The sequence below is a fragment of the Gossypium arboreum genome, chromosome 7 (genome assembly GCF_025698485.1).
Source record: "Gossypium arboreum isolate Shixiya-1 chromosome 7, ASM2569848v2, whole genome shotgun sequence".
NCBI lineage: Eukaryota > Viridiplantae > Streptophyta > Magnoliopsida > Malvales > Malvaceae > Gossypium > Gossypium arboreum.
In genome coordinates, this window is record NC_069076.1 from 7,735,767 (window position 1) to 7,807,855 (window position 72,089).

General features: G+C 35.9%; 1 non-coding gene and 1 pseudogene across 1 annotated transcript; both read right to left on the reverse strand.

The window, feature by feature from the left end:
* Positions 1-6,884: 6,884 nt before the first annotated feature.
* Positions 6,885-6,991, reverse strand: LOC128295901 (small nucleolar RNA R71). The gene has a single exon (XR_008286450.1). It is a non-coding gene; the product is annotated as a small nucleolar RNA R71 (small nucleolar RNA).
* Positions 6,992-28,108: 21,117 nt separating this feature from the next.
* Positions 28,109-36,727, reverse strand: LOC108451189 (isoleucine N-monooxygenase 2-like; annotated as a pseudogene).
* Positions 36,728-72,089: the final 35,362 nt, after the last annotated feature.

A 72,089-nucleotide genomic window follows, 5' to 3' on the forward strand; every position in this document is an offset into this window, starting at 1 on the left:
TTACCGGGTTTACCACCTGTTCGGGAGGTAGAGTTTGGCATTGAGCTTGTACCTGGGACTACGCCGATTTCGATAGCTCCGTATCGTATGGCACCAACCGAGTTGAAAGAGTTGAAAGCTCAGTTGCAAGAATTGACGGATAGAGGTTTTGCTCGACCAAGTTTCTCACCTTGGGGTGCACCAATATTGTTTGTGAAAAAGAAGGACGGAACCATGAGGTTGTGCATCGACTATCGTCACCGAATAAAGTGACAATAAAGAATAAATATCCGTTACAGCGTATTGATGATTTGTTTGATCAACTAAAGGGAGCCTCGGTGTTTTCAAAGATAGATTTCAGATCGGGTTATTATCGATTCTTGGATTCGAGATTCGGATATACCCAAAACGCTTTCGAGCGAGATACGGTCACTCTGAATTCTTAGTGATGCCGTTTGGGCTCACTAATGCCCTCATGGTATTTATGGATTTAATGAATCGAGTATTCGCACCATACTTGGATCGGTTTGTGGTTGTGTTTATTGATGATATTTTAGTTTATTCACAAGGTGAAGTTGAACATGCCGAGCATTTGAGATTAGTATTACAAATTTTACGAGACAAGCGTTATCGCAAAATTCAAGAAATGTGAATTTTGGTTGAGAGAGGTTAGCTTTTGGGGCACGTGGTGTCCGCGATCGGTGTCGTGGTGGATCCGAACAAAATTTCAGCCATACTCGATTGGAAACCTCCAAGGAATATTATTGAAGTTAGGAGCTTTTGGGACTTGCGAGATACTACCGACGCTTTTGTAAAGGGCTTTTCGATGATAGCTGCACCGCTGACAAAACTACTTCAAAAGATGTTGAGTTCGAATGGTCGAACACCGTCAGAAAGTTTCGATCGACTAAAACACTGCTTAACCGAGGCCCCAGGTGCTAGTACAGCCGAGTCCCAAGCAAGGAGTTTGTTATTTACATGATGCATCCTTGCTTGGGCTAGGTTGTGTGTTGATGCAAGAAGGTCGAGTTGTGGCTTACGCGTCGAGACAATTAAAGCCGCATGAGAGAAACTATCCGACCCATGACCTTGAATTAGCAGCCATAGTGTTCGCCTTGAAAATATGGCGACATTACTTGTTTGGAGAGAGGTGTCATATTTATTCGGACCACAAGAGTCTTAAATATTTGATGACTCAAAGAGATCTAAATCTGCGACAAAGACGTTGGCTTGAGTTGTTGAAAGACTATGAACTTGTCATTGATTATCACCCGGGGAAGGCTAACGTGGTGGCCGATGCTTTGAGTCGTAAAGCACTGTTTACTTTGAGAGCGATGGATGCTCACCTATCCGTTTCGCCCGATGAGGTGCTAGTAGTTGAATTAAAGGCCAAACCATTATTGATTCATCAAATACTTGAATCCCAGAAAGTCGACGCTGAATAGGTCGCTAAACGAGCTGAATGTGCCTCGAATGAGGAATCAGAGTTTCAGATTGACAACAATGATTGCTTGACGTTCAAGAGTCGATTATGTGTTCCAAGAAATTGAACTTATTTCGATAATTTTGAATGAGGCTCACGATGAGTCGAATGTCACCACCCGGTAGTACTAAAATGTACAACGATCCAAACGTCAATTTTGGTGGCGGGTATGAAACGAGACATTTCTAAATTTGTTTCAAGGTGTTTGATATGTCAACAAGTAAAAGCGGAACATCAAGTGCCGTCGGGATTACTTCAGCCAATCATGATACCCGAATGGAAATGGGATCGAGTGACAATGGACTTTGTATCTGGGTTACCTTTGACTCAGAGTAAGAAAGACTCGATGCAGGTTATTGTTGATAGATTGACCAAGTCTGCTCATTTTATCCCCGTCTGCATGCGGATTTTTCGCCGATAAATTGGCGAATTATACATCTCCCAAATTGTTCGATTGCATGGGGTACCTATTTCTATCGTGTCGGATAGAGACCCAAGATTTACATCGCGATTTTGGAAGAAGTTACAAGAAGTGTTGGGTACTAAGATGCATTTTAGCACCGCATTTCATCCCAGATCGATGGCCAATCTGAACGAATAATTCAGATACTCGAGGATATGTTGAGATGTTGCATCCTCGAGTTTAGTTGTTCATGGGAACGGTATTTACCTTTGATTGAATTCACTTACAATAATAGTTTTCAGTCAAGCATTAAGATGGCGCCTTACGAGGCTTTGTACGGTCGAAAATGCCGTACACCATTATTTTGGATCGAGCTCGGTGAAAGTAAAATTTTGAGTGGATTTGATTAAAGATCTTTGAGTAAAGTAAAAATAATTCGTGAAAGTTTGAAGGCGCCCCATGCATCGTCGTAAATCGTATGCGGATTTAAAACGAAAGGATATCGAGTATCAGGTGGGAGACAAAGTGTTTCTTAAGGTCTCACCTTGGAAAAAGATACTCAGATTTGGCCGTAAGGGCAAACTAAGTCCGAGGTTTATTGGGCCGTATGAAATCTCCGAACGAATTGGTCCAGTTGCGTATAGATTGATCTTGCCCCCTGAACTTGAAAGGATTCATAACGTTTTTCATGTTTCGATGCTTCGACGTTACCGATCCGATCCTTCGCATGTAATAAACCCCACCGAGATTGTAATTCAAGCCGATATGAGTTATGAAGAAGAACCGATCCGTATCCTAGCTCGTGAAGTGAAAGAGTTGCGAAACAAAAGGGTTCCGTTAGTGAAAGTGTTATGGCTCAAACACGGAATGGAAGAAGCTACTTGGGAACCTGAGAACTCTATGAAAGAACGATACCCAAACCTATTTACCGGTAATATTTTCGGGGACGAAAATTTCTTAAGTGGGGGAGAGTTGTGACAGCCCTAAATTGACCCTAGTCGGAAAGTGGTTTCGGGACCGCTAAACCGAGTCATAAAAATAATTAACCGTCATAGTTGATGCTCATTATATGTACATATGCATGTGTGAAAATTTCATGTTTGGATTTTGTTAATTGTAAGTGAATTTTATCAAATAGGACTTGTGTGAGAAAATTTATAAATGTGCTAGGCAAATGTAAAGTGGTCTATTAATGCATGTTGTGAAAATCATGGGTTTGCATGTCAATTTACCCAAAATTTAAGCATGGTGGCCGGCCGTGCTATGAGTGGAAACATGTTGCAAACATGTTGGGTTAGTGGTTATGTTAGAAAGAATAAAATAATGAAAAAAAAAGAATATGATGAAAACAAAGGAAAAAAAAAAGTGTCCATCCTTTCACATTTTTCTTCCTTGGTCGAATGTTCTAAGAAGAAGGGGGGGAGAGCTTGAGAAAATCAGCTATGGTAGTTTGCTAGACTAAGGTATGTTTGATGTTGTCCATGAGATTCATGCATGTTTTCAGTTGTTAGTTTGAGTTCTACCTAGCCCATGGTTTAAATCTTTACTATGGGATGGAGATGATATTCAGCCATGGGTGTTGTCTTCTTGGTTGATGTTTGATGTTGTGGTGATGAGGCATGAAGATGAGTTAAGTTTCGGCTAAGGTGGATTTGTGTTGATGTCATTTGCATGCTAAGTGTGAAGCTTTGTAATGATACATGTGTATGGTGCTTTTGATGTTGTGAATGGAAGTAGTGGAAAAGTAAAAGAAAATTTATGTAGAAATGTGGTATATGTGGATTTGTAGGATGTTATAAATATATGTGAAGCCATGCTAGATTAGGAAGAATTTGGTCAAGTGTTCATGAGATGAAATTTTGTGTTTAGATGAATTAAAGATGATAGTATAGTTGATATCATGTATATATGTATGCATATTCGGCCATCAAATTAAGAGCATAGGTGATGTTGAGTCTAAGCTTTGCACATTCGGACATATATATATATATGCATGTGTGATTGAATTATTGATAGTAGGGCGATAGCATATGGTTATTAGCCTAATAGCTAAGAACATAAGGTAGCAAGATAAAATTTTACCATGCCGTTCGTATGTCATAAAATCATTAAAATGTGAATACCAATATATGTAGCAAAGCGGTTGAATGAGTTAATTTATTTGTTTAAGCTCAAGATCCTAAAGGAGAGCGTCCAACAAGGGAAATCGAAGGTCATCGAGTAGCCGACTTGGAATTATTTTACCCAACACAAGGTAAGTCATTAAGCATGTAGTTGGTATTGATTTAAATGATCGTAATACCTATGCAATTGTGGTTAATGAGATGAAATGTATACAAATGTATATGTATGTAGAGATGAAATTGTCGAATGTAAAAAGGAAGTGAAGCGTATAGAGTGGCTGGTTTTCGGCACTAAGTGTGCGGGCAATAAGTGTTCACGGTTGTGAGATTGGCACTAAGTGTGCGGGCTTGAAATGCATGGCACTAAGTGTGCGAGTTTAAAGTACATGGCACTAAGTGTGCGTGGTTGATTATTAAGCACTATGTGTGCGAACCCATTATATATATATATTTTGTATCAATTATTTATATTAAGGGTGCGACCTTACCGAGTCGATTTCGGACAGCGGAAAGGGTAAGTACCTTGAGTTCATGGCTAATAGGTGCTATGTTTATATTTGGAGTTGAGCGTGGTAAGTTTTGAACCTATGTGATGATTATAATTGAAGTCACGTACATAAGGTTCATCGTGGAATAGGTGAAAGTTCGCTTAGTTGTATGATTGTAACGAAAATAAAATGATGTATGGAAATGCCTCAATTATTCTATTGAATAGCGTATGAAATGTCAATGTAGGACTTGGAATGAGATTGAATCGTAAGGTCTAAGAAACTATGGCATAGTTCGGTATGGATGGAGTACTTAGCCTCATTTCGTTGTTTCCTCTTGTGAAAATTTTATTAATGGATGGTAGTGTAATGCTTATGACTTCTTGAGTTATATACTCATTCGGTGTTTGCTTGTCACCTATTTTAGGTTTCTTGGACTCGACTTTTTGTGTATTCGGGACCGTCATCAAGTCATCACACCGACTAGCAACTTTTGGTATTTTCTTCTTAGTTGGTCTAGGAGAACATTTCGTCATGTATAGGCTATTATGTTTTGTTGAAATTTGGTATGTAAAACTTTGGATAGCCATGCGAAAATAGCTTATATACGTTTTGAGCATAATGTTATAGTCATCTTGAATGTATATGTTCATTAAGAGGCATGGAAACTATGTAATAGGTAAAGTCTACCTTAAAATGGATGCTGATAGCAGAAGATGATGTGGATGTGAAAAATCACTAAAAATAGTAGGAATGGAATTAAATAGTGAATAAATTATGTAATCGAACCTTGACGAATCTATTTTCATAGGAAAGTAACGAAATGATCATATGAACAATATATTAGGAGATATTTAAGTTTTCGCGAAACAGGGCCAGGACGGTGTCTGGATTCCCTATTCCGACTTTGGAAATTCATTATAAATTAACTAGAGATAATTAGATTGTTCCATATATGTACAGATTTCTTTTCTAGTCTAGTTTCTCTAGAAACAAATGGCATCAGTATTGAGACCACATGCAGGAGATATCCGAGTCGTAATGCACGAAGGTCAAGGGGGTCCAACCACAAACAGGGAGACTTTAACTAATAAACTGTACTAATTGGCTCAACCAAAATTCTAGAAAAAAAAATTTAGATGGATATATGAGTCTAGTTTCAGGAAAATTTATGGAACTGGTTTTCGACTTTTGGAACTCGAGATATGATTTTTAAGGAAACAGTCTTGCAGCTAGCCATTTCGTCTGAAATTTAAAATGGATCGTGCAATAAGTGATTTAAGTCTGCGAACCCTCGTGTCGACTCAAAAGCGGTCTCAGTGCACGGGTGCTACAAAATCAAATGAATAAATTGTCTAATTCAGAGTCAATAACAAGTGAAGTCTAGGTGGATTTTTCCCTTGGGTGTTGTCTAAATCAATCAGTTTTCCCAAAAGTTTTTCCCTAATTTACTTTCTGTGCATTCTTAGTTTAGTAATTAGTTTAGATAAAAGAAATCCCTTTATTTTTAGACTAGATAATAAAAAGAAAGTTAATACTAGTACTCTTGGTTCCTTTGGGTTCGACACTTTGGTCTTGCCATAAGCTATACTACTGTTTGATAGGTGCGCTTGCCTTTATCGTTATAATAGTTGGTTGTCGAGAACGGTCATTTATAAATTTTTAAAACTTATCACCGATCAAGTTTTTGGCGCTGTTTCCGGGGAACTAAGATATTAAGAACACTCAATTTTTATTACGTTAGCCATTTTACTTTTATTGCAATTTAAATTTTATTTTGATTCTTGTTACTAAATTTTTTTTCCTTCAGACAGTTTTTATAGTTTATGACTAGAAGAAAACCGTCAGGACCATTACTGTTTGATAGTGAGATCGATCGCACAGCTCGTAGAAACTGAAGAGAAATAAGGCGAAGCCTGAGATACATAGACAAAGAGCAAGAGGACGATATTCACACTACAACTGAGGAGATGACTAATAATTGAGATAATCCAATACCTCCTGCGATTGCTGCTGATCCAGAAAATTAGAATCCTGCTCTGCGCACTATGTATGATTATGCTAAACCTTCTTTAACAGGAACTGAGTCAAGTATAGTTAGGCCTACTGTTGCTACAAATAATTTTAAACTAAAACCTAACACAATTCAAATGATTCAACAGTTTGTTCAGTTTGATGGTTTGCAGGACGAGGATCCCAACGCTCATTTAGTGAATTTCATGGAACTCTGCGATACATTTAAAATCAATGGCATTTCTGATGATGCCATTTGCCTTCAGTTATTCCCTTGTTCATTGAGGAACAAAACTAAACAGTGGTTGAACTCGTTACCACGAGGGTCAATCACTACTTAGGAACAAATGACCGAAAAGTTTTTACTTAAATATTTTCCCCCGGTTAAAATGGCTAAGTTAAGGAATGACATCTCTTCTTTTGTGCAGATGGATTTAGAGACACTCTATGATGCATGGGAGACATACAAGGATCTGTTGAGAAGGTGCCCTCACCATGGGTTACCTCTATGGCTACAAGTTCAAACTTTTCACAATGGCTTGAATCTTTCGACTCGACAGATGATTGATACAGCTGCTGGTGGAACTATCAATAATAAGACACTTGAGTATGCTTATGAATTTATAGAAGAGATGTCACTGAATAATTATCAGTGGCAAGTCATGAGGACAAAGCCAACGAAAGCAGTCGGCGTTTTTAACATCGATTTGGTTACCCTGCTCTCTAATCAAGTAGAACTTTTGAATAAAAAAATTAACGGTTTTCTTGGTTTCTCACAGGTTCACCTAGTAATGCAATGTAATGCAAGTGGAGGAGGAACGAGCTATCCAGAATGCCCACCTTATGACCACAACATGCAAAATGAGCAATTAAATTATGTGGGTAATAATCCTCGACCTCAAAATAATCCATATAGTAACACTTACAATGCAGGATGGAGGAACCACCCAAATTTCTCATAGGGAGGCCAAGGAAATCAGAGATAGCCACCTCCTTCAGGCTTTCAACAACCACCATACCAGCAGTAAAAGAAGCTGAACCTTGAGGAGATGCTAACAAAATTCATCTCGATGTCAGAAACTCATTTTCAGAATACCGAGATAGCATTTAAAAATCAACAAGCGTTGATCCAAGGGCTTGAAACTCAGATAGACCAGCTCGCTAAATTGATATCTGAACGACCACTAGGTAGCCTGCCAAGTAACACTGAATCTGACCCAAGGGAATAGCTCAACGCAATTACCATTCAAGACGAGGGAGGGATAGTTGAACCTGAACCAGAACCGAGACAATGAACTGAGGTAACCAGAGGCAAGGATAATGTGAACCACAATGAGCAAAAACAGGTAAGTAAAGAGTACAAACCACATGTACCATACCCCAATGTGACAAGGAAAGACCATTTAGACGAATAATTCGATAAATTCCTTAAACTTTTCAAGAAATTACATATTAACTTACCGTATATTGAAGCTTTTTCGCAGATGCCGAACGTAGTTAAATTTTTAAAGGAGCTTTTAAAAAATAAGCAGAAGTTGGATGAGGCATCACATGTGAAGATGAATGCAGTTTGGTCAGCCATTCTACAGAATAAGCTGGCCAACAAATTGAAAGATCCATGGAGTTTTTACAATTCCTTGTTTAATTGGTAGCTTAGATGTTAATAAAGCTTTGGCTGATTTAGGGGCTAGTATTAATGCAATACCTTATAAAATGTTTAAACAACTAGGTCTTGGGAAACCTAGACAAACTAGGATGAGTATTCAATTGACAGATAAAACAATTAGATTTTCTAGGGGTATTATTGAGGATGTACTTGTTAAAATTGACAAATTTATATCCCAATTGATTTTGTTGTTCTAGACATTGAAGAGGATAGTGACGTGCCTTTAATTTTAGGAAGGCCCTTTTTAGCAACTACTAGGACTATAATCAATATTGGTACAGGTGAACTCACACTTCGTGTGGGTGATGAAACAATCACTCTTCAAGCTCAAAATTCAAGTAACACATCAAATATCGAGGGTGATTGTATAATTCATGCTACTAGTACTGATCATGTGGTGCAACCTTCTTTGTAGAAAACACATTCGAAAAGCACAATTGAGCCAAGTTCAAGTAACAAAAAAGGACCAATCTATGAAGAACGAAGGCTACGAGTCGAGGAACTAGATGAATGGCGGACACAGAAACTGAGATCACACGATAAACCAAGATCACGCCATGACGAGCTCAATATTTCACCAAATCAACTTAAGGTTGGAGACAAAGTGCTATTAGACGCAGCAGAACCTCGTATTACCACTTCTGAACTGAATGAAGCAATCCCTCTTACGGTACTTAACATTTTTCCATACAATACAGTCGAGGTAATTCATCCCAAATTCGACACGTTCAAGGTAAATAATACTCGCCTTAAACCTTATGTTTATAAAATTGATAGCAGGGATGAGGAGTGTAAACTCCTCGCACCACCATGACCGTATAATAGAAAGGTAAGTCAAGCTTAGACTATAAATAAGCCCTTCTCGAGAGGCAACCCGAGCACTAATAGTGTTGCTTTCTTTAAATTTTAGTTTTTAACATCTAAATTACTAACTGAGTCATTGAATGCAAGCTTTCCAAAACCATACGTCCAGGCACATGGGCATGCCTGAGGCTGTGCTCACACCACGGGAGGATACACAGCTGTGAGATACAGCCGTGTGAAAGTAGAGAGGAGTTTTTCCCCAACACGAGATTCGATACATTGCCACGACCGTGCGACAGGGCCGTGGGCAATCCTACCAACTCAACGAGAACGTGTGACGCCAATGTCTTCAAGCCACTGTCGAAACTCCCAAAACAACACGGGCGTGTAACATGCCAGTGTCTTAAAGTCATGGTTGAAACTGAAAAACTAACACAGACGTGTGACACGCCCGCGCCCACCACTCGTGGTCGACACTGTCAAACTAACACGGGCGTGGGAAAAGTGAACGAAGTAGGACATGGCCGTGTGTACCAACACACCCAAAGAATACGGGCGTGGGTTGAATTTCAGATGCGCCCAAATTTGAAAATCACAAAACACATGGGCTAAAATAAGGGCACACGGGCATGCCGCACAGCCGTGTGCCCCAAAATCTATATAAACCCCCACTATTCATCATCCCCTTCCCCAAAATATAAAACCCTAGCAGCCAAAATCCTTGCACACGCCCCCTGCCACACCCATGCGCCGACCACAGCACCACCATCGACAACCCAAGCTCCTCTTTCTACCAAGCTATTGCGTTTGTTCACTCTTTTCTCTCTATTCTTTTCAATTCTTTTACTAATCTTGTGATTGTTATTGTTTTTATTTGACTATTTTGCTTAATATCCGTGGTTCTAATGATAGTAATGATTATAATCTTTGTTAGAAATTTACCATTTTAGTTGATACATTATGCTACATTCATCCATTTTTTTTCTTGTTTCCATGGATTTCATGCTTACCCACACCATATTACATATTATCAATCCCACATGCATTCATTCACTAGGTATTCCATTTAGTACCATTCTCATGTTCTTATTGTTACTATTGACTTGATATATCTTTCCATTAGGATTTAGTTACTTTTCGGTACATCTTCACTTTTGCCTATGATGCCCAAAAAGTATTCTTCTTTAATTTTAACATGCCTGTACACCTTTCCATTCTATTCTTGGGGGTATTTCTATAACTTCATCTTGCAATTTCAGATACCATGTCAAATTCACACAACAAGAAAATCATCGTCCCCACCTTGAAGAAGAGGAAATGAAGAGCATCATCATCGGGTCCTACCGTGAAAATCAGGAACCCATTACTCCAGTTTCCCTTGGGACCCCAAGAGGAACTTTTTCAAATACTACAGGTCTAACCCCTAGGTGTGGGTCGCTACATTGATTGGGCCACACTTGAACAAATCCAACTGGCTGACGCAGTCCGAGCCCTTCTAACGACTGACCCATAGGGGCTCTTTTTCGAGATCATCGAGCCGACGTACCTCGAACTCACACTCGAGCTCTGTTCAACCTTCCACCTTCAAGTCGTGATGACACGATTCGGCGATCTCAAAACAGTCCAATTTCGTCTCAGTGGTTTGGTTCGCCAGTTGAGCGTACCTGAGTTCAGAGTCGCACTAGGACTATACACGGAGGAATTCATGGATGACGACGACTTCGGCAGCCTCCATCGCCATATCCACAACTCGCCTTCAAAATGTTAGAGTGCCCTAGTCCCTACCTCGGCCACCTATGATCCCAGTCGCTCCAAGGCTTCGGCTCTCACTCCATCCTTGAGATATTTGCACGCTATCCTTGTTCACACCCTGATAGGATGGTGAGAGAGCACCGACGTCGTCAACACTAACAACGCCTACTTTTTATGGAGCATGACACATGGGCACGTCTTCGACCTTGCCTATTTCATTGCCCTCACCATTCGCCATCAGACGGAGCGGCATAGGAAGGAAGTCATCTCCATTGGCCCCTATGTGACTCAATTGGCTTGACACTTTGGGCTCCTCAACACAGCGGAACAATCATCCTCCCTCACTCTCATTTGTCAGATGTCCCCATAGGGCGTCTCGAGTATGCTTCACATGAGGATGATCGAGCGACGGCATGGAATCGACCCTCCTCAGTACCATCTCGTCCAGTCAGCCGAGCAAGAGGACCCTGAGGACATTACTGATGATGTCCCTCCACGTCATGAGGACCCACCGTCTCAGCCACCACCCATCCATCGACCAGTTCATGTGGCGGCTTCACTCTTTGACATCTCTGAGTGCCTTACTCGATTTGAACAGCAGTGTTTTCAACGCTTTGATCATATTGATGCAACTCTACATTAGATTTGTCAGCACCTACACATCTCATCGCCACAACCACCTCGCGAACCATCCGGTGATGATGATGTTTAAAGACTTTTTATTATCTTTTTATGTTTTTACTTTTATCTTTAAAACTACTTTTTAGTATATTTTTCTTTAATTTTATGTTTATTTCATTTTTCATTTTTATAATTTATATTGCACAATTTTTACTTTCAGCTATTTTTTTACGAGTAATTATGCTTCTTTATATTTCCTAAAGAGTTCTTCATTCTATCACAGTTACAAAGAGCTCCAAAGCTCACTATCACTTACGAACTTGCAACTCCATTGCAAAAGGTTCTCCACAACTGCCATCTCCTGCCCGACCACCACGATAACCTCTTCGCTGGACACTTTGGTTGTGGAACCCAACCTCTACCACCACCGGAGTATCCTCCTCCAATCTAATCATTTCCGTGGCCAATTATTCTTTATAACTCCAATTCAAGGATTCCATTCATCATTCAGGAAATTTCACTTCTCTCCCTATCTTATGATATTATATCTATATTTTTCAGTAAATCTAACTTTGTGCATTGAGGACAATGTACATCTTAAGTGTGGGGGGTTATTTATATCTTTACCAGAAAAATCCCTAAATTTTGTCTTATTCTCATGTGATCTTCTCATATCATTATTAGAATGAATTTTGATTAATTTATGATTTTTATTGATATGTCTTGAATCAAAATATAAGCATTTATGCATTGATTGTTTAAACTTTAAGGAATTAGAGAATCAAGCATGATAAGTTGAGTTTTGAGTATTAAAAAAATTTTTAGGTTGTTTCCCCAAGTTTAGGTATTATCTTGAGTTGAAATTCACAAGTTTAAACATCAAAAAGCCATAATTTTTGTGAGATCTTGAGCCTTTAGAGCATCTATTATTTCTTTCATGCTCACTTTTATTGTTGCTTTGAGTGTGTCAATATTGAATCGTTATTCTAGAACTTGCTTGATTATGCATGTCAAGACCACACCATTTGATTTAATATGTCAAGATGATAAAGGCACTTAGGTTTAACCCACTCACTCCATAAAAGCCTACCTTCATAATTAACCCTTAGTGAACCCCCTTGAGCCTAACAACCCATTCATTGATTTACCCTCAATATTAACCCATAATTTATTATTGTTGAAATCACCTCAATTAATTTTATCCCTATTTTTTGTCGAGATTTGATTTGAATAAATTGGTTAGCTATGTTTTATTTTTGATATTTAGCCTATGTTATTTGAGTTGTTCTAAAAAAATACAATACATACATATATATTAGTAATAATTCGTTGTTTTTGAGCTTAAGTGTTTAATTCCATATTTTGAGAAAAAGCTCACTTGTATTCAATTGATGATTAGTTATTTTTCTAGTTAGGTAATTTTTCAATTCAATCTTGATTCTAACCTTTTCTTTCAGCTTGTGACCACACCCCCTAACCAAATCCACGTTACAACTCTCTAAACACTTTTTGATTGATGTATTATCTTAATATATAATGGTGGAGAATTGATTTTCACACAAGCCTATGGTAATAACTTTTCATATTGACTAATGAGTGCTTCATTTGTTGTCCTTAAACACCTCGAGTGGTTTGAGCAAATCTTTAGTGAGGATGTTAAACTTGGTGATTTTTTTTTGAATCAAAGGTAATCACTTAGATAAGGGGGAACACCTATGTTTTCATGATAAAATGCTCAACTTGGAATGTTTGAAACTTTGATGTTCTTTCAGTTGAATTCTCAATGCATGATTACATATGGATTATTTTGAGATATTATTGATAGGGATTATAAATTGAGAAGAATTTATTTTGATTGTGAGTTAAGGATTTTGCTTGAGGACAAGCAAACGCTTTGGGGGTATTTGATAAACTGTAATTTATACATATTTTTATCCCATGCTGAGCACATTTATGGATGTTTTCTCCTTAAATTTTGTGAATTTGATGCTCCTAATCCTTTAATTTCATGTTTTATACTTAGGTGAGCACAAGAGAGCAAAAAGAGCGAGAAACGGGCCAAAAACGGAGAAAATGGACCAACGTGGGAAATCAACATGGCCTAAACTTCCCTATACGGGTATACCACACGCCCGTGTAGTGTTAACAGGCTCTAACATGGCATGAACTTCCTTACACGTGCGGACCACACGCCCGTGTCTTTTTGGAAGAATAAAGCACGACTTACACGGGTAGACTACACACCCGTGTCTATTTAACAACCTTGAACACGGATTGAAGAAATCGCACACAGACGTGTCATATGGGCGAGCCCCTATCGAGCCCAAGTTTAATCCTATTCGGAAAAGGCCAGTCTTGAGGGCTTTGAGGCATTCTAAAGTCTATTTAAACACCAGAGGAGGCACTTAGAAGAGACACACAGAGCAGGAAGTAAGGAATTACTCGAAGAAATCCGATTGATCCATCTCAGAAGCCGGATTATTCATCAAGACTGAAGATCTCCCTTCAATTTCCTTCAGGAGTTTTGGGTTTTCTTTATGTTTTGTTATCATTATTCTTTTGAGATATTTTCTTTTACAATTATGAACTAAATCCCCTAAATACCTAAGGGGAATGAAACCTAAGACAAATCTTGTTATTATTGTCTGAATTATATGATAAATATTTGAGTTGTTCTTAATTATGTGTTCTTAGTTCTTGCTTTGATATTCCAGGATATTGATTCAAGTTTTGATGTGCTTATTCAGAGGAGCAAAAGTCCCTGTCTAAGAGTAGATCTAGCATAATTAAGCAGAGTTGTTTGCATGCCTAGAGATAGGGTGGAATAATTTTGCCGGATTAGGGTGAAACATAATAAAGGAATCCATAGATCAAGTTAATACAACACTAGGGGTGTTAATTAGAAAGAGATTTCAATTAATCAACCTAGGGTTAGATATTGTTAGTCTCGAGAGGGATAATAATATAAATTAGGGATTTTTACGGATCAAATCAAATGAATAAATCGTCTAATTCAGAGTCAATAACAAGTGAAATCTAGGTGGATTTTTCCCTTGGGTATTGTCTAAATCAATCAGTTTTTCCAAAAGTTTTTCCCTAATTTACTTTCTGTGCATTCTTAGTTTAGTAGTTAGTTTAAATAAAACAAACCCCTTTATTTTTAGGCTAGATAATAAAAAGAAAGTTAATACTAGTACTCTTGGTTCCTTTGGGTTTGACACTCCGGTCTTGCCATAAGCTATACTACTGTTCGATAGGTGCGCTTGCCTTTATCGTGATAATAGTTGGTTTTCGAGAACGGTCCTTTATAAATTTTTAAAACTTATCACTAATCACCTATGACTACCGAGTCTGCAGAAATTATGGTATATTTACTTAATAAAATTTGAATTATTTTAAATATTTATCATGTTTAATTATAATGGTTTAATTCGTCATTTGTAATGCAAATAATGTCAAGTTATGTTGCATTTGTTTTATTATATATTTCATTGCTAACTCTTTGATTGATTTGTTAGGAAAAACTAAAGGATAAAAGGGCAGAGTATGAAGCGATCGCTTCAAGTAATAGTTCTGTTAATCTAGACGACATTGATAACCGAATTATTACTGATGTTTTGGGTCTTAAAAGGTATGGTTGGGTTCGATTTTAAGGATCTTTTGTTAAACCAACCCAGTATTTTGGATCTAGCTCGCAGCAGTACATACCTTCAGTGAATCAGGCTCAAGTTGAAGTTCAGAGGTTGAGAAACCAGATGGCTCAGATGCAAGCGAGCATAGTTGAGAAAATTTTCAACTTAAAGCGGAGGCAACATCGATAGAAGCAGAGGCTCAAAGAAAATATGATGAACTCCAACTACAACTTAATATAGAGGCAGCAGCGAGGGAAGCAAGGCAATAAGAAAATATGACAAACTCCAGTTATAACTTCAGAATATGATGAAGATATTTCAACAGTGGTAGAATCCTCCATCTTAGACTTTTGTTTTCTTATTGTAAGAATATCTTAACAATATAACTTTTGAATATAATATATTCTGTTATTTCATTTATTAATTTATAGATCATATACATATTTCTTTCGTGATAGTATCATTTAGATTTGAAGTTTTTGGTTGGATTTGATTTCACAAGAAATTATGTTGATAAATTGGGTTCTATATGAATTAAAATGGTTTCGTAAAATCTGCTAAACTTTTTGGTGTTTTTCCCACAAACACCACTAAAGAACATGACCTTTAGTGTTGCTTCTCCCACAAACGCCGCTAAAGAACATGGTCTTTAGCGGCATTTTTATGGGAAGTGCCGTTAAAGGTCATGTTCTTTAGCGGCGTTTTTATGAGAAGTGCTGCTAAAAAACTATTCTATAGAGGCGCTTTCGCACATAAACACCGCAAAATTTGGCGGCGTTATCTATAGCAACGTTTTTTGCAATGCTTATCAAAACGCCGCAAATTATTTTAGCGGCTCTTAAAACGCCACTAAAAACCTGTAGACACTCAATTTTGCCCGGGCCCAGAAATAAGTCCAAAAACAAAAATATAATAAACCCCAAAAAAAACGAAGTCCAAGTTCAGTCCAAAATTACAAATATAATTTGGCCCGATCAGAATGGCCCATTACTTGAAAAGATTTAAGGTTTATCTACAAGCTTGACTCATATGGAAATATAATCTTCAATGATATGCAATCTTAGATATGATATGCAATCTTAGATATGATACAATCTTAGATATGATTGCAATCTTAGATATGATATGCAATCTTAGATATGATACAATCTTAGATATGATTGCAATCTTAGATATGATATGCAATCTTAGAAGATATGATTTTGTAATCTTAGAGATTTAATTTGTAGATACATAATCGTTGATGTAATTGATCTGTACCGTTGGATTTGGGGGGCTCAACTATAAATAGAGGCCTCTCCCCTCATTGTAAAACAACTTGACTTCACTTGAGTTTTGGGAAGCAATAAGAATTCTTGAGAGCATTCACTTAAATTTCTCTCCCTCTTGCGTTCTTATTTTCTACGGTTTGTTCTTATTTATTCTTTGTTCATCTTCGTTTTCAACCTTTTTTTATTTAATCCCTATCTCCTTGATTTTTTTAATTCTCTTTTATATTTTATTTTTAATAATTTTAGTATTATATCAAATTATTTTTTATTAAATTCTATATTATTCATTGTTTTAAAAATATGTTTCATTTAATTGAAAAAGTTTTTTCTTAAATAAGGCAATGTTTGGTATTTAGAAATTCGGAAAATAGTGCCCTAACATGCTGGGTTGTGATTTTTTCGTTTGACTAAATAACCAAATATCCTTTTAATAAATTTTCAAAATCATGAGATAATTTTAGTTACGAGGATTTAAAACATCGTGTCCTAACATGCTGGATGTGATGTTTGTATACTTTCGGAACAAAGGAATCTCAAGTTTCAACTTTAAATTGTTCAAGTTTTAAAATATTTTCAAATTTTTGACATTAGGACAATAAATAATCAATTCGGTACCAATTTTGGGCGTTACGAGGGTACTAATCCTTCCTTGTGCGTAACGACTCCCGAACCTATTTTCTTGCATTTCGTAGACCAAAATGTTTTATAATGGTGATCCAATCACACCTAAAAAGGTTGGTAGCGACTCCCGTTTTCATCTTTCTTAAAGTCGATCCCGTTTTTCCAAACCCTTTTAAAAAATGGTTTCGACAGCTTGGCGACTCCACTGGGGACCTATAAGAGAGTCAAGCCGAAAACTGATTAATTTCTGTCTTAATGTCAGAAATTTGGAAAATTTTTGAAATATGTCATTTTTACATGTGTTAGTTGCATATGTTTGTTATTGTTTACGCACACATTGCATTTGCATGACCGTTGTGGTCACACCCTTAAGTGGGAGTGAGAAGCTATGCTTTCGTGAGGTTTTCACCTCCGCATGGGCTAGTAGATTGCTTCCGGGATACATCCATACCTATGTCTTCGTGAGATTTTCATCTCTGCATGGCCATAGGGAAATGTGTCCCCCTGAACTGAACTTGGTCCATATGAGCCTATAATTGGTGAGGATCGAGGAATCTGCTGGTTCAGGTACCCTTGCTTTAGAACCGAACTACATATAGTGAACTTTAAGTGCTTGCCCCAGGTAGTATGATGATGACCTTTAGTGCCTACCTTTATAAGATCTTATTTATTATATTTGTTTTTATATATGTGACACTGACTTGTTTTTCTTATTTTGCTATCATTGCATGTCATTTATCATTAAAAGGTGTCGATTCAAGGTTCGATTTCTGAGTTAGAAAGTTTTGTAATGGGGAATGAATATCTTAATAAAGTGGAGAACAACTCTTCCCTTTGTGCTTGGTCAGAGAAAACCTAGATAGAAAAAGGAAATAGTGTCATCGAAGGATACACATTAGAATTATGGGACTACACTCTCATTAGTGTGATGCAAAATAACCTCCAAGAGTTAAAGGAAATATGGGATTAATGGAGTAACGAAGCCAAGCAGTTGTTCTACAACAGTTATGGGGAATTGCAGTATTTGCTTGACATAAAGATAGATGAACAATTCAAGGTGGGCGTGGGGAGTAATGAGGGACACTTCTACCATTACAGATGAAGATAGTCACCTTGAGGATGGTAGGGGTATAAGACATACAAAATTGAATTGGATGGAAAGAATTTTGCTTATGATAGTAGAAAGGCTCACTTACTATAGGACCGCTACCAAACAACAAGCTAGAATTTACTGTGGTACTTTAGGATGTTGTACCTATCAGAAATAATGGAAATGCAATACCTAATGGTCGGGATAGCCCAAATGAGCATGAAAGAAAGAGATTAAAGAAGATCGTATTGTTTAAAGACTTTTAAAGTGGAGATTAGCTATGCTGCGAAGATACTCATGCAAGCAATTTAAAATGTTCTGTAGGGGCAGAAATTTGAAGACTCTCAAAAAGCACTGAGGATGTTTGATATAATCCTAAGGCAATATAAAGCGGGGCAGTTTAGATAGAGGTCGAGAGTTAGCTTTGTTATTAGATAGGGTTAAGACTCTGGGCCTACGAGCGAAAGTGTATTTGTAATCCGTTTTATGAAAAGACTTTTGTTCCTTAAATAACGTTTTCTAAAATGAAATTGAATCGAGATCGATACCTTTTTGCATTCATGCATTTGCATTACATTACATCAAAGAAAAGAATGTGTTGATTCGAAATTCGATTCCTAAATAGAATAGTTTGTCATAAGGAAACGAATTTCTTGATAAAGTAGATTATAGTGCGGTCGTCTGAATATAGTCCAAGTAAACACGACGAGAGAAAGCTAGTCCACGGAGGAATACATGATGTAATTGCCAAAGATTCAAGCCAACAAAGGTTATCCAAGAGCATGACGAGAGAAAGCCGAAAGTCCACAAAGGAATACATGACTTGATTTAATTGCCAACAAAGATTATCCAAGAGCTGGCACTTTTTGATGAGTATCATGGAGATAAGCGAGCAAGAGATCGAGGCTCAGATTAAGCAGCAAGGAGCTAGCAAAGGCATCTTTTGGAGAATTTACAGGATTCGACCATAAAGAAAAGATTAGCGTTTACTTGGACTATGAAGGGCAAGATCGCATATGTAATCTATTTTCATGTAAAGAAATCTGTTTTCTAGAAAAGTTATTCTAATGGAATTGAATTCAAGATCAACATCTCCTTTTCTTTTGCATTCATGCATTTGCATTGCATCACTTCACATGCATTTAAATCCATAAAAAGACCCTAATTAGTTAAAGTTATCAAAAAGAGAAAGAAAAAGAGAGAAAGAAGAGGGTCACAGCTAAGTGAAAAAGAAGTTGAATGGGAATTAACGACGTTCCCTTACATATCCCCGACTTTTGTGTCAAGAGGGATAGCTTACCCGGAGAAGGGGGTGTTTGGAAATAAATATCATCAATGAGGAAGGGACTGAACAAAGAAACCTTGAGGGCATTCGCCCTTACGAACAGGGAAGTTCTTTAAACAATTGGACTATAGAAGAACTTCCTGTAATCTTTAGGAATTTTACGGAGTAATATTCAGAACACTCTTATTGCTCTAAAGCCTAGTAGTAATGAGATTTATTTTGAGAAGTGGGCTCATGTTCAGACATTTTTATTTTCAATAAAACATACTTTTATTATTTATCCGAGTAAATACTCTTTCATTCTGATTCTTTTGACCTTTGGCATTCTTTATAAATTTTCATTTCATGTAAATAGTCATTCTTGAATTCATTTATTCCTTGTATATTCTTTTGTGTGCCTATCATAGATCCCTAGATATCAATGACACGAGCAAAAATACTACAGATTTAGAGTTCCTTTTGAGTGCGATATGTGTTTAGAGGAATCTCAGTACTTTGAAGGTGACAGAAATTGTGACTTGTTTCTGAATTTGTTGAAAATGGTTTATACCCCATGAAGTGGTGGTAGGAAATATAGCCTTAGAGGAAGGAAAGATTGCGAAATTGGAATTAGCTGAGGAGACAAGACAAGACCTTGTTGAGACTATTATGGGAATTCAAAAATCTGGTCCAAAAATGCATGCAGGAGGATTTGCAATTGCCAGAATAAACATGAGGTTTTGGGGCACTGTTGGTCCACCATGAAAAGGGATCGCATCAGTTGTACAATGAATGCCAAATTTAAGGGAGCCAAGACTTATGGGGCATGTATGTTATGGGCCCGAGCTCGTCAAAAGTTTCAAGCTGACAATGACTCATCTTTGTGGACGTCAACTACTCCATTAAGAGGGGAGATAGCTTCATATGCCAATATTACAAAGTCAAAAGTCATCCATTTCAAAAAAAAAAAGATTATATATAACTGCACAATACCAAAAGTTTGCAGTCTTTTCAAAAATAATGCGCCATACCACAGTACAATAAAGGTTACCAAAAGAAAAGAAAAAGAATAAAAAACAAATTACAGAAGATGACCGAGACTGATAAAAATTTGCATAAGAAACTACCGCCTACTCTCTATGCTTATGCTGGGGCAAACAACTTCAATTCCAGTTGTTTCAAAGGTTCTAACCATCATCCTTGGAATGGGTGCATTGTTTGGCTTTCTTGAGCAGTCTGATGTACCGTCAATAGCTGCGATGGTTAGCTCCAGGCGGTGGCCATTGATTTCCAGCTATGGGGCATCAGGCCTTACGCAGTCTCTGAAGCTTAAAATGATAGATTCTTTCTTCAAAACCAGTTTCTAACAAAGTGGATGACGGTATCATGAAAGAAGCTCTCTTAGACTTCTAAACAAGTTCAGGAAGAGGAAACCTGACCAAATCATTATTTTCAGGGATGGGGTTAGCGAGTCTCAATTCAATCAAGTTTTGATTAAGTTGTTAAGGCTTGCAAGTTCCTTGACGAGAAGTGGAACCCTAAAGATTGTGGTTATTGTTGTATGAAAAACCATCATACTAAGTTTCTTTTCAGCAGGGATCTCCTGACAATGTGCTACATGGTACTGTCATTGACAACAAAGTATGTCATCCAAAGAACAGTGATTTTTACCTTGGTACCCATGCTGGAATGATTGGAATCACGGCGCACTCCACTATCATGTTCTCTTAGACCAGCTGGGTTTTGGTGATGATCTGCAAGAGTTTGTTCATTTTCTATCCTATATGTATCACAGGAGCACCACAGCCATATTTGTTGTGGCTCCTATTTGCTACACTCATTTGGCACCTTCACAGTTGGGGGCAATTTATGAAGATTAGGGATGCTTCAGAAACATCATCGAGTCATGGTGGGATGTATGCTCTGGGAGTAATCTCTGTACCTCAGCTTTCCAGGTTGAAGGATAAAGTCAGCAACTTCATTTTTGTCTACTGAGAATCATTGAACCATCTTTTTGTAGGGTTTGACAAACAACAGCCAGGACTGCTGCTGGGGCAATCCCTTTCTCATGGGTTTATGAATCAAGATTTCTCCTCCAAGCTTTGATGGAGTCAAGAATTGAATACCTCTAGTAAACTTAACTTTAAAGTATTCATCATAAGAAAATGTACCAAAAATGGATGACACAGACTTATGACAAAGAAGGTTCATCCAAAAGAATTTCATAAAGGAAACCTTGTGCTGAAAGATATCCTTCCCATGCAAAAAGATGCCGAATTGGAAAGGGCCATATGTTGCAAAGAGGGCTTTCTCTAGAGGTGTACTGATTTTGACAAGAAATGGATAGGAAGAATTTATCTGATCCAGTGAATTCGGACTCGGTCAAGGAGTATTTTGTCTAAAGGAGAAGGGAAGCCAAGGTAAAAACCCGCAAAGGGCACTTTGTGACTTCTATTTCAAAAAAAAAGGAAAAAAGAAAAGAAAAAGAGAAAAAAAAAGAAAAAAAGAAAAAAGAAAAATGGAGAGGCCAAGGTGAAAACCCGCAAAGGGCACCTTGTGACCAAAGGGGTTTTGAGTTGAAAACCCGAAAAGGCAGCTCAAATTTTGAAGAGCACACGGTAATCTTGCTATATCTAATTCAACGAAGAGTGAAGCGCGTTGCATATCGGGACATCAACAAAGTACTTTGGATCTTTTAAACACATGTTGAATTCAAGAAAGTCTTCATGGAGCTGGCATATAAACACTCAAGCGGCGATATCTAGGGCATCTAAATTTTGTCCTGTTTGCTATCTTTAGATTCTTTTTCTTCTCAAAGATAGGCTTTCAGATTAATTTCCTTTGTATTTTTGACAAATTTATTCAAATCTAATTATTCTCAAGATTAAATTCATCTTCCAATATTCTTAAAGTATGTTGCATTAAAATAATGATAGATAAACTAAATAATTTTCACAAATGAAGTTTTGCTCATTACTCTGGAAATTCTAGATAATACAAGAAACTAAAACAGAACAATTGTTCGAAGAATTCACGTAAGTGAGGTTTGAAAGAACTCGAAGAAATTCTTTCTTTAGTCCAAAATGATGATTGGACAAATCAAACGATTCGATCCTAAGAGAGGATCATCTTACAAATATCTTTGATGGGTCATAGCATTTGAAGAATGGTACAAACCCATGGGCTGAGTAAAGAATGATATTTCCAGAGAAATAAGGATGAGCTTGGATGAAAGAATGAGTAGCGATGTCTGAATAGGGGTCATATTCATAAACATTTTGCATTATAACAGGTTTAATTAGGAGTATTTGACCCATTTTAATCATAAACATCCTAATCAATAGGCATAAATTCATACACATTATACAGGTTGTGTCCTTCAAGGGACAATGAAGATTGGTGCGCCTTAACCCCCTAAGCAGTAGGGTAATAGGCTAAAGCATAGCAGATCTGACCTTCAAGTATTTACACTAAAGCAGATCCAAGATGATTTGGCGTCTCTGTATTGTCAGGGAGCAGATCAAAGATGACAGATTTGGCATCTCTGTATTGGCAGAGAGCAGATCGAAGATAACAGATTTGGCATCTCTGTATTAGCAGAGAGCAGATCGAAGACATAACTGATTTGGCTTTCACATGTTTACGTTGAAGCAAATCCAAGATGATTTGGCGTCTCTGTATTGTCAGAGAGCAGATCAAAGATAACAGATTTGGCATCTCTGTATTGGCAGAGAGCAGATCGAAGACAGCAGATTTGGCATCTCTATATTGGTAGGGAGCAAATCGAGGACATAGCTGATTTGGCTTTCACGTGTTTACATTGAAGCAAATCTAAGATGATTTGGTGTCTCTGTATTGGCAGGGAGCAGATCGAAGACATAGCTGATTTGGCTTTCACTTGTTTACGTTGAAGCAAATCTAAGATGATTTGGCATCTCTGTATTGGCAGGGAGCAGATCGAAGACATAGCTGATTTGGCTTTCACTTGTTTACGTTGAAGCAAATCTAAGATGATTTGGCATCTCTGTATTGGCAGGGAGCAGATCGAGGACATAGCTGATTTGGTTTTCACGTGTTTACGTTGAAGCAAATCTAAGATGATTTGGCGTCTCTGTATTGGAAGGGAGTAGATCGAAGACATAGCTGATTTGGCTTTCACGTGCTTACGTTGAAGCAAATCTAAGATGATTTGGCGTTTCTGTATTGTCAGAGAGCAGATCAAAGATAACAGATTTGGCATCTCCATATTTGACGGATAGCAGATCGAAGACATAGCAGATCTAACCTTTGGATGTTTTCACATCGAAGTAGATCCAAGATGATTTGCATCCTTGCGTTTACAAGGAGCAAATCAAAGACATAGCAGATTTGGCTTTCACGTGTTTATGCTGAAGCAGATCTAAGATGATTTGGCATCTCTGTACTATCAGAGAACAAATCGAAGAAACAGATTTGGCATCTCCATATTCGACAGAGAGCAGATCGAAGACATAGTAGATCTGACCTTCATTGAAGTAGATCCAAGGTGATTTGGCATCTCTTTATTAGACGGGGAGCAGATCGAAGACACAGCAAATCTGACCTTCATTGAAGCAGATCCAAGATGATTTGGCATCTCTGTATTAGACGGGGAGCAGATCAAAGACATATTGAAGCAGATCCAAGATGATTTGGCATCTCTGTATTAGACGGGGAGCAGATCGAAGACATAGCAGATCTGACCTTCATGTGTTTACATCGAAGCAGATCCAAGATGACAGATTTGGCATCTCTGTATTAGACGGGGAGCAAATCAGAGATAAAAAATTTGGCATCTATGTATTAGACGGGGAGCAGATTGAAGAAGCAGATTTGGCGTCTCTGTATTAGACGGGGAGCAGATCGAAGATAACAGATTTGGCGTCTCTGTATTAGACGGTGAGCAGATCAAAGATAGCAGATATCGCCTTCCTGAGTTGCAGGGAAGCAGATTGAAGCCGTCAAGAGGCCATTTAAAGAAGATCAAGGATCAAGAACTCAAGACTCGGCGATCCCGGGCAAAATTGGTCCTTTTATAGTCTTTGTTCTATTCCTGTTACACAGTAATGAGCAAAGAGGGGCAACTGTAGACACTCAATTTTGCCCGGGCCCAGAAATAAGTCCAAAAACAAAAATATAATAAACCCAAAAAAAAAGAAGTCCAAGTTCAGTCCCAAATTACAAATATAATTTGGCCCGATCGGAATGGCCCATTACTTGAAAAGATTTAAGGTCCATCTACAAGCTTGACTCATATGGAAATATAATCTTCAATGATATGCAATCTTAGATATGATACAATCTTAGATATGATTGCAATCTTAGATATGATATGCAATCTTAGATATGATACAATCTTAGATATGATTGCAATCTTAGAAGTGATATGCAATCTTAGAAGATATGATTTTGTAATCTTAGAGATTTAATTTGTAGATACATTTTAATCTTAACCGTTGATGTAATTGATCTGTACTGTTGGATTTGGGGAGGCTCAACTATAAATAGAGGCCTCTCCCCTCATTGTAAAACAACTTGACTTCACTTGAGTTTTGGGAAGCAATAAGAATTCTTGAGAGCATTCACTTAAATTTCTCTCCCCCTTGCGTTCTTATTTTCTACGGTTTGTTCTTATTTATTCTTTGTTCATCTTCGTGTTCAACCTTTTTTTATTTAATCCCTATCTCCTTGATTTTTTTAATTCTCTTTTATATTTTATTTTTAATAATTTTAGTATTATATCAAATTATTTTTTATTAAATTCTATATTATTCATTGTTTTAAAATATATTTCATTTAATTGAAAAAGTTTTTTCTTAAATAAGGCAATGTTTGGTATTTAGAAATTCGGAAAATAGTGCCCTAACATGCTGGGTTGCGATTTTTTCGTTTGACTAAATAACCAAGTATCCTTTTAATAAATTTTCAAAATCATGAGATAATTTTAGTTACGAGGATTTAAAACATCGTGTCCTAACATGCTGGATGTGATGTTTGTATACTTTCGGAACAAAGGAATCTCAAGTTTCAACTTTAAATTGTTCAAGTTTTAAAATCTTTTCAAATTTTCAATATTAGGACAATAAATAATCAATTCGGTACCAATTTTGGGCGTTACGAGGGTGCTAATCCTTCCTTGTGCGTAGCCGACTCCCGAACATGTTTTCTTGCATTTCGTAGACCAAAATGTTTTATAATGGTGATCCAATCACACCTAAAAAGGTTGGTGGCAACTCCCATTTTCATCTTTCTTAAAGTCAATCCCGTTTTTCCAAACCCCTTTAAAAAATGGTTTTGACAAAACCTATTTTGTTATAGTGAATTTTTCAAAATTAAGCCCAATAAACATGTAAATTGGGCATATTATTATGTAAGCTACACCTAAACTATTAGTATGTTTATATTTTAGTCACTCAATTTCAAAAAGTTATAAAATGATCACTCAACTATTTGAAAGTTTTTATTTAAGTCACGTAACTATTCGGAAGTATTTATTTAAGTCACTTGGTTATTTAAAAAAAAAAGTCCTACTAGCAATCTCCAAATGACGATTGGTACAATGGATCAGTACCTATCAATGAGTAGAAGAACATACTTTAGATCCATATCAATCTATGATCAGTTTTGGGAATTAGAAAAGAAAGTTGTTTGGATTTTGATTTGCAAATTCATGACGTTAAAGCTATTTCATGAAAAAAAATTGAATTGTAGAAGTGAAGGAGAAAAAGAGCTTTCAATTGATGCAAGCGTGAACAGAGAAGGTCATACAAAAATGATTTTAACAACTCTGTGACTTGAATCTTTCAATTAGTTTAGTGATTATTTTAAATGTTTTAGAACCAATTACCAAAACTTCTACTTATTAATATCTTAATGACTTTCAGTATAGTTTACCCATTTTTATTAATGAGAAAACAATACATAAGAAGGTGTGTAAGTGAGTCATCCCATACCAACACCGAAATAAGCTACAACAGGAAATGCATATTATGGATAAAAATAACTCCATTAGAACCAAGCCACTAGCAGGTGTCCCTTGTCAACCCCCATCTTCGTCAAGGAGTTAATCGTTGTATTTCACTTTCAGTCCAAAAACAGTAGACATGGGGTGGCAATTGTGGCTCTGGAACAGCAAGCAGTGGTTTAGCTAGAAAGGGAACTCCCCTTCCTTGACATAGATTAATGGTTTCCAAGTTAGTCAGGATGCTCCAATTGAATCCTTGCAATAGCCTCGTAAATATCATGATAGTCATCGAGCTTCCAAGCAACACTCCGGGGCACCCTATCGTTCCTCTATTGAATGTAAACAACCACAAATCTGGCTCTGCAAGCACCACTTCGCCTTTGTTACAATCCTAGAAGTAACGTTCAGACTTGAACTTGCATGGCTCGTCCTAAACTTTAGGGTTTCAATCAAGCCCAACTTGACTAAAGGTTAGTTTAGCAATGTTTTTGAAAAGTAAAAAAAAGTGTCGTAGAAAAGTGCTTTTGAAAAGTTTGGTTTAAGATTGAAGTGTTTAGCATTGTTGTCAAAAAGTGGTTTTGAGAAATAAAATGTCCATTTTAGACATTGTATTATCAAGTAACAAATATGCATTTAAATAATGTTCAAATTAATTAATATTATTATATTTTAGTAAGAATATAAAATAATTTATTATAACTTTTTTAACATTTTAATATATGAAATATAAATTTAATTAGAATATATAAACTATATTTTAAATATTTAAAAAAACCATTAAATATTTGTAATTAGATATTAACACAATTGCATTATTTAAAAAATATTTTTTATTTTTAATTAATGATTTTAACACATTTGTAATTAAGCACCAAGAAAAAAAACAAAAGTATTGTGTTGTTGGAACAAAGAAAAAATAATTAAGTACCAAAAGTGTATTTGAGGAGGAAAGTTAAAAATTTTAGCTTCTCTTTTTCAAGAATGCTTTTCAAAAATACTTTTAAAAAATAAAAATTTCAGTAAAATACAACTTATTTAGCAAATCTTTTCTTAAAAAAAAAGTGTTTTTCAAGTCAAAATAATTAAAAAGCCCTAACTATCACATGGTTACCCTTAGGGATGAAGTAGTTGCCCACTTTTGTATCAGTCACGGGCACATGAGGAGGGCTAAATGGTACAATGGGATGGAGTCTAAAGGTTTCTCTGGCGCATGCCTTAATATAGTTGAGTTGTGGGAAATCAGATTCTTGTACTAACCTATCTTTTCCACCCACATTATCTAATTCTTCTTTAGCCTTTTTTATCATTTTTGGATTATCAATATATAGGGGTGATTTTATATGATAACACGTGTATATTATATCATATTTATGTTATTTTCATGTCTTAGTAATCCATTTTTAATAAAGTTTAACATGATGGTGGCTTATATTTTGTTCAAAACAATTAGAGAAAAGGAAATGTTGGATGATGAAGGAATGTATTGAGATAGAAAGTAATAGAACATAGAAGTATATGGATTCTAAATTTTAATTTTTATTGTCTTAAATCAGTTTACATGAAGATCTATATTTAAATAAGCTAAAAATAATAAAAAATATTAAAACTTGACAAATTTTGAAACTTGATTAATTCAACTTATTTTTTCATTGGTTAATTTTATTCTAACCAACAACTAAAAATATTTTATAAATAATTATTACTGTTTCACTGTAAGTTGGCAACTTGCAAAATAAGGAGCTCACAGGTTTGGGTTACCCTGACAGAGCTCGCACCTTTAGTGATCTCGCAGATTTAGTGAGATCTCACTATTAAAGAGCTCGCAAATTTGGAGAGCTCATAGTTTTTGGTGAGCTTACAATATTGTAAAGTTCGCACCTTTGATGAGTCTTGATGAACTCGCAGTTTTGTAGAGCTCATAATCTTGATGAGCTCCCAATTGTGCAAATTGAGTTCCCCAATGCATCTATCGTCATTCCGCAACAGGAAAGACGTACATTAACTTGAGCTTTGATCTTATCCACTGACAGTAGTGGGGCATCATCATCGTCAGTCAAAGAAACGAAAACATCAAGCAAGTCTTGAGGTTCATGTTTCTTGCCATCTCTCCATTGTTGAATCCTGTCTTCAATAATGGGATTGTTATATTTCTCTAGAACACTAGTTGCGTCCTCCACAATTTTCTCATGCCCCTTATTAAGGAATAGAAACGGTTATGGCAGTTAGCAGTTAGTAGTTAGAGCTTAGTAGTTATTACGGTTATAGTTAGTTAATTCTTAATACTTTGTGTTATAAATGCTATGCTTTGTATTCTACAATGTAGAGATTTGATTCAATCAATTTTACTTCTTCTGATTCAATTTTATAGTTCTCATTATGGTATCTGAGCCTTAAAATTTATTTTTAGTCTCTTCTGTGTTTCTTCTTTTGCTTCTACCATGGCGACAAAAGCATTTCTAGTAATGATGATGACAACCGTCACTCAATTAACACGGCTACACCTATAGATGGCTCCCCTCCCGATCCTAGTTGTGATTCTTTGAGAAAAATTCAACAATTTCCCAAACATAAAACGGTGAAACTAGGTGAGCACAACTTTCTTTTATGGAAACAATAGGTTTTGTTAATTCTTGAGGGGTATGGGCTGCATGATTTTGTTCTTGGAACTATTAGTGTTCCTCCACAATCTATTGTGGACAGAGATGGCAATCTTGTTGCTAACGCTGACTTCTTGTTTCGTAAGCAACAAGATAAGTTGTTAGCTTTATGATTATTATCCACTATCTGTGATGATATCTTGGTGCATCTTACTGGTGCTCAATCGAGCTTTGATGTATGGAACACAGTTGTTCAATGGTTTGCTACCAAATCCACTATGACGGTTTCCACTCTAAGGAATTCTTTGTATTCCCAAAAGAAAGGACAACTAACCATTAAATAGTACTTGGCCAAGATCAAAGGTTTTTGTGATAGCTTGATGGCTGCAGGTAATCCTATTTCTAAGCATGAACAGATTAGCATCATTCTTGCTGGTTTGTCAATGGAATATGAGTCAATTTGTGTTGTGGCTTTAGAAATGAGTGTTTTTCTTGATCTTCTTCCTGAGATGCTTACTGACTGTGAAACTCGACAACAAGGCTTTGTTCCGAGTATGCCCTTGTAGGTTAATGTTGTTCAGCAAAGTAGTTCTGATGATAGAACTGCTGGGTAGTTTAACGAAGCTCTAGACCACCGTACAAGGGCAGTGGTTCTAGGGCATTTCGAGGCAGAGGCTGAGGAGGAGGTTTTCTCATAACAAACCTCAATGCCAGTTGTGTGGTCGAATTGGTTACACAGTCTAGAAGTGTTACTACCAATTTGATGAATCCTTTGAAGGTGTGTCTAATCAGACAATGCAAGTACATTGTTATTAGTTTCAAGATTCTTCAAGTTCACCATGTGAAGGATCTCATTGTTTTTCCCAAAGAAACATTGTGCAACATCGTGGTTTGTAAGTTAATGCTGCCTCCACCAAAGGATAGTTTCCTACAGGCTCTCTAAACAAAAAGGTCTAGTATCCAGACTCAGGAGTGCCCAATCATGTTACTAATGACTTGGATAATCTGTAGGAGGCAACACAATATATAGGTAACAACAGGCTTTCATAGGAAAGGGTGTGTTTGTACCAGTGGCTCACATTGTCTCCTCCTCTTTTGCGAGTTCAAATAGAGTTTTTCATTTGAAAAATGTGTTTCATGTTCCACAAATCTACAAAAACTTAATGTTTGTTGCTCAATTTGCTAATGATAATCAAGTTTACTTTGAATTTCATCCTTTCCATTGCTTTGTGAAGGATATCAAGACAGGGACCATCTTGTTGGTGGGCTGCATTCATGATAGCTTATACCAGTTCGATCTGTCAAGCACTCAGAGTTTCAGCACTGCTTCTAATTATTTAGCTACTGCTCATACCACTCATCTGAGGTCTCCTATTTCTAGTAGTTTGATCATTGATTTGTGGCACAAATGCCTTGTTCATCCTTGTAATAAAAATCTTATGACAGTTCTTTAAAAGTGTAATATTGTTTCAAAGTATTGTAGGTTGAATAAGGTTTGTTCAGTATTTTAACTTGGAAAGCTCCATAAGCTTCCATTTTCTCCTTCAACTACTATTTTTACAGCTCCTTTTGAACTCATTGTGTCTGATTTATGGGGTCCTGCTGCTGTGGCATCTGAAGTCACTTTTATTATATTTCCTTTGTTGATGCTTATTTTAGGTGCACTTGGCTGTATCTTATGAAACTCAAATCTGAGGCATTAGGCAAATTTATTCATCTACAAAAATTTGTTGAAGTTCAATTTGGCTACAAAATAAAGGTTCTTCAAACTGATTGGGGTGGAGAGTTTCGTTCTTTTCAAAATGTCCTATCTCAATTGGGGATTCATCGTCGACTCTCTTGTCCTCATACCTTCGAACAAAATGGATTGGTGGAGAGGAAACATATGCATTTAGTTGACACTGGTCTGACTTTGTTGGATCAGGCTAATATGTCTATGCCTTTTTGAGCTCATGCTTTCATCAGTGCTGTGTATCTTATCAACAGACTTTCCACTTCAGTTCTCACTGGCAGATCACCCTATGAGGTGGTGCATCAGACTATGTCTATCTACATGCATCTAAAAGTGTTTGGTTGTAGGTGCTATCCTTATCTCAGACCTTTTAGTACTCATAAACTCCAATATCATTACAGGCCTTGTGTATTTCTTGGCTACAGTCCTATTTACAAAGGATACAAATGTCTTGATGCCTTAGTAGGATCTTTATCTATAGGCATGTGGTGTTTGATGAAGCCCGCTTTCCTTTTGTCAGTTCTGCTGGCTCAAGTGGTGATTCTGTCACTTATTACACTAAGCCTAGGTTCCAGCATCAACAGTCTTCTGTTCCAGTTGTGGTGTCTTATGTGGATCAGCCTCAATTTGGTGCTCTAAATGTGTCTGTCACCTCAGCCCTGCAAGTTTCAGGAATTGTGTCAGGGTCTACTATTTCACCTTCTGGTCCTCTTCCCTTGGAGTCTACTAGTTTCAGATTAAGGCCAGATGCTAGGCTCTCACCAGGGAATGCAACTTCCAGTAGTCATTCTACTCATCCTTCCACTCTTTCTCCTCTTGTTGTAATTCCTTTAGTGCCTTTGAGTCATAATCCTTCCTCAAGCTTACCTGTCAATTTTCATCCTATGCAAACCAGGTCCAAAAGTGGCATTTTTAAGCCCAAGGTTTTCTCTACTGAGCTAAGCGAGACTGAGCTTGCCATAATTGAATAAGCCTTTGCTAGCAAAGAGTGGATACTAGCAGCTCAGCAAGAGTATGATGATCTGCTAAAAAACAACATTTGGGATTTGGTTCTTTTACCTACAAATTGAAGAGTTGTGGGATGTAAGTGGGTGTTCAAACTCAAACATCGTTCAGATGGCACCATTGCTCGCTACAAGGGTCGCCTGGTAGTTAAGGGTTATCTTTAGGAGGCTGGGATTGAATTTCAAGACACTTTTAGTCCAGTTGTAAAGCCAACAAGAGTTGTTTGTTTTGACATTGGCTATCAAGTTTGGCTGTCAGCTAAGGCAAGTAGACATCAACAATGCATTCCTCAATGGTGACTTGTCTGAGGAGATTTATATGGTTCAACCGCCTTGCTTTGAGCAGAACCATGGTGATCGATTGTTGGTGTGCAGGTTGAAGAAAGTACTGTATGGTCTTAAACAGGCTCCCAGGGCCTGGTTCTCCAAACTATATGATTTTTTGCTCTCTTCACACTTTGTTTTGGCTAAGTCAGATAGTTCTTTCTTTGTTCAGAAGACTGAGGGGGTGCTTTTGTATGTTCTAGTATATGTAGATGACATAATTGTCACTGGGAATCATCAAGCCAGCATCGATAGATTTGTTGCAACGTTGGATACTTAGCTTTCCTTGAAGGATTTAGGGCCTTTTAGTTACTTCCTTGGTATTGAAGTAACTTCCACTGCTGACGGATTGTTTCTAAGCCAGCGCAAATATGTGCTTGATATTCTAAGAAAGGATTGAATGGATCAGAAAAATGGCTCTCCTACACCCATGGTCACTTCTTCTAACTTGTCTCAGCATATTGGCTGTGCGATTAAGAATGAGTCCGAGTATAGAACCATTGTGGGAGCTTTGCAGTATGTGGTCATTGTCGAAACCTGTTTAAAAAAATGAGTTTTTATTTATTTAAAAAAAACGAAAACAGGAGTCACCACCAATCTTTTAAAGTGTGATTGGATTACTTTATAAAACGTTTTGGTCTACGAAATTACGAGAAAATAGGTTCGGAAGTTGGTTATGTACAAGGAAGGGTTAGCACCCTCGTAACGCCTAAAAAATTGGTACCAAATTGAATAACTTTCTGTCTTTGATGCTAGAATTTTGAAAGTATTTAAAAATATGATCCCTCTTGAAATTAAAATAGCTCGATTTTAGAATCGAGATTTCTTCGTTCCAAAAGAATACGCATATCACATCCAGCATGATAGGACACAATATGCTAATACTCTTGTAACTGAAATCACCTCGTAATTTATAAAATTGTTTAGAAGGGTGTTTTAGGCATTTAGACAAACAGGAAATTGCAACCCAGCATGTTAGGGCACTACTTCCCGAATCCCTAACTACCAAAAACATTGCCTTAAAAAAAAATCTTTTCAGATCGAATGAAATACAAAAGTTCTTTAAAGTGATGATGCATCATATTACAAAGGATCAATATTAAATAAATTAACCTACATAATACCTATTTTAACATTTCATGCAAATATAATATAAAAGATGATGAATAATGGCATAAATTACATAATATACGTTATCTTTTATACTGTTATAATCATAGAATATAATGAAAATAACAATATAGATTACATAATACATACATAATAATATTTCAGACAAAATATAACATAGAAGGCAATGAATCTAGCAATATATAAATTTCATAATGTATAACAATATTCTATAAAAATATAACTTAAAACAACATAAGTAATCAATTTTATGCAAATGTGGTAAGCAATAAATATAAAAATAATAAATAGGTGGTGAGATATTGTTACCATTTTAAAATAATATTAAGTAAATACAATAAGATACCAAATTACGAACATACAAATCAAAAATAAAGATAAAAAAATAAATACAAAAAAAATTAAAAAATAGGTGAAGTATTTAATAAAATATTTAAAACAAAGTATAAATGATGAAGGTGAGTTTTTAGAGATGATTAATATATACATATATAAAATACATTACATAATATAATAACTTAATATACTTTTAAAAATAATATGTTATTTGTAGTAAATTTTAAAATACTAAACATTAAAAATATAATAAAAATATATGTATTATTTTATAAATATTTGCAATTGTTAATTTTATATACCAATAAATAATAGATAGTGAAATAATATATAATAAAAGGAAAATACTATAAGGAATAATATATATTATAAAATATGATATGTAATAAAATATATAAATAAAATATAATAATAAAAATAATATAATGGATAAAATAATATGTACTATTTTATAATAAAAAATAAATAATATATAAGGTATTTAAAATAAATTAAATATATAAAAAGGATTAAAATTGAATTTAATTAAAGAATCTGGGGTTAAATGCAAAATAATAAAACAAAACTGGGCCTAATTAAAACACACGCTAAAAACCGAGGGACTCATTGGGTAATTCAACCCTAATCCCAAAACGACGTCGTCCCAAGATAGGCTTTATAATGGCCATTAGGACTAAATTGAAACAAAAATAAAATATAGGGGCCCAATTTTAATAAAAATAAAATGAAATTGTAAATATTAAAAAACATGGAAGGACCAATTGGGAAATTATCCCAATCTACAAAAAACACGCGGATCCTCCCCGGGTAATCGAGTCAACACGCGGATCTAAGCCTTGAAACGACGCCGTTTTATGCTTATTGAGTTAAACCAAAACGACATCGTTTTCGTAGTGCTATAAAAGTCAATTTTTGTTTCAAAATTCATTTTAGAAACCATGTTTAAAAAAACTTTAAAATTCTCTATGAAATGAGAGGGGAAAGAGAGGTTCGGGCTCAGTTGAGCCTCCGTTTCCAGGTGCCCACGCGCCCACGCGCCCCCGCTGACTCCGCCATGTAAGGCGGTCTGAATACGAACCGTTTCATTTTACGGCGAAAAAGGGTAACCTTCTTGTATTATCTTTTAGCATTTTATCTGTATATATTTAGAACAAAAGAAAAAATAAAATGAATCACCTCTACTTTCGATCGACTATTGGTATCGTAAGTTTGTGTAAAACCGTGCTCTTTTTATTGACTTTGTGTATCTATCCCCCCAAAAAAAAAACCATCCTTTACAAATTAAAAAGAAAGGCTTTTATAGCCCTTTGTAAATGATTTACAATCTGGGAAAGAAATCTTTGATTTCTTTCCATATTTTTCTCCTATTTTCTGCTGTCGTTCTTTCCATTTTGCAGATACCAGCGAGAACATCACGGCGGTGATTGCACTGTCACTGATTTGTGCACCGATTGCGGCGTGGTACAAGGCTGGAGTCACAACGCTGATAGAGGGCCACTGGAACGGCGCGAGTCGAAGAGGCGTGATGCTTGGGATGGTTGCGGCGCTTAACTTCTAGAACCTTCCGTTTGCGGCGCCTAGGGTTCCAAAAACCCTAGGTCTTCCATCCTTTGTTAACAAATTGGGCCATTTGGGCCGTACTTGTTTGTGGGTTGGGTGTAAATGGGTTAGTGGGTAGTTTAGGTTAATTGGGTTCTAAGTATTTGGGTCTACGGGTTAGTGGGCTATGGTATTGTAAATGGACTGCAATAAATAAACATTCATTTATTTATTTTTTTGTTTTTGGTTTTAAGGCCCGGGCAGATTTGGGCTGCTACAGTCATCACCAGACCTGATATCACCTTTGCTGTGAATAAAGTATGTCAGTTCATGCATCGACCTCTTGATCAGCATTTCAAGGCTGTCAAACACATCTTCAGGTATCTTCAAAGTACTATGGATTATGGTTTTCACTTTACTACAACTGCGAACTGGGATTGGTTGGCTATTTGGATGCAAATTGGGGAATTGATGTTGATTATCAAAGGTCTACTACAGGATTTTGTGTGTTCCTTGGGGGCAATCCTATACCCTGGGGATCGAAGAAGCAACAGATTGTCTCCAGGTCAATAGCAAAAGCTGAATATAGAGGGCTAGCTCATACAGTTACAGAGGTGGTTTGGCCTGAGTCTCTTTTGTTTGAACTACAAGTTTCACCCTCAAGAAAGACCACAGTATGGTGTGATAACTCAGGCGCCACTGTTGTATCTACAAATCCGGTGTTGCACTCAAAGTTTAAGCATGTTGAATTAGACTTGTTCTTTGTTCGAGAAAATATTGCAGCTGGAAAGCTGAGTGTGGGGCATATTCCAGCATAGGAGCAAGTTGCAAATGTCTTTACCAAACCCTTGTCAGCCCCTTTTTTATAAAATTCAGATCGTGTCTTAAAGTGATTGCAAAAGTTTGACAACTTAGCAGAAGTCAAGAAAATGGAGGCATGTTAAGGAATAGAAACGATTATGGCATTTACCAGTTAGTAGTTAGAGCTTAGTAGTTATTGCAGTTATAGTTAGTTAATTGTTAATATTTTGTGTTATAAATGTTATGCTTTGTACACTGCAATGTAGAGATTTGATTCAATCAGTTTTACTTTTTCTGATTCAATTCTATAGTTCTCATTACCCCTCTAGGTCGAGGCCTCTCAAAAATGGCAAGTAATCGGATATACAGAAGGAATAAATATGAATGACATAAGCAAAAATGCCGTCGACGTATTCTTCTTCCTCAAAATCAAGTCCACCATCTACTTTCCCTTCTCCCAAGTATCTTCGATTGAAGATCAACTTCCTCGTCACATTGCAACAATAGTGTTGGGCAACCAGTCTTAAGTCTATAAGGCCGTCTTCATCACCATTTTTCCATTGGTTAAGTACATAACGCACGAGATTATCAACTTCTTCAACTCTTTTCTCATGAAGCCATCGATGTCTTTCCCGTGAAAGCTTCTCCCTAACCATAACTCTCTTCATTTTTCTCCACTGATCTCCTAAGGGTGAAAAAATAGTAGTTAAATGCCCTTTTGAGAGGACATTAGTGGCCATGGTAAGGGGTCTTGAAGCAAAACTAACATCCTGTTTTCTCAAGAATTGCAAACTAATTTCAATACAAGTGTCGGGAATCACATAAACGTTTCCTAGTCGAATACAAGCCATTTCGATGTTCATTTCTTTCATGACACTGTATCTAATGAGACACCGAAGTTTTCTTCTTGTTTATGATTAATTCAGGGAGGTTTCCCACAACAGGCCAAAGTTTAGGGCCTAGCGGAAGATCGGGCTGCTTAGGTTTTTGGGCATTGCGCTGCCATTGAAGCTTAAAGAGGTAACACAAAGCAACAGTGATGATAACAACTAAGGTGGAGAAGCTTAGCATTGTCGTAAAAGAAGCGATGAACATAGAGTAACAGATTTCCATGGTAATTTGAAAATAAAGTCCAAGGAGGATACCTATATTAGATTTCCCTCGCAATATATCTACACATATATGTATAAAATTGTCTTATTTATAATACTTTTATTAAACACTCATTTAATGTGAATTTAAATCATGTTAATTTCATCTTTACCCTAGTATAAAAAAAGCTTAAATAATAATTATTCATAAAAGTGTATAGGAAGCAAGCATTGTACTCGTAAAGCATGAAATTCAGCAGTCTTTTATTTTATTTTTGCCTACAAAATTATTTTTATTTAGTCGAAATTTGATGTGTACACTGTCTACATAAACATATGATTTATATTTAAGTTACTTCAAATATATGTTTTACAAATAAAAATTGATTAATTGAATTTATTTGTAAGATATTTTAATAAGGTGTTAATGTTTTTAATAAAATGCCATTATATTTTATGGTTAACTGAAATTAGGTTATTTATAAACCCTTGAACAAAATATACAAAATATATACTAATGTATATATAAGTTCTCCCTAAAAGGAAATTGTATATATGAGTTAGATTTAGACATTGTTGGTTGAAAAAAATTATTAAAATTAATATTATATTATTCTTTATCAAATAATATAAATATATTTAATAAATAATTTTAAATTGTGCAAATATGTTTTATAACTTAAATTCAATACTTATTTTTTGCAATATATAATTTTTCAGTTGACAAAACAGAACATTAAAGATTTTGGTCTTAATTTAAAGGAATAATTTTTATTATAACTTGAAGAATAATTAATTGAGAAATAAATAATTAGAAAAATCCAGAATAACCAAATATTAACAAATTATAATATGAGATCATCATAGGTTATGTGATGTTATATGTAACCTTTAATTTTCCTTTTCTTGAAAAATAGTAAACACTGTCCTCATAATGTTTCCAACCCTTCTAAGTAAACAAAGACCGGCAAAATAAAACAACTATGAAATTATAATGAAAGACTGATCAGCTTAACTCTCGTATAAAATTAATCAAACACTTAAAAGAATTAGTATAGATTTAAATCCAGAAGTTCATTATAGAACAAAATTAGTTGTTTGTTGTCTACACAACAAAAATAGTATAGACAATTAATCAATGAAATTTTATAAGCACAATGCTCTTCTTTGACCCCTCTAGTGTCCTGCTTATGTTATTGGTGAAAATAATAATAAACTTATAGAAAGATTATATGAAAATTAAATGCGATTTTATTTAAAATTATAAAATTGAAATAGTGAAATTTATGATATATATTAGATTTATCAAAATAAAATGAAAAAATACTAATATCCAAAATATTATTTATTACTCTATAAAAGAAATCAAACACATCAACTCACATAGTAATATTTATTGTTAAATGAAGTTGTAGTTGATGTCGAAATCATTTTTTAAATCGAGTTTTGGAAAATGAGAATCGACTTTAAAAACAAAAACGGGAGTCACCACCAATCTTTTCAGGTGTGATTGGATCACCTTTAAAACATTCATTTTAAAATCGTTGGTTTTGGTCTACGAAATCAAAAGAATGGGTTCGGGAGTCGGTTACGTACGAGGAAGGGTTAGCACCCTCGTAACGCCCAAAAATTGGTACCTAATTGATTATCAAAATGTTTTTAGTATCGGAAATTAAAATTTTAAGATGTAATCCTCTTTAAAGTATTTGAAAATTTGGGGTTACTTGTATCAAAGTATCGACTATAAATTAGCCCTTAGAAATTTCTATCTCAAAACAGCAAAATGCTACATCCAGTAAGTTAGGACATATCACTTTGTAATTCCAAGACAGTCACTTATATTTCGAAATCCTTTAAAAACTTTAGAAGGGTACTTGACTATTCGAACTTAACGAGAAAAGTTGCAACCCAATAAGTTAGGGCACTACTTTTTCGAAATTTCCAAACACCAAGTATTGCCTTTATATTTTTTGAAAATTTTGGAGCCTTGTCTTTTTAAAGATGATGCGTGGAGAATTGTATTACATTATAAATTATAATAATATGTTATTGTACTAGGTAGATAAAAATGAATACTATGATATAAAGAATAATACATACTGAAGCAAAAAATGCAAACAAAGATATATGTATAGCACGTATTGAAAATGAATAAACAAAGTATATAAACATACGAAATAATATTTAAATGTTGCATGATATAAAAAACATAAATCAAATAATGTATGATATATAAATAGAAGAAATATAGTATCAATCGCATATAATTATAATAAAATAAACTTAACACATACATGATACATACAATATAAAACATATAAAAAAACTAATATAAAAAAGAGTAATTGATTGCTAACAAAATATACATACAATTAAAAACAAGACATTTCATAACCATTTTAAAATAGTATTTAATAGATAATATAATAACAAGAATAAAAGAATAATAATTATATGATAATATATTGGTTTAGAAGTATGTAAAAGATTTCATAATATAACAATATTAGTTTAAAAAGAAATAATATATAGTAAATAAATAAATAAAAATATGTATATAGTGTGGGTTAAAAATATGATTTAATAATAATAATTTACGTTTTTAAAATAATATATATAAAATAATATTATTTATATACATGATATACATAACATATATATATATAAAACAATAAATAATATAAAAATAAAACATAATAAAGATTATATAATAAAATGTAATATAAACATATAAGAAAAATAATATATATAATATAAAGTAACGTATAAAACAATATATATATATATAAGTAATTAATAAATATAATATATGTGAAAATATAATAATACATAAAAGAGATGTAAAATAATAATTTAAGGAAAATAATATATATAATAAGTAATAATAATATATAATTAAAAATAATACTCATAATAAAATAATTTTATAATATATAATATAAAAGCAAAATTAAAATAAACAAATAATAAAATATATATATATAGAATAATATAATAAATATAGGACTAAATTTAAAGTTTAACAAAATTATGGGGCAAATTTACAAAGGTAAAACTGAATTAAGACCCGATTTGAAACATCCGCGAAATCAAAGGGGGTCACTGGGCAAAGAGCCCTATTCCCAAAACGTCACCGTTTCCCCTAATACGATTGTAAATCATTGGGAGGGTCGAATTGAAACAAATTAAAATATTAATACCAAATTAAAAATAAATAAAATGAAATTAAAAGTATAAAATTATGAGAGGACCAATTGGGCAATTAACCCAATTCTCAAAAATGCGCGGATCCTCCATGGGTAATCGGGTCAACGCGCGGATCCTATAGTTGTAAAACGACACCGTTTTAAATAGACTATATAAGTCAAATTTCGCCCCAAAAAATCATTTTAACATCCGTTTTTTTTAAAAAAAAAAAGAAAAAAAATCCTCTGAAAGAGAATTCGGGGGCCGATCCTGGAGCTGCTGAGCCTCCGTCTAGGGGTCTCCTCACGCGCTCACGCGCCGTCCTGTACGGTGGTCTGAAGGTTAAAATCCTCGTCCTTCCACAGGTAATCTTTTCCCCTTTTTAAAAGTTACTATTTTTTGCTGAAAATAATGTACATATATGCATATGTTCTAAAAAAACACACAGTTAAATCACCTTTTCTTTGAAACTGATTGTATTCTCTTTTTATTTCTGTATGCGTAATCGTTACAAGGGTTACAAAGGCTTTTTATAGCCGTTGTTTATTACAAAAAACTGGGAAAGAAATCTTCAATTTCTTTCTATGTTTTGTGTCTTTGACCACGATCTGTTGAGATTCTTTTAGTTTCCTTTTCTTGCTCTTTGTATCTGCTGTGTTTCCTTTTTTTACAGGTATCCCAATGATCTCGGCGTTAATGGTGGTACCAAGGCTAGAGGGGAGGCCTGAGATCGCGGTGCTGGACGGTCATGAGAGGGACGGACGCACTGATGGCGCGTCAGTATGCATTGATGGCCTCGATCTGGGGAGTTGCACCGACGCTCCCTGAATCTTCCAAAAACTGTTGCGGCGCGAGGGGAAAGAGCTAGGGTTGAAAACCCTAGCTAATAATTTTGGGTTTTTGGGCCTCTATTATTCGGGTCCAGTTTAGGTCTGGGCTTCGGGTATATTTGGGCTAAGGTTGTAATTGTAATGTGTAACACCCCTATCCCGTAACCGTCGCCGGAATAGGTAAGAGGCATTACCAGACTTGTAACTCATGCCAGATCAGTAAAATTTTGAACATTTTCTTGAAGTAAAGATCATTCAATTGGGTAATTGCTAGACACAACCAGGGATAAAATTAAAAAAAAAAACTTAAAAAAGTAAACATTCAAAAGATGTCATATTCGCATAACTTATATACATTAACCAAAATATCCTCCCACTACTAGTCTATTCTATACATGCCATAAGATAATCCAAAACATAGCAGTACCAAACAGTGGATAGTGATAATGTGACTAGTTACTGACGATCCCCGAGCCTGTAGCTTCCAAATGAGATCTATAAAACAGAGGAAACAAAGTAAACGGAGTAAGCATTACAATGCTTAGTAAGTTTTAAGCAGTGTCAACAGATAACAATCAAATTATAACATAGTTGTTCATATTTTAATTTCACTCTTCCTTTGGGAATACCATCCCTTTACTGAATATGCACATCTCATCATATATAATACGCAGATAAATTCTCTCTTGATAGTGATCTCTTATAAACATAGGTACATTACATATTTTCACCTAACTTTCCACAATTGACCAAACACACAATAATAATAGAACAGTCTTATTGCTTTACTCACATATGCATCACATAACGACCTTGTGATTTAGTCCAAATCAAGCTTAAATATAATCTCAAAATACATACCTGACCAACTTAACGCATTGAACGTATTTATTACCAATTGTTACTGTGAAGTCGTATAATCTTATGCTTTACTCGAATCTTCAGCGAAACCTTTAGCTCGAATAGTCCCCACACGTAGTCATCGGGTCTTACCCGGACATAATCTCCACACGTAGTCATCGGGTTTTACCCGGACATAATCTCCACACGTAGTCATCGGGTCTTACCCGGACATAATCTCCACACGTAGTCATCGGGTCTTACCCGGAATATATTTCCAAGTTTCATGTACATTTAATCACATGTTACAACATTCAGATCGACTGTCATATTTGTAATTCATTTGCCTCATCAAATATCTAATAATACACACCTTTCACATTTGGTCATTCGGCCACAATATACACACATCTCCTACATATTTCACACTAGTCATTTGGCTTTACCACATATACATTTCTCATACATATTTCACACTAGCCATTCGGCTTTACCACATATACATATCTCATATATATTTCACATTAGTCATTCGGCTTTACCACGTATACATATCTCATATATATTTCACATTAGTCATTCGGCTTTACCACATATACATATCTCATATATATTTCACATTAGTCATTCGGCTTTACCACATATACATATCTCATACATATTTCACACTAGCCATTCGGCTTTACCACATATACATATCTCATATATATTTCACATTAGCCATTCGGCTTTACCACATATACATATCTCATACATATTTCACATTAGCCATTCGGCTTTACCACATATACATATCTCATACATATTTCACACTAGCCATTCGGCTTTACCACATATACATATCTCATACATATTTCACACTAGCCATTCGGCTTTACCACATATACATATCTCATATATATTCCACATTAGCCATTCGGCTTTACCACATATACATATCTCATACATATTTCACATTAGCCATTCGGCATTACCACATATACATATCTCATACATATTTCACATTAGCCATTCGGCTTTACCACATATACATATCTCATACATATTTCACATTAGCCATTCGGCTTTACCACATATACATATCTCATATATATTTCACATTAGCCATTCGGCTTTACCACATATACATATCTCATATATATTTCACATTAGCCATTCGGCTTTACCACATATACATATCTCATATATATTTCACATTAGCCATAAACATATCTCATATATATTTCACATTAGCCATTCGGCTTTACCACATATACATATCTCATACATATTTCACACTAGCCATTCGGCTTTACCACATATACATATCTCATACATATTTCACACTAGCCATTCGGCTTTACCACATATACATATCTCATACATATTTCACACTAGCCATTCGGCTTTACCACATATACATATCTCATATATATTTCACATTAGCCATTCGGCTTTACCACATATACATATATAATACATATCTCATACATATTTCACACTAGCCATTCGGCTTTACCACATATACATATCTCATATATATTTCACATTAGCCATTCGGCTTTACCACATATACATATCTCATATATATTTCACACTAGCCATTCGGCTTTACCACATATACATATCTCATACATATTTCACACTAGCCATTCGGCTTTACCACATATGAGGCTTTACCACATATACATATCTCATATATATTTCACATTAGCCATTCGGCTTTACCACATATACAAATCTCATACGTATTCACACTAGCCATTCGGCTTTACCACATATACATATCTCATATATATTTCACATTAGCCATTCGGCTTTACCACATATACATATCTCATATATATTTCACATTAGACATTCGGCTTTACCACATATACATATCTCATACATATTTCACACTAGCCATTCGGCTTTACCACATATACATATCTCATACATATTTCACATTAGCCATTCGGCTTTACCGCATATACATATCTCATATATATTTCGCATTAGCCATTCGGCTTTACCACATATACATATCTCATACATATTTCACACTAGCCATTCGGCTTTACCACACATATATATATTTATCTTGTACATCAATTTCAGCAATAGCTTATAAGCAACTCAAATAGTTTCATCAATGTTTACAACAAATTCACATATTCACTACAAGCTGTTTTCCTGAGCAATAGTCACTAAATTATTTATAACTGGAGCTACAAAACTCAAAATCAATTTCTGTTAATTTTCCCTGAATATAGACTCATATATCTTCCATCCATAAAATTTTCGGAATTTTAGGTTAGGCCAATCAATACCAGATTTTTCTTAAAGTTTCCCCTGTTTCACTGTTTGACTAATCTGACCACTCTTCACTACGAATAAAATTGCTCATTGTACAGAATTCAAAATATGTTCTATTTGATTTCATTTGAAACTAGACTCATTAAGGAGTCTAAGAATATATATTTTATCTTATAACCATTTTTGTACAAATTATAATGATTTTCTAAAACAGAACAGGGGATTTCAGAGTCATTCTGACACTGTCTCACACAACTTTAAATATCTCTTTATAGGAAATTTCTTTGCTTACACGATCTCTTTTATAAGAAACTAGACTAATTAAGCTTTGATTACATATTTTATTCAGCCTATAATTCCACACCAACAATTTATAGTGATTTTCTAAAATCACGTTACTGCTGCTGTCCTAAGCAAATTATTACAATTTGCTCTTAAATTTCCAAGTCCAAACACTTATGAACTTACCATTTGAGTTTGAGACATATCATGGCCACATCATATCTTATTAAATCAACTCATTATGTCCTATTATGATTGAATTTACTCAACGTTTAATCACTTAAAACTTACCTCGGAAGTGGTCGACGACTAGATATCCACGGCTATTCGCTTACTTTCTCTTTCCCTATCCGACTTTGATCCTCTTTGCTCTTAAGCTTAAGTAAAACAATAGATTTGCTTAAGTACTTAACTAATATTATTCACTTAACAATCACATTTGGCAATCACATATCATTTAATCTATATCTAAAACAATAGATTTCAATATGTATCATATTTAATAAAACATGCCATGACTCGATTTCATGCTTATTTAATTTATATCTAATTCACATTCACAAGCAAGGAGTCACTTAATTTATCATGCTTCCTTATACATGAATTTAATCATATTGCCGAATGTCCTTATGTGTACATGGTACATACCTAAGGCATATATATATATATATATATATATATATATACCTATATATGACCATTACAATTTAAACATTTAATCATAATCGGCAAGCTTTATTTCAACTATTTAAGGTGCAAACCAATTATGTTATTCATTAACATTTCGTCATATTAAATCTTTGATTAACCAATTTAACACATACCAAAATCCAATCATACATCTAACCTTTATCTCAATACTAAACCGAGTTACAAGATTATACATTACACTAAGCATATCATTAAACATACCTATTCAATTTAGCTAATTTCATAGCCGATTAATCACCTTACCCCACATTACTCAATGACGAATATTAACCCAACATCACAAGCATAATCACCATGAAACTTACCTTAATACACATTTTATCCCATTGCCGAATACATATATATATCATCAAACAAATATTTATTCACATAACAACAATTCATTCACATCTCTATAAATGATCATAATTGGACATTATAAACAAATCAACTAGTTTAGCATTCAAATTCTTCTAACCATTCCTCAATCACTTACTCAATGAACAACAATCCAAGCACATCAAAGCATAGTCGAATGTATCATTCTTCTTAAATTCATATTCGAACACCCAATTATACCTTAACTTATCCATTTCTTTCATTTAAACAACCCACATAACTTATTCATTCATGAACACATTCGGTACTATGCATGTTTACAAATATTTCTTGGCACCTTTATCACATTTTCACAATCGGCATAACCATGTTACCAATCTAATACATCAAAATTTACTTATCCAAGACTACATTCAGCATATATATATTCACATAAACACAATAGCCGAATGCATCACTTCAAGCCAATAACAAAAATTGAGTCATGGGCTATGAAAGGAGCTTAGCAATTAACTCAATTTCACATAAATTAACAAGAAATAAAATTAAACATACCTCCAATTAGAATCACCAAGGCCAAATATCAAAGAGCCCTTTTGTTCTACCTTAGATTTTGAGCTTGTTCCATTGCCGAAATCCTCAAAGCATTTTTCTCCATTCTTTCTCAAACATTCACATGAACAAGGCAAGGATGTATGGACTTCTTTTTTTTTTCTAATACTTATTTCCTATTATAAAACCATGTAGTCATTATAATATTAATACAAAATGCATATATTTTGTATCCCATACCATCATGGCCGGCCACTTCCTCTAAAGTGGGGAGTTTGACATGCAAGTCTACATTTTTTTCCACCATGCATTATTTGCCCACTACCATTTAACCTATCACATTTCCAAAGTTTCACACATAAGTCCTTTCTAATTAATTTCACATTTAAAAGACAAAATCAAAACATGAAATTTTCACACACACACTTCCACTTATAATAGGCATAAAATATAACATTTAATTATTCTTGTGACTCGATTTTGTGGTCCCGAAACCACTTCTCGACTAGAGTCAAATTAGGCTGTCACATAATGGGTCAAGGGTGTAAACGGGTTAAGGGATAGTTTAAAGGGTATTTGGGCTACCGAGTGTAGGTTTTAACTTTTGGGCTGTAAAGGGACTGTTTAACAAATAAACATTTATTTATTTTAATTTTGCTTTTGGGTTTCAAGGCCCGATCAAATTTGGGTTATTACAGCTGCCCCTCTCTGCTTATTGCTGTGTAATAGGAATCAAGCAAAGACTCGTAGAAGGACCCAATTTGACCGGCTTTATCAAATAATGGAATTCAATTTTATGACTACTATGTTGATATCTTTGATCTGCTCCCCGCCGATCATAGAGATGTCGAATCTGCTTCTTCGATTTGTGGGGATGCCAAATCAGTTTGAGTCTTTTTTGAGAACATTAGAGAGTCATATCTTCTACGTCCTCGATTTGTTCCTTGTAAGCACAAGGATGCCAAATCATCTTGAGTCTATTTGAGAACATTTGAGAGTCATATCTGCAATATCCTCGATTTGCCAAATCATCTTGAGTCTGTTTGAGAACATTTGAAAGTCATATCTACAATGTCCTCGATTTGTTCCTTGTAAACACAAGAATACCAAATCATCTTGGATCTGCTTCAGTATAAAGATCTGAAGGTTAGATCTGTTATATTTGAGAATGTCTGAGAGTCAAATCTGCTATGTCCTCGATTTGTTCCTTGTAAACACAAGAATACCAAATCATCTTGGATCTGCTTCAGTATAAACATCTGAAGGTTAGATCTACTATCTTTGAGAACATCTGAGAGTCAAATCTGCTATGTCCTCGATTTGTTCCTTGTAAACACAAGAATACCAAATCATCTTGGATCTGCTTCAGTATAAACATTTGAAGGTTAGATCTGCTATCTTTGAGAACGTCTGAGAGTCAAATCTGCTATGTCCTCGACTTGTTTTTTGTAAACACAAGAATACCAAATCATCTTGGATCTGCTTCAACATAAATGTCTAAAGTCTAGATCTGCTGTCTTCAATTTATTTCCCATAAGCATAGGGCTGCCATGTTGAAATCTTTGATCTTTATGACCTGTAAGATGAGTATGTGCCTATGCCTAAGTATGCTATGGTTGAAATGAGTCGAATGCCCTTAACATGTTATGATGCAAAGTGCTGTGAATATGACCCCTATCTCAGGTGTCATTATTCATTCCTTCATTTCTCTTTCTCAAAACTTTATTCTTACTCAGCTTGTAGGCCTTCCTCCAATGCTATGATCTACTGAGGATGTCTGTAAGAATTGAATCATCCATTTCTTTTTTTTTAACTGGAAGAAAGAAATCCCTCGAGTTCCTTCATTTCTTACTTACATGAATTTCTCGAACAATTGTCCTGTTTTAGTTTCTTGTATTATCTAGAAATTCCAAAGTAATGTGCAAAACTTCGTTTGTGAAAATATTTTAGCTCATCTATCATTATTTCAATGCAACATACTTTAAAAATATCAGGAGATGAGTAAATCTTTGAGAATAATTGGATTTGAATTGTTAACAGTACAAAGGAAATAAGTCTGAGAGCATATCTTTAAGAAGAAATAGAATCTAAAGATAGCAAACAGGATAAAAATCAGATGCTCTAAATATCACCGCTTGAGTATCTATACATTAGTTCCCCGAAGCCTTTCTTGAGTTCGACATGTGTTTAAAAGATCCAAAGTACTTTGTTGATGCCCCAATGTACACTGTGCCTCACTCTCTATCAAGTCAAATATAGCAAGGTTGCTGTATGCCCTTCAAAATTGGAGCTGCCCTTTCGGGTTTTCAACTCAAAATCCCTTTGGTCACAAGGTGCCCTTTGTGGGTTTTCACCTTGGCCTCTCCATTTTTTTTTTCAAAATTCAAGGCGCCCTTTGCGGGTTTTCACCTTGGATTCTTTTCTCTTTTAGACAAAGTACTTTTTGACTGAGTCTGAGTTCACCAGATTGGATAGGCTCTTTCCATCCATTTCTGTCAAAATCAATGCACCACCAGAAAAAGCCTTCTTCACGACGTATGGCCCCTCCCAATTTGGCATCCATTTTCCTCTAAAGTCCTTCTGAATGGGAAGGATTTTCTTTAGCACAAGGTCCACCTCATGGAATTCCCTTGACGAACCTTTTATCATAAGCTCGCATCATACGCTTCGGTACATCGACCATGTTGGATAGCCTTCACCTCTTTTCCTCAATCAAGTTTAGTGGTCATATCGAGATCGAACCCATTCAGCTTCATCTAACCTTATCTCTGTTAAAATTCGAGAGAAGGTATTTCCACTTCAATAGGTAAAACTGCTTCCATCCCGTAAACTAACGAGAACAGAGTTGCCCCAGTAGAAGTTCTAACAGATGTTCGATAAGCCAAGAGTGCAAACGGTAGCTTTTCATGCCAATCCCTATAAGTCTCAGTCATCTTTCCCACTATTTTCTTAATGTTCTTGTTGGCAGCCTCCACTGCCCCATTCATCTTTGGACGATAGGGTGAAGAGTTGTGATGCTTGATTTTGAACTGGTCGCAAACCTCTGCTATCGTTTTGTTGTTCAAATTCAATGCATTGTCGGATATGATCCTCTCAGGCATTCCATACCGACAAATGATTTCCTTCTTCAAAAATCGACTTACAGCTGACTTACTAACATTTACGTAAGAAGCAGCCTCTACCCATTTTGTAAAGTAGTCAATAACTACGAAAATAAACCGATGTCCATTCGAAGCTTTCGGCGATATTGGTCCGATGACATCCATGCCCCACATGGAAAATGGCTTTGGAGACGTCATGACATGTAAAGGTGAGGGTGGTACATGAATTTTGTCCCCATAAATCTGACACTTATGGCATTTTTTGGCATAATTGATACAGTCTCCTTCCATAGTGGCCCAGTAATAGCCAAACCTCATGATTTGTCTTGCCATCGTGAACCCATTTGCATGCGTACCACATACACCTTCATAGATCTCTTCTAGAATTAGCTTGGCTTCCACAAAATCGACACATCTCAAAAGTACTTGGTCTTTCCTTCTCTTGTATAGAACATCCCCGTCCAAAACATAGTCACAAGCTAATCTTCTCAAGGTTCATTTGTCATTTTCGGATGCATGTGCTGGATATTTACGATCTCTTACATATCTCAATATATCCTGATACCAAGGATTGTCATCCTTTTCTTCCTCTTCAAGGTTACAACAGCTAGCTGGAAATTCATAGACACTCATTTGAATTGGTCTCATCTCTTCCTCTTTGTTTGCCTTAATCATTGAAGCCAAGGTTGCTAAAGCATCTGCCATCTGATTCTCATCTCGTGGGAAATAGTTGAAGGTGATGTCATTGAACTCTCTTAGTAACCCCAAAACTACCATTCAATAATTGATCAACTTAGGGTCTTTTGTCTCCCATTCACCTCTTAGCTGATAGATTACCAATGCAGAATCTCCATATACTTCTAGGGTTTTTATGCCTCTTTTTATGGCTGCTTAGAGCCCCATGATGCATGCTTCGTATTCAGCCATATTATTTGTACAGTCAAAATCCAACTTGCACGTGAATGGGTAATGGTCTCCATTCGGGGATACCAAGACTGCCCCAATTCCATTTCCGACTGCATTAGAAGCCCCATCAAAATTTAGCTTCCATAGAGAATCTTCAGTTGCTGCTATACACATTAGCTCCTCATTTGGAAAATCAAAATTCAATGGCTCGTAATCCTCCAAAGCTCTACTGGCCAAGAAGTCTGCCACCGCACTTCCTTTGATAGCCTTCTGACTTACATAGACTATATCGAACTCTGAAAGCAATATTTTCCATCTCGCCATTCTTCCATTTAGAGCCGTTGATTCCATCATGTATTTTAATGGATCTAATTTTGAGATGAGCCAACTAGTATAGTATAGCATGTAATGTCTTAATCTCCATGTGGTCCAAATTAATGCACAGCATAACTTTTCGATTGACGAATATCTCATTTCACAGTCAGTGAATTTCTTACTGAGATAATAAATTGCCTTTTCCCTTTTCCCTGACTCGTCATGCTGACCAAGCACACATCCCATAGAATTGCTGAACACTGACAAGTATAGTATTAACGGTTTATCTGGATTAGGCGGAGATAACACTGGAGATTCAACAAATACTGCTTGACTTTCTCAAAAGCATTCTGGCATTCTTCATCCCAAGTACCTTGATTGTGCTTTCTGAGGAGACGAAAGATAGGATCACATTTCTCAGTCAATTGTGAAATGAACCGAGCAATGTAATTCAACCTTCCTAGGAATCCTCGAACTTATTTTTGAGTATGTGGTGGAGGCAACTCTCATATGGCTCTGACCTTGTCTGAGTCAACTTCAATTCCCTTTTCACTGACTACGAAGCCTAATAGCTTCCCCGATCTAGCTCTAAAGGTGCACTTTGCTGGATTGAGCTTCAACTGAAACTTTCTCAACCTTAAGGACAACTTTCTCAAGACCTCAATGTGTTCTTTTTCTGTTCGTGACTTGGCGATCATATCATCAATGTATACCTCAATATCCTTATGCATCATGTCATGAAACAAGTTTACCATGGCTCGTTGGTATGTTGCCCCTGCGTTCCTTAACCCAAACGGTATTACTTTATAACAAAAGGTGCCCCACAATGTTATGAAAGTAGTTTTATCAATATCCTCTGGATGCATCTTTATCTGATTGTATCCTGAGAAGCCGTCCATGAAGGAGAACAACGAATATTCCACTGTGTTGTCTACTAAAGTGTCAATGTGTGGCAGAGGAAAATTATCCTTTGGGCTTACTTTGTTTAGATCTCTATAATCAACGCACATTTGTACCTTCCCGTCTTTCTTAGGGACAGGTACAATATTAGCTACCCATTCAGAGTACTTCACTTCCTGCAAAAATCCTGCATCAAACTGCTTCTTGACCTCATTTTTTATTTTCAGGACAATGTCTGGCCGCATCCTTCGTAACTTCTGTTGGACCGGTCTACATTCTTGTCTTATCGAAAGACGATGTACTACAATGTCAGTACTCAATCCGGGCATATCCTGATAAGACCATGCAAAGATATCCTTAAATTCCTGAAGCAACTCAATCAAGCTACGCCTTGTGTCATTAGCGATCAGTGTTCCAATTTTCACCTCCTTCCCCTCCTCTAGGGCTATATTCTCTATTGCCTCTTTTTCATGTGGCATGATTTGTTTCTCCTCTTGTTTTACCATTCTTAATAGATCGAGAAATACGTCACAATCTTGAACATCTTCAAAATCCTGAGGCTCCTCTAAACACATGTCTTGCTTACAAGAGAAAACAGGAGCAGCAGTATTAGCGCTCATATCGTTGATATCTAGAGACCTGTGAGGGGTATGAAAGAATATACAAAGAATGAATAAATTTAAGAATGATCGTTTATGTGCTATGAATAAAAGAATAAGAGTTGTTAGAATTTAAAGGAATATTGGTTGATAAAAATGAAGCAATACCCTTTTAAATTGATAAAAGTTATGTTTTATATGAATAATAACAGATGAACATAAGCCTATTTTCACAAACATAATCTTACTACTCCTAAGCCCTAGAGTAATAAACATGTTTCGACAATTACTCTGAAAAATTTCTAAAGACTACAGGAAGATCCTCCGCAGTCCAATTGTTTAGAGAGCTCCCCGGTTCATAAGGGCGAATACCCTCAAGGTTTTCCTGTCCAAACCACTCACTATGTACAACATTGATTTGATGACTCTCTTCTACCAGCAACCCTCCTGACTTAAAGGTTTTGGATATAGGTGGGAATGTCATTAGTTCCCACTTTACTTCTCCTCCGTTCAAACGCGCCTTCCTTTTTGCTTGACACTTTTCCATCTCCTGTCTCTTTTGTTTATGGTCTGGCTTAAAACCCAAACCAAAGCGATCCTTCTTCTCCATCAATTTTGGGACTTGAATCCCTCCTTGCAACTATTTTCCTAGTCCTTTTCCTGGCAATGCTCCTTTCCCCATCATTATTTGCAGGGCCATCCTTGTTGCTCTAGACATTCTGGGAACCGGCACCTCGCTTCCCTCTGAAATGAAGGTAGCATTAACAATTTCCAAGGAACGAAAAGAACACTCAATAGCCTCCTCCTTTGTCTCCACATAAGGAGGTTTACTAGTGACGGCTGCTATGATGTCCTCCTCTACATTGATGGTTATCAAGCGTCCATCTATCACCAACTTCAATTTTTGATGCAGTGAAAAAGGCACTGCTCCTGCCGAGTGTATCCATGGCCTCCCCAACAAACAATTATAGGAGGGCTTGATATCCATTACCAGGAAGTCAACTTCATACGTATTTGGTCCAATCTCCAGAGGGATGTCAATTCGTCCCATTACTTTCCTTTCAGTTCCGTCAAAGGCTCTTACCACATTATGACATGTCTTCATGTGCGTGTTGTCGATGGGTAATCTGTTCAATGTAGATAATGGAAGGACATTTAAAGCGGACCCATTATCAACGAGTACAGTTGAAGCATGTATCCTTTGCAACGAGTGGTGATGTGCAAAGCCTTAGTTGACCCTATGCCCCCAGGTGGAATTTCATCATCATTGAAGTAGATGAAATTATCAGCACTGATATTATTTATCAATCGGTCCAACTTATTGACAGATATATCATGAGTGACATATGTCTCATTAAGTACCTTCAACAACGCTTCTCGATGCACTTCAGAGCTTAGCAGTAAGGCTAAAACTGATATGCATGCTGGTTGCTTACGTAACTGCTCGACGACACTGTACTCACTATGCTTAAGGAACTTTAGAAATTCCTTAGCTTCCTCCTCCCTCACTGGCTCGTTAACAGGTACTTCACTCTTTTTCTCAATTTCAACATTCTTGGGTTTTGCGGGCTCCACTCTGACATCCCCCATATCATAACGCTTCCCACTCCGCGTATGGTAACCTTCATTTTGTACATCCTTAGATGCGCTAGCTATGTTGCCTTCTCTCGACACCGTCACGCTACAGTCATAACTCCATGATACTTTCTTGCTATCCTTGTAAGGGAAAGGAGTAGGTGTATGGATAATAACCTTGGGCGCTGCTGGTGTCCCCATTTTATTATTCCCTAGCAGGGAGATAATGATCTTTAGTCTATTGGTTCTTTGCTGTTCATTTTCCAGCACACATACTTGCTTTTCACTAGAGCTACCTTCATAAACCTGTAGCTCTTTGTTGTCTATGAAGCCTTGTACCAAGGCCTTGAATTCCTCGCAATCTTCACGAAACTCACCGTAATCCCACGTTCTTTCTTTCATATTTTTAGAGGTCAACATACCTCTCTTCATCATCTCCTCCTAGATTATCCTCATAGGCATCCTTATCTCATCAACCTTTTCCTTTTCCCTTTTTTCACCTGCTTAACCAATGGCATTTACTCCCTGATTGTCATGGTTCGGCAAAGGATTCTCAGTATTTGAGGTACTCTCAAATTTCAAAACCCCATTCTTGATCAACCTCTCCACGGCTTTCTTAAATCTAGTACAATTCTCGATTAAGTGCCCCGATATTCCAGCATGATACTCACATCTGGCATTTGCATCATACCATTTAGGATACGGAGGTTGTAATGGTTTTAAATGGAAAGGGACTATAGCATGCGCATCATATAGATTTTGATAGAGCTCCCTATACGTCACAAGTATAAGCGTAAATTGCATCCTCTCATGCCTAGTGTTGGATTCTTGCTTTTGAGAGCCTTGTTGCCCAATTGTGGCTACTTTGGGCTGGCTAACTGTGACTGCTTTTGAATTAAAATCACTTGTTTTGTTTACCTTGTTGTCTTTTCTTCTTGGGGCTGATCTTTTGGCTACTTCCCCCTCAATTCTTCCTCCTCTTATAGAATTCTCTATCATCTCTCCTGCCATAACTATGTCCGCGAAACTTTTAGTAGTGCTTCCAATCATATGAGTAATAAATGGGGCTTTTAGAGTATTAATAAATAACATAGTGGTCTCCTTCTCCAACAGTGGTGGTTGAACCTGCATCGCTACCTCTCTCCACCTCTGTGCATATTGCCTAAAATTCTCATTAGGCTTCTTCTCCATGTTTTGCAGGGTAATCCTGTCAGGGGTCAAGTCTGTTACATGATTGTACTGTTGCATGAAGGCTTGTGCAAGATCCCTCCATGAACTTATTCTAGCCCGGCTCAACTGATTATACCATTTGGCTGCCGCTCCTATCAAACTATCTTGAAAACAATGGATCAACAGCTGATCATTGTTTACATACCCCGTCATCCTTCTACAAAATATTGTGATATGGGCCTCTGGGCAAGTAGTGCTATTGTACTTTTCAAATTCTGGCATTTTGAATTTGTGAGGTAACACTAGGTTTGGGACCAGACTTAAGTCCTTGGCATCAACCCCATGATTATTGCCAGTGCCTTCCAAAGCCTTGAACTTTTCTTCTAACCATCTGCAGCGTTCATCCAATTGCCTTGTAGCTTCGGCTCTCAAATCCTCCTTTTCCACCATATCTAGATCGGGAACAAGAGGATTAGTAAGGTTGTCACCCATATTAAGCCCTGAACCAATCAAAAAATTCACATGGACACCAGTATCAATTGGCCCATGCTGAGGCCTCACAGTAGTAGATGGCCTTCTAGGAGGTGCCTCAGTTTGCAATGATACATGCGGCGGTGTAAAACCTGGAGGAGGACCCTCATTTTCCTCTTCAGTGATGGCCATAGGAGCCTTTCCTTTATCAGTGGCCCTCAGTAACTGAGCCATTTCGGCCATTATATTCCTCTGAGCTTCCATCATTTGCTCCCTCATCTCATTCTGCATTTTAGCCAACTGCTCTTGCAACTGGTCTTGCATATCCTTTTGCAACTGCTCAAACCTTTGATCCATGTTCTTAGTTTTAGTGCGAGTGCCGTAAGGATGTGTGATTTCCAGTTTTCCTTTTCTACCTTTATAAAGAAACTTTAACTAATTAGGGTCTTTCTATAACCTTAAATGCATATGATATGATGTAATGCAAATGTATGAATGCAATAAAGGCATCAATCTCGATTCAATCTCATTTAGAAATCTTTATTTAGAAAAAGAATATCTTTACATATAAATGGATTACAAGTACGCTTTCGCCCTAATGCCCAAAGTTTTAACTCTATCTAATAAAAGGGCTAACTCTCTTCCTATGTCTGACGATGACCCACACATCATACTCAATACATCGGCTCGTACTGCCAAGTCTTGCACATATTTAGCAACCTCTCGAATCTAAGCTATGGCTTCTCCCATGACATGATCCCTTTCTCTAATCTGCCCTCTAGACTGATGAAGCTCTCCCTTTAGATAATCTCCTTGCATCTCGAGTTGCTTGATCTGAAGTTTACCTTCCTGCAATGCTGCTTCCAAATCTTCAACTTTACTCGTTAGCTCTTTTAACTCGACCGTAGAATCATGGTTGCGATGCCAACGAAGGGATCTCCCAAGCTCAGTTATTTTAGACTTCAACCCTTTATTCTCTTCTTCTAATGCCAAATTCCGCAATTGCATCTCCTGAAACTTCTTCTCCCAGTACTCAGCTCTAGCCTTGCCTTCTTGGACCTCTTTCTGTAACTGATCTGAAGATCCTCCTACTTTCGCTCTTCTCAAGGATACCTGTGCCTTTTTGTAGTGTTCCTTCAAGTAATCTCAATCCTCTTCAATCTTCATCTTTTCCTTTCTTTCTTTTTCGACCTCCATCTTCTGGACATCAATATCTAAACTCAAGTACATCTTTTCTTCTTCAAGCTTTGCTATCCTTTTCTCGAGCTCCAGATTTTTCCTCTCAAATTCTTGCTTCATAATTTCTAACTCCGAGGGCATCACTTGCAGATATTCCTCCATCGGTCGAGCTCCTTTCATATTTGGCTTAGGAATATTATCATTAATCTTTCTACCTCTCCATTCAACATATTCTGGAGTCGTAGCAGGGCCAATAGCTATTCCTTTCAACCGACACATCTTGTTCCAAGCGCTAGAGATCTCACTGACCTTTTTCTTGTAATCGGCTCCTCTATATGCGAACTCACTTTGAATTAGCCCATGAGTTGCTGGCACGAACTGCTTCAAACCGAATTGCCTTAACACGAGCAAGGGGGCATAACCAATGGCACCTCAAATTCCCGATAAAGGGACCCAATCAAAACTGCCGCAACGGTAAATAATCTCACCAGGAATCATCCATGGAGCTCTCCACTCAACATCTTTCGACTGAAGATTTTGCAGTAGTGCCATCCAATTCTCCTCTGGAACATCAACTCTCCTAGTTGAAACGACTATGTCCTTTAGCGGTGAGTAATCCTCGAAGAAAACCCAACAAACGGCCTTATCTATCAACCGAAAATGACTATAGAACCAAGCTAGAAGTAATTGTGCACAACCAACAAACCTGCCTGCACCAGCTTTCTTACATGTGCCTAACGACATGAACGTTTCTGCCAAAATTGTAGGGATAGAGGTGACCCTCTTACTGAGTCTATAGAAAGGATCCATGGTTGCCTCATCCACATATCCCAAAGCCCTAGGGAACACCATCAATCCGTACAAACTTAAGGCAAAAACATCTACCCTCTTTGCTTCATCAGGGTGTGTCAAAATCGGACCCTTCAAAGCATCTCATGAAATGCACTTCCACTCGCCCTTCTCTTTAATTCTGGCAGTAATCCACTGCTCGCTCATCCCTGTAATAGCCATCAATTTCTTCCAAAAGGTAGGGACATTAACAGCTCAAGAATAGATTCTATCCACCTGGAACCTGGGACAACGTAACAAGGCAGTGTACTCCTCTACAGTAGGCACCAAGTCTACCTCCCCGAAAGTAAAGCAACTGTACACTGGATTCAAAAACTAAGCGAGGGCTCGGAACAAGTGCTCATCTATTTGAACATCGAGCAAGTAAGGTAAGTCTCCGTAATTACCATAGAATAACTATTTAGTCTCGTTGCCCCATTGATCCCAAATCTCCTTAAGCTCTTGGAGATTATTCTGCGTAACACTGATGCGAGTATATCCTGACAGGTCCAACATATATCCCGCAGTTATACTATCTCCCTTTTCTAACTGAGTTTGCTCAGACCATCTATGGACGTTGGCGTTGCCCTCCACTCTATCAAGAAGTCCGTTTTCCATAATAAAACTCTCTAATTTAGACACTGACTGTGAATCGATACCTTTGTAAATGCAAAATGTCATGCAAACAAAAGAAAAGAAATAGTCATTATCACATGATATCAATAAATCTCAACAATAATTCATAAGGGTAATATCTAAAGTTTAACTCTAACTAAGTTGGGCTCTTACGGCTTTTCTATAGTGAGGTTTAGTTCTAAAGTTGAGGTACCTGAACCAGCAGATTCCTCGATCCTCACCCATTATAGGCTCATTTGAATCGAGTTCAGTTCAGGGGGACACATTTCCCTATGGCTACACGGAGATGAAAATCTCACGAAACCATAGGTACGGATGTATCCCGAAAGTGATCCACTATCCTGCACGGAGGCGAAAACCTCACGAAGGCGTAGGTTCTCACTCCCACTTAAGGATATGACCACAATGGTCATGCAAATGCAATGTGTATTAGAATATAGCAACAGATGCAATAACACAAACACATGTAATGCAAAGAAGATTAAATTTTAAAACTTTTAATTTCCGACATTAAGACAAGGGATAATCAATTACATGGCTTGACTCTCTTATTAGTCCCTAGCGGAGTCGCCAAGCTGTCGAAACCATTTTCTAAATCGAGTTTTGGAAAATGAGAATCGACTTTAAAAACAAAAACGGGAGTCGCCACCAATCTTTTCAGGTGTGATTGGATCACCTTTAAAACATTCATTTTAAAATCGTTGGTTTTGGTCTACGAAATCAAAAGAATGGGTTCGGGAGTCGGTTACGTGCGAGGAAGGGTTAGCACCCTCATAACGCCCAAAAATTGGTACCTAATTGATTATCAAAATGTTTTTAGTATCGGAAATTAAAATTTTAAGATGTAATCCTCTTTAAAGTATTTGAAAATTTGGGTTTACTTGTATCAAAGTATCGACTATAAGTTAGCCCTTAGAAATTTCTATCTCAAAACAGCAAAATGCTACATCCAGTAAGTTAGGACATCTCACTTTGCAATTCCAAGACAGTCACTTATATTTCGAAATCCTTTAAAAACTTTAGAAGGGTACTTGACTATTCGAACTTAACGAGAAAAGTTGCAACCCAATAAGTTAGGGCATTACTTTTTCAAAATTTCCAAACACCAAGTATTGCCTTTATATTTTTGAAAATTTTGGAGCCTTGTCTTTTTAAAGATGATACGTGGAGAATTGTATTACATTATAAATCATAATAATATGTTATTGTACTAGGTAGATAAAAAATGAATACTATGATATAAAGAATAATACATACGAAGCAAAAAAATGCAAACAAAGATATATGTATAGCATGTATTGAAAATGAATAAACAAAGTATATAAACATACGAAATAATATTTAAATGTTGCATGATATAAAAAACATAAATCAAATAATGTATGATATACAAATAGAAGAAATATAGTATCAATCGCATATAATTATAATAAAAATAAACTTAACACATACATGATACATACAATATAAAACATATAAAAAAACTAATATAAAAAAGAGTAATTGATTGCTAACAAAATATACATACAATTAAAAACAAGACATTTCATAACCATTTTAAAATAGTATTTAATAGATAATATAATAACAAGAATAAAAGAATAATAATTATATGATAATATATTGGTTTAGAAGTATGTAAGAGATTTCATAATATAACAATATTAGTTTAAAAAGAAATAATATATAGTAAATAAATAAATAAAAATATGTATATAGTGTGGGTTAAAAATATGATTTAATAATAATAATATACGTTTTTAAAATAATATATATATATATAAAATAATATTATTTATATACATGATATACATAACATATATATATATATAAAAACAATAAATAATATAAAAATAAAACATAAAAAGATTATATAAAAAAATGTAATATAAACATATAAGAAAAATAATAGATATAATATAAAGTAACGTATAAAACAATATATATATATATAAGTAATTAATAAATATAATATATGTGAAAATATAATAGTATATAAAAGAGATGTAAAATAATAATTTAAGGAAAATAATATATATAATAAGTAATGATAATATATAATTAAAATAATACTCATAATAAAATAATTTTATAATATATAATATAAAAGCAAAATTAAAATAAACAAATAATATATATATATATAGAATAATATAATAAATATAGGACAAAATTTAAAGTTTAACAAAATTATGGGGAAAATTTACAAAGCTAAAACTGAATTAAGACCCGATTTGAAACATCCGCCAAATCAAAGGGGGTCACTGGGCAAATAGCCCTATTCCCAAAACGTCACCGTTTCCCCTAATACGATTGTAAATCATTGGGAGGGTCGAATTGAAACAGAATTAAAATATTAATACCAAATTAAAAAATAAATAAAATGAAATTAAAAGTATAAAAATTGCGAGAGGACCAATTGGGCAATTAACCCAATTCTCAAAAATGCGCGGATCCTCCCCGGGTAATCGGGTCAACGCGCGGATCCTATAGCTGTAAAACGACACCATTTTAAATAGACTATATAAGTCAAATTTCGCCCCTAAAAATCATTTTAACATCTGTTTTTAAAAAATAAAGAAAAAAAATTCTCTGGAAGAGGATTCGGGGGCCGATCCTGGAGCTGCTGAGCCTCCGTCCAGGGGTCTCCTCACGCGCTCACGTGCCGTCCTGTACGGTGGTCTAAGGGTTAAAATCCTCGTCCTTCCACAGGTAATCTCTTCCCCTTTTTAAAAGTTACTAATTTTTGCTGAAAATAATGTACATATATGCATATGTTCTAAAAAAACACACAGTTAAATCACCTTTTCTTTGAAACTGCTTGTATTCTCTTTTTATTTTTGTATGCGTAATTGTTACAAAGGTTACAAAGGCTTTTTATAGCCGTTGTTTATTACAAAAAACTAGGAAAGAAATCTTCAATTTCTTTCTATGTTTTGTGTCTTTGACCGCGATCTGCTGAGATTCTTTTAGTTTCCTTTTCTTGCTCTTCGTATCTGCTGTGTTTCCTTTTCTTGCAGGTATCCCAATGATCTCGGCATTAACGGTGGTACCAAGGCTAGAGGGGAGGCCTGAGATCGCGGTGCTAGACGGTCACGAGAGGGACGGACGCACTGATGGCGCGTCAGTATGCATTGATGGCCTCGATCTGGGGAGTTGCACCGACGCTCCCAAAGCTTCCAAACTGCTATGGTAGCGAGGAAAGAGCTAGGGTTGAAAACCCTAGCTGATAATTTTGGGTTTTTGGGCCTCTGTTATTCGGGTCCAGTTTAGGTCTGGGCTTCGGGTATATTTGGGCTAAGGTTGTAATTGTAATGGGTCAAGGGTGTAAACGGGTTAAGGGATAGTTTAAAGGGTATTTGGGCTACCGAGTGTAGGTTTTAACTTTTGGGCTGTAAAGGGACTGTTTAACAAATAAACATTTATTTATTTTAATTTTTCTTTTGGGTTTCAAGGCCCGGTCAAATTTGGGTTATTACAGTTGATAATATTTTTACCAATAAAATAATTGAATCTTAAAAAAAAGAAATAATTCAAAATTTAATAATAATTTCACATTTCAAGAATTTACTAATAATTGTTCTCTGTTCACATTCTTTGAGAAAAGCAATAATTCAAATTTTAATATCTGTAACATCTACTTTTGGACTATGTCTTCTTTTCTTAACATATATGACACTGACTTTGTCTTCGTAATTATCAAACAAATTGATAGTTGTAATTTCGTAAAAGGTTGAAACTAGTCAATAAAATTTTATAAACAACAACTTGACAATTTGATATTTATTAAACACTTGTACCTATCATATATTTGTCATTTTATATATAACAATTTCTTTTATACAATATTAAGATAAAGGATAGGATCACATGATTTAAACTAATCTCTAACCAATATTTAACTAAAGCTTCAACCATCACTCTATATAAATTAAGACCAAAATAACAACTTAATTCTAGAGAAAATTCCCCTTATTAAAAGATGCACATATTTATTAAATGACATCTTTTATTCTTTCATTGAAGTTGAATGTTTTCTAAAATTGGTCTTTTGAATAACTTTTAACTTTAGTTCATGTCTCAGAAATGATGTGTTTGTGTGATTTAATGCAGGAAGTGAGGTCATCAACCATTTGTTGCCTAAAACCTACAGGGATGATCTTGGTTCTTGTAAAAGTGGGCATTTCATCGATTTCCTGAATAGGTTCTTCTTCAAGATATTCCTCCTCCACATCATCAAATTGCTCCCTAGGCATATCATGTTTTCTCTCAAGCAATTTGTGAGAGAATTTCAATTCAACAACTGTTCTCTCATCTTGCTTAGTGGCTCAAACCAACTCGGGAATATACTTTAAGAGAACTTGCTAGATGAGGGAAGGAAATGACAAAAGACACCTTTTGTGGACTCTTTTAGCATGTTTTAAAATTTCTTCATAAACCATGAGTCTTAGGTCAAATTCTACCATTTCAACTACCTTTCTAAGCAGAGCAACAACCTTCTTGCTTATTGCATCTCTCTGTGTTGTAGTTGGCATGCATAGAGCACATGAACAGCCAAGGAGCAGACCATGCAATCCAAGTTATGTGGATGAAGTATGAAGATCAAGCTGCTGTAGTATTTCCGAATGAAGTACATGCAGCTACTAGAGTTGATGCTCCTGTTCAATTTCAACTTTATTTTGTTACTTTAAGTAATATTTTGTAACTTAGTTTAATTAGAAACAAGTAGGCAATGTATTTAATGCATTCGGTGCTGATAAGATTGATAGATCAGCTTACCTAATTGTGCAAGTTGCAATGTGCAAGTTGTGCAAGTTGCAATGAAGCCTAAAAATAGTAAGTGAAACCTGTCAAAGCTGACCAGCTTATGACTGGTATATGTATTGGTATTATGCCATCTTTTTAATTAATGAATTTCAATAGAAATCATTCAAGAAAAATACTCTCTCAATTTTTGCATTCATAGTTCAAGCCAGATTCTGTTCGTTTGCTCAAAAATCTCCAGACTGGAATTTCAAAGTTTTTGTCATTCTTTATCCGGATTTTTTATGTTGTTTCTCAAGTTTTACACTGAGCTTCATACTTCCTCCGGATAAATTGTAGAAAAACCCAACAATTGGTATCTAGAGCCCTATTCTTAGTGGACCCATCATTTTCAATACTTAAAAACCATGTCTTCCTCAGGTTTTTCACCAGCTGTACCACCAGTCTTCAATGGAGAGGGCTACCATATTTGGGTAGTAAAAAAAAAGACCTATCTATAGGCATTTGACCTATGGGAGGTTGTCAACTCAGATGTTGAACCAGCACCTCTTAGAGCCAATCCAACTGTGGCTCAAATCAGACAACATTCAGATGAAAGAACCAAAAGGCACAAAGCCATGTCTTGTATCCAAAAAAGTGTGTTTGATGTGATTTTTACAGGAATCATGGCTTGTGAATCACCAAAGCAGGCTGGGATAATCTGAAGGAGGAGTTTTAAGGGACTAAAAAAACAAGGCAGCAACAACTACTAAATTTAAAAAGGGGCTTTGAAAACTTGAAGATGAAGGATGAAGAAACAGTGAAGCAATACTCAGACAGAATCATGGCTGTAGTAAACAGCATAAGGCTACTTGGAGAACAGTTTAGTGAAGCAAAAATTGTGGAGAATGTGATCTCATCCTTGCCTGAAAGGTATGAGGCAAAGATATCATCTCTTGAAGACTCGAGGGACCTGACCAACATCTCATTGACAGAGCTGATCAATGCTCTTTATGCTCAAGAGCAAAGGAGAGCAAGTAGACTGGAGGAGCATCAAGAAGGTGCCTTCCAAGCCAAAACCAGACCAGTCTCAAACTCCTCTACCTACAAGGGGAAGAAAACCTAGAAAGACAAGCCTAGATCAGATGGTGAAAGAAGATATCCACCCTGCCTACACTGCAGAAGGGTAAGTCATTCGGGTGAAGTGTGTTGGTTCAGACCTGATGTGCAGTGCAAATTCTGCAAAAATATGGGCTATGCTAAGAAAGTCTGCAAAAACAAAGGCAAACAGAGACAAAATCTACCTCAACAGCTAAGAGCTGAAGCTCGAGTAGCAGAAGAAGGCAGTAACCAAGAAGAGCAAGTCTTTGCAGTTTCTTGCTTAGCTGCCAAAAGAAAAGCCACAAAAGGATGGATGATTGAAAGTGGTTGTACAAACCACATGACCCCTGATTCTGGCATTTTTAAGTCAATTGAAAGAAGTTTCAAAACAAAGGTAAAGGTTGGAAATGGACACTTCATCAAAGCTGAAGGTAAAGGAGATGTGCTGATAGACACTCCTATAGGTACCAAACTTATTACAAATGTCTTGTTTGAGCCTGATATTGATAGAAACTTTCTTAGCATTTCTCAGCTGCTTGAAAAAGGATATTCAGTAGTATTCAAAGGCAAAGAGTGCCTAATCAGTGACCCAAATGGATCCAAACTCATGACAGTGACCATGGCTGACAAAAGCTTTGTAGTGGACATGCCATAAAGGCAATCTCCTCGAGGGACACATCAGATTAGGCCATCAAGTTTTGATTCAAAACCTTTGCATCATCGACCCATTATTGATTGTAGTAGTATGAAGCTTGGAGATCGTCATTCACCAAGAGGTGTTCTACAATCTGATCTATTGAACCGAAAGAAGCCTGGCACTTTTATTGCGAATTTAGAATCTCAACTAGGGCAAGCACAAGAAGAGCTGAAGAATCTCAAAGACCAGTTGGCTTCAGTAGAAGGTGCAAAGAAAGAAGCGTAATAAGAGTTTGAAAATAAGGCCAAGAAGCCTAAAGCTTGGGAACTGTTGAAGTTAATGAGAAGGTTTCTCCAAAAAGACCTCGAGATTCTAAGAAATCCAATTGTAGCATAAAAGATGAAGTCTTTGAAGATTTTGTCACAGATCAGACTCAAGCTGATCAAAATGGTCTTAAAATGGACATTGATGATGAACCAGTTAGAGAGACTACACCATTTGTTGAGATTTATGAAATAGCTCAATTGGCTGTAGTTGAACTAAGCAGCTTTGAAGAAGCTGAAGCACATCAGAAATGGAAGTAGACCATGCTCGATGAAATAAGCATGATCCACAAGAATCAGACTTGGGAACTAGTTCCAAGAGCTGTCAACAGGAAGGACATTAGAGCATGCAAGCCAATTAGGAGTGTTGAAGTCGGCATGCATGTAGCACATGAACAACCAAGGAGCAGACCATGCAGTCCAAGTTATGTAGATGAAGTATGAAGATCAAGCTGCTGTAGTATTTCTGGATGAAGTATATACAGCTACTAACGTCGATGCTACTGTTCAATTTCAACTTCATTTTGTTACTTTAAGTAATATTTTGTAACTTAGTTTAATTAGAAACAAGTAGGTAATGTATTTAATGCATTTAGTGCTAATAAGATTGATAGATCAGCTTACCTAATTGTGCAAGTTGTGATTTGCAAGTTGCAATGAAGCATAAAAATAGTAAGTGAAACCTGTCAAAGTTGACCAGCTTATGACTGGAATTTGTATTGGCATTATGCCATTTTTTTAATTAATGAATTTCAATAGAAATCATTCAAGAAAAATACTCTCTCAATTTTTGCATTCATAGTTCAAGCCATATTCTATTTGTTTGCTCAAAAATTTCCGGACTTGAATTTCAAAATTTTTGTCATTCTTTATCTGAATTTATTACGTTATTTTTCAAGTTTTACACTGAGCTTCATACATCCTTCGAATAAATTGTACAAAAACCCAACACTCTGACTATTGGAAGCCAATTTCTAGGGGCAATGACATTGAAAGCAACATAAGTTGTGGACAAAGAAGAGGCATGAATGTTACCTTCAGCAAGCCAAAAAAGATTAACATTATTTGTGATAATTGTAGCAATTTGATTTAGGGATTCATCCAATTTTACTACATTCTGAAAATAATAGCCGATCAGTTTCCTTATTGCCTCAAGGCTAAACTTATACCACGATCTTTTAATGATGAAAGGATTTGTGGTAAAGACTCAATGAAGGTAAAGAAAGCACTAAACAATTTTGCAACAACTAAATAAACTGAAATTCATTCTTGTTTTCACATCTGCAGATGAACATGTATTTATACATTTTATTTCTTAAATGTTGTATAATAGCTTAACTGCAAATTTATTGTAACACCCCAAATTTTGGGGTTAGAGGTTTTAAGTTTTGTGGTTAGGGTCAAAGAGAAGGGTATGCTATTGTGTTGTGTTGGCCGATTAAATGGTAGAATAGGCTTATTGGTCTAGTGGTTGAATGAGTAGTGTACCTTTAGGTTCTAGGTTTAAGTCTCTGTGTGTGCATTTTGGAGAAATATTTTTATTTTATTTTATTTAGTTAGATAGTGATTTTGTTTTAAGTTAAAATATTTAACAATTTATTTTTATTTTCATTTTTATTTTTATTTTTACTTATTTTTATTTTTCTTTTCTGGCTGGACGTTCTCTTCTTCTTTGTTTTCTTGGTTTCTTTTTTTTTTGAGGTTCTTGGTTCTTTTCTTTTTGAAAACAGTTTTGCTGGCAGACATCGGAGAATTTCGTTCCTCTGTCGTCAAGTTAGTGTCTGGACGTCTTTGGTCACAAATTAGGTGTGGGTTTCGAAATTTTCCTATTTTATTTGTGAATTGTAAGTTTGATTTTGGTGGAATGTGGTAATCTTTGTGCCTTCCGAAAATTACTTATCGAAGCTCGGTAGCACTGTTGAATGGCATGGAAATCTGTTCTGGTTGGTGTGTTTCTGAATCCCATCAATTGAGGGTCGTCTTAGTGACCAGAAAACTCAATTTTGAAGCTGTTTGTGGGTGGTTTCATGACTACGCAGGCGTGTGCCCTCAAACTGCTGTGAAAACTTGGCATTAGGGTTTTTGGGCAAATTTTGGTATCACAGGACCGTGTGGCCAATTTGGGGATTTTAGTCAATTTCCACATGGCCGTGACCCCTGAGTATACGGGCGTGTGTGTTTGGGAATTAGGGATTTAGTGATTTGGTACCGTACAGTCGTGTGGCTAATTTGGGGATTTAGAGATCCCACACGGGTGTGTGTTTTGGACACACGGTTGTGTCTGGTGGGCGGGCATGTAAGACCCTCACACGACTGTGTCTACCTTGTACTTTACTTTAGCACAATGGATAGAGAGTTACACGGCCTGTTCGCATGGCTGTGCCCCTGGCTCACACAGCTGTGTGCCTCCTTCCACACAGACGTTTTGACCCTACACGGCTAGAGCACACGGCCGTGTGGTCCTAAGTCACCTATTTTAGTTCTGTGTATGTTTTTTTATTTAAAAATGTGTCTGGGTGTTCCGATCTGTGGCTAGGCTTTAGTGAGAGTAGTTAAGACTCTGATCTTGGCTTGGATTATGTGTTATTTGTGACTATTGTGTGAGATGTTTGATTTTGAACCTGGGTAGCTGTGTGTGTGTGTGCATATTTGTTTCTGTCTGACTATCTGTCAATGTGTTCATTCTTTCTGTGAGGTTGTAAGCATACATGCACTTGCATAAAGTAATTTTGGGGTTGGTTTTGAAGAGAAGAAGGACTGAATTTGATCTAATCTGGCAGTTTTACTGCAACTTATTCGTACAATGGTTTACCGCACTGTACAGTGTGTACATCATCTTTGTTGTGTACTATGATCTGATCTGGTAGTTCAAACTGCAACATGTCTGTACAGCAGATTACCACATTGCACTGTACTACATATATGCCAACCCTGCTATGTATTATTATTAGTTGAATGGCTTAGTCCATAGACATGGTGTGTAGTGTTGGATGGGCCTTACGAGGTCCTATGTGGTGTGTTTGGTTGGATGAGCTTAAACAGCTCTTTTGGGGTATGATTGGGGGATGGAGAGGTGTTTTGGCAAGATGGGTGGGTTTTAATATTTGACTGCATTCATACGCATCTGGATGTGAGTTCCTTGTTTGTGATCTATCTGTACGTTATAATAATTATGTTTGATCTTATGTGTATTATGGTGATAGCATATGACATTTTGGATTGTGATGATAAGTGTGTTTAAATTTACTGTTGACGGGTTTATCTGTTGGATATTCTGTGTGTGATCTGGTATGCGTAACTATAACACCCCTTAACCCTTATCCTTCACCGGAATAGGGTTACGAAGCATTACCAGTCAATAAGTTTAAATACAAAATAATACAGAAATAATTAACATTTAAATCAAAAATTAATCTTGTTGTCCCTTTTATGAGCTCTCATGGCCCAATATAAGTAATTAAAATGAATCGGGACTTAATCGGAAACTCAGAGAATTTGTCCTGAAATTTCAAAAAAATTTCTGAAGTGCAGGGCTCACACGCCCGTGTGGTCTAGGGACATGCCCATTTGACCCTAAGACACGTCCGTGCTTCAGGCCGTGTCCTAATTTATGTGCTCTCTGACTTACCTTACATGGCCAAGCCATACGCCCGTGTACTAGGTCATGTGGTCAATTTATTTTTCAAATTTTAGGTACAGTTTTCACACGACCAGACACATGCTCGTGTGCTGGGCCGTGTGCCTCACACGACTGAGGCACACGCCCTTGTCTCTGCCCGTGTGGTAATACCTAAGCATTCTGGTTCTAAAATTTAAGTTGCAAGGGACACATGGCCTAACCACATGCCCATGTGTAAGCCGTGTGTCTCACACGATTTGGTCACACGCCCGTGTGCCAGGCCGTGTGGATTCAAAATGAGCCTTTTACAACAAGTTTACCAACCCTGCAACTCTTAAACAACAAGCAATTCAAAATCCAATATTTCAACTAGTCCAACACATGAATGTATACATCTAAATCATGTCAAAATTAACAATATAAGGATATAACATATGTATGTTTATAAAAATCTAACATAAGTTGTCTAATTGATTCATTTAAGTACCTTTCAACCAATTCAAACTAAAACTATGTAAATGACAATATTATAAGTCATATGTATTTAGATATATATAGTTCAACCAAAATCATCATATACCATTAATATTTACATATCAAAATAATAACAAATGTCAACCTAGGTACATGCCATTTCAAAATAGAAAATACTTCACCACGTATTTGAGTTCGAGATCGACTTTGGATGCTAATTCAATAGTCTGAATTTAACCTAACCTGCATACAAAAACAAACCGCACGCTGAGTATGTAACTCAGTGGTATTTCTATAATCCAAATACTTATTAAATAAAAATTTATAAAGTTCAAATACATATTTACACATAACAAAAATCATTCAACAATTAATCAATTTCACAATACACACCATTCATAACACTTTCAATTATCACATCTTCTATTTCAATCTCATAGATGCTATTCAATAGCATTTCAAAGTAATATTTTCAATTCAATTTCAATATCATTTAGTGTCAATCAATTTAACCAATTCATTTACTTATCCCTATTAACACAACTCGGACTTTGACGGATACATGGATCCAACTAACACACCAGTACGGCACTCTGTGCCTCATCGGTCAAGCCGAAGTAAAACAGTAATAGTACGGTACTCAGTACCTTATCGGATTTATCCGAAGTAATAACAGTCATACGACACTTATAATGCCTCATCGACTCGAAGTCGAAGTATCCCTGAACACTTTCAATCCTATAGCATGCCAACTATATCCGACTTAGCCCGACATTGTTAATAGGGTATTTCAATTCATAATTCAATTTCCAATCAATATACAATTTCAATCAATTCCAATTCAATAAACTTTTCAATCATACACATATGTTCACAAAACAATTCAATTCAATATCAATATATCAAACTCACGTCAATTTCACTTACCATACATAATAACAAATACAACAAATAATTTATTTTTCGGATTATAGAAATACAAACCGTAATTTTCCCAAATTATTCCCCGTCAACTTTTTCCTTCCCTTTCCTAGCCAAGGTCTCCGGCTCAATGTTGGCTACAGAATCGAAACAATTAAAAATTATTAATACAATACAATTTCATATTAATTAATTTAATTTATACACAACTTTTACCTAAATTCTAATTTAGTCCTTAAATCAATACTAGTTTTATTCTTTCCAAAACTATTTGATATTTTCATTCAATTCCCACTTAAAACTAACTTCAATACTCAATTTCATCATAAATCCCTAATTTTGAATTTCTTTCAATTTAGTCCTACTACATAAAAGCTTATGATTTATTTTACAATTTAATCATTTTCTTAATTCTAACTTAAAATTCTATCAATTTAAGCCCTAATTCTTCAATTATTTCAACATAACCCATATCTTAAAATCATCGAAATTTCAAAATTTCCACTTATATCAAGTAGTATTTGTCTCTAGGATTTCAAAAACATCAAAATTATTCAATCTAGTCCTTACACTAAATTAATCTCAATCAAGCTAATTCACTTAGCCAAAATCTAATTAACCTCACAACTAACTTCGTAAATATTTCTAATAAAATATTTACGAATTAATTTCACGAAAGCAGTGACCCAAAAATACACTTTTCTGATACCCGTAAACTTCGGGTCGTTACATTTCTCCCCCTTAATAAATTTCGTCCTTGAAATTTATCTGAAAAGAGGTGGGGGTACTGGGATCTTATTGTCTCTTCCGATTCCCAAGTTGCTTCTTCAATATTATGACTTCTCCAAAATACTTTCACTAAAGGAACCCGTTTATTACGTAATTCCTTCACTTCTCGAGCCAATATTTTAATCGGTTCTTCTTCATATGACAAATCAGGTCGGATTACAATATTCTCTGTAATAATAACATGAGAGGGATCAATCGATATCTTCTGGGCATAGAAACATGAAAAACATAATGAATCTTCTATAAATTCTGGAGGCAAAGCCAAACGATATGCAACTGACCCAACTCTCTCTATAATCTCATATGGCCCAATAAAACGAGGGCTCAATTTTTCTTTTCTTCCAATGTGATACTTTAAGAAATACCTTATCACTAACTGAATACTCATATCTCGACGTTTCAGATCTGCATATGATTTCTACCTATCAAAAGCTACTTTTAGTCTATCCTAAATTTTCTTGATAGTGTCCTCTGTTTCTGTAACACCCCGTACCCAAGACCGCTGCCGGAGTCGGACACGAGGGGTTAACGGGCTTAAACCACTCATTTTCACAGTCTATTTTAAAAATTTCCAGGCAGTTGGCTAACTGCATCACTGTCACCTTAAAAATCATATCTTGAGTTCCAAAACTCGAAAATCAGTTTCGTAATTTTTCCTTGAAAATAAACTCATATGTCCATCTACAGATTTTTTTCTAGAATTTTTGGTCAGGCCAATTAGTACAGTTTATTAGTTAAAGTCTCCCCTGTTACAGGGTGCGACTACACTGACCTTCATGTATTACGACCTGGATATCTCCCTGTACAGGGCTTCAATACTGATGCCGTTTGTTTCTATAGAAACTAGACTCAAAAATAAATCTATACATATATGGAATGACTCCTAAATGTCTCTGGTTAATTTATAATGAATTTCCAAAGTCAGATCAAGGGATCCAGAAACCGTTCTGGCCCTATCTCATGAAAACTTTAACATCTCATAATATACTGTTCATATGAACGTTTCGTTACCTTCCTATGAAAATAGATTCATCAAGGTTCGATTATATAATTTATTCATTATTTAATTCCATTCCTACTATTTTTAGTGATTTTTCACATCCACATCACTGCTGCTGCCAGCATCTATTTTTAAGGTAAACTTTACCTATTTCATGATCCTTCATGGATCAACTAGAGTTTGTCATACATATACCAAAAGTGATCATGAATAACCATTCCCATGGCTAACCGTTGCCAACATTTCCATACCTCTCGACGGACAACATACAAAACAATTATAATGCTATGATCAAAGTATATTTAAGCCATTTTCGCATGGCTATCCAAATTTACACAAAACCGAAGGGTTCATGACCAACAACAAAAGGGTGGTCCTATACATGCCATTTCAAAGTTCAACCAAAAGTATACCAAAAGGAGCTTTGATAGTGTGGGCGACTTCGACTTCAAAATCCCGAGTCCGATAGCTGAAGAACCAAAATCTATAAAACAGAGAATCAAGAAACGGAGTAAGCATTAAATGCTTAGTAAGTTTTGAGCAAAGAATTTAGACACAACCAAAGTATAGCATTCATGTAGCTAAACAGATAATTTCATATGCACGAATTCTCAATATCATACTTACTTCACATTACCAACCCTTATATTCATACACAAAGATCAACTTAGCCAAAGGCCGGTAGCTCATTTATCAATTGAGCGAATACTCATTTGTAAGGGCTCAACTAATTCAAAGCACATACGAAACGTACCTCATTGTTGGGATTTTACCCGCGTATTAACTGAAATTTTTACAGCAAGATCATTCATTCCCTAATCACGTACCTTCGGAATTTAACCGGATATAGCTACTCGTTCAAATGCCTTCGGGATATAGCCCGGTTATAGTAACTCGCACAAATGCCTTCGGGACTTAACCCGGATTTAGTAACTCGCACTAATGCCTTCGGGCTTAGCCCGGAATTAGTAACTTGCACAAATGCCTTCGGATCTTAGTCCGAATTTAGTAACTCGCACAAATGCCTTCGGATCTTAGTCCGGATATAGTCACTTAGCA